The sequence below is a fragment of the Eucalyptus grandis genome, chromosome 10, assembly GCF_016545825.1.
Source record: "Eucalyptus grandis isolate ANBG69807.140 chromosome 10, ASM1654582v1, whole genome shotgun sequence".
Taxonomy (NCBI): Eukaryota; Viridiplantae; Streptophyta; class Magnoliopsida; order Myrtales; family Myrtaceae; genus Eucalyptus; species Eucalyptus grandis.
Genome location: NC_052621.1, coordinates 2814074 through 2886162, shown reverse-complemented (window position 1 = coordinate 2886162; position 72089 = coordinate 2814074). Strand labels below are relative to the sequence as shown.

General features: G+C 40.4%; 3 protein-coding genes, 1 long non-coding RNA gene and 1 pseudogene across 5 annotated transcripts; 2 read left to right on the top strand and 3 right to left on the bottom strand.

Moving 5' to 3' along the window:
* Positions 1–1511: 1511 nt before the first annotated feature.
* Positions 1512–4926, bottom strand: LOC120288882. Its single transcript, XR_005546795.1, has 2 exons — positions 4311–4926; positions 1512–2180 (listed from the first exon to the last, which is right to left on the bottom strand). It is a non-coding gene; the product is annotated as an uncharacterized LOC120288882 (long non-coding RNA).
* A 6862-nt stretch (positions 4927–11788) lies between these two features.
* LOC104421088 lies at positions 11789–35554 on the top strand (annotated as a pseudogene).
* LOC104421087 (calcium-transporting ATPase 5, plasma membrane-type-like) lies at positions 14073–16610 on the top strand. 2 transcript variants are annotated; one of them, XM_039303508.1, is made up of 6 exons: positions 14073–14489; positions 14869–14967; positions 15517–15639; positions 15750–15947; positions 16041–16338; positions 16437–16610. In XM_039303508.1, exons 1-4 carry the CDS (start codon positions 14376–14378, stop codon positions 15819–15821), a joined length of 408 nt encoding a protein of 135 aa, XP_039159442.1. In that variant the 5' UTR covers positions 14073–14375; the 3' UTR covers positions 15822–15947; positions 16041–16338; positions 16437–16610. The 2 variants fall into 2 exon arrangements, 1 of the variants encoding a protein (XP_039159442.1); XR_001981984.2 differs by having other exon boundaries at positions 14075–14489; positions 15470–15639.
* A 23355-nt stretch (positions 35555–58909) lies between the features above and the next one.
* Positions 58910–61849, bottom strand: LOC104423342 (lysosomal Pro-X carboxypeptidase). Its single transcript, XM_018863474.2, is given in 10 exon segments — positions 58910–59013; positions 59016–59048; positions 59176–59225; positions 59318–59397; positions 59510–59662; positions 59773–60019; positions 60450–60562; positions 60658–60791; positions 61145–61334; positions 61448–61849. Coding segments are annotated over 10 exon segments (1506 nt in total).
* Positions 61850–62978: 1129 nt separating this feature from the next.
* LOC108955533 (lysosomal Pro-X carboxypeptidase-like) lies at positions 62979–67571 on the bottom strand. Its single transcript, XM_039303665.1, has 5 exons — positions 67373–67571; positions 64843–65192; positions 63717–63906; positions 63232–63365; positions 62979–63128 (listed from the first exon to the last, which is right to left on the bottom strand). The coding sequence occupies exons 1-5, from the start codon at positions 67569–67571 to the stop codon at positions 62979–62981; spliced, it is 1023 nt and encodes a 340-aa protein (XP_039159599.1).
* Positions 67572–72089: the final 4518 nt, after the last annotated feature.

Genomic DNA, 72089 nt, shown 5'->3' with positions numbered 1-72089 from the left:
ATTTAGGTAGATAAATATTTTGAAAATTATATGTAATTCCCCTCTATATTGATATTACGGAGATGTATGATTTAAATGATTTGTTTACCTAAAGGGGATGGATTCTTGACAATTATATATGATTCTCCTTATTGTTGTTTTATAAACTTCATGCTGCGGAAAATAATAGTGCATTGTACACTCTGTCCAAATGGGAGTTTATAATGTACTAATTATTTTTATTGAATTGCTTATTGCTCATAATTGATCTTATTGTATTATGTTTGACAAATAGTTACTTTTTCTGTAAATAACGATAATGCCACGGTTGAAATGTTAATTGGATAAAATATTATACTGTTAAAGACTTGATAGAAAATGGAGACATTGTGATTGAGAATATCAGAACTAAGTTCGTGTTGGCTGATCTTTCATCAAAAGGCTTACGACCTATTTTATTCAAAGAACATGTAAATAATATGTGTGTCTTAGATTCTTTTGATTTCTTTTGTTAGTGGGAGATATATAATTTGTATTTCTAAATATTATAGTCCTATGCAAATTGATAATGCTTTTATGATGTCTATTAAAGCATTTATTTTCAATTATTTTTATTGTTGATTTTATTGTTATCATTTCTCCTATTGACAGAGAAATTGAAGTACAAATTTTTAGAAATTTTTTTCGATGAAATAAATCAGGCTTTTCATCGACGCGCCAAAAGTGCAATTCTCTAAGTTGATTACTCACGAAATAACTGGACTATCTGGAGAAGCAATTTAAGAATCTAAATGCAATAGACTTGAAAATTTGAATAGAAATCGACTGCTCGACCATATTGATTTGCAAGGGTCATTATGACACTGTTAAAATCGATTAGAGATCAGAAATATGTCGATTCGATTGAGATACGTGATCAAAATATGAGTGATTCCACTTGATTGCAAAATTTTCATCGATTGACACTAAATTGATTTTTTTGTCATTTTGGGTACCCTGTGTCTGTAATTGAAACCTTGAGATTTTCATGACAATCGAGAGTCGCCAATGTGTCGGAAATGTACATTGTGACTCGAGATAAATTGATCACTGGCCAATTGCACCAAAAATTCCTAAAAGTTACCTGGTAGACTAGGTTATGCTAAAAGCACGCCAGCGTGAAATTAATCGTGAATTTGAACCCGATTTCAGAAATTAAAAGTTCTATAGTGTCATAATCTATTTTAGGAACATCGATCCTCCGAAGATTTTTTCAGAGATTGCGGAATTTTTATGGAAAACCATTTCGGACGTTGCGGAAAATTAATGAAAATTCGGATAGGTCAAATTAAAGGAAATTTGGACTTCCAAGTCGAGCCTTTGAGTGTTGGGGACTTATGGGGAATTGTTCGGGATTTTTCTTCACTGAATTTGGACCTCAATTTGGGAAATTAAGTGAAAAAATTGATCCTAAAATTGAGAAATTCGAAATTATGCAAGGGCTTCAATTTAGATTTTCACTTGGATAGAAAGTATTGGGAAAACGTGAAATTAATGGAAGGACTTAAGGTTTATTGACTTTTGTTCCTCTTCTTTCCAATCTCACACGTCTCTCCCTCATCTACTCTCCATTTTCGCACACCACCGTCTTTCTCTCTAACCCTTCTGTCTCCATTTTCTGCTTTGCTTTTTCTTTCTTTCTGTTTTCCCCTGCGAAGCTGCCGTCCAAGCCCCCACGCGTCTGAGTCTCCTCCAAGCTCGGTCAACCCAACGCCGTGAAGCCCCCATAGAAGATCACGCTGTCCCACTCGAATTCTGCAGCTTCACCCTTTCATGTTCTTTTTCTCGCCGCGCCCACATCATCATCATCATCCCTCATCTTCATCATCTATCATCCGCCCCATCTCTCCACTACTTGCTGTCCCCTGCTGGTCAACAAACCAGCACCGAGGATTGACCGAAGACCACCACCTTCGGTTTTGCTCCACCGAAGCAGATTCGTGGCCGCGTCTCCTTCGTGCGCGACTCCATCCACGCAGTAGCCCATGCGGTCTTTTCTTCAGCCCGCTCGTTTCGTTCAGCAGCCCGTCTTCAGCGTCCATAAGCCGAGCGTCTTCAACATCCATGAAGCCAGCCTGTTCTCGGCCCAGTTGAAGTCTTCAAGCCCAGCAATTTGAAGCCCAAGAGATCAGTGAAGCCAAGCCCAATTCAACAGCCCAAGCCTGCGAAGTCAGCCCACTTCAAGTTCAGTCCAATTCAAAAGCAAATCTCAGGTTGGGCTGAGATTTGTTGGGCCCGTTTTAGGCCCGGTCCAAGTTTGTTGACGCCACTGAAAATTCGGATTTCGGCCACCGTCGCGCCGTCGTCACAGTGAACCGGTTTCCACAATAAACCGGTGAGTTTATGCACTAAACTCTTCTTAGTAGGCTAATGACGTCTAAGGGGTGTTTAGTTTAATTTAATTAGAAATTAGGTGGTTAGTTAGATTAAATTAGAGATTTGATTATTCAATTATGCATGTTAGGTGGTTAGACTAGATTAAGTGAGGCCTAGATAAATTGCATTACTTATCTAAAAGGGTTCAGGAATTTTCTGGGTTCATATCGGTACTTAATTTAGTGATTTTGGCCTAGGTTAGTATTTTTAGAATTTCAATTGATTTATTTAATTAATTGCAGTAATTATTTAATTATTAAATATTTTTATGTAAATTAGGCCGATATAACCGGTGATCAGAATTTCGTGCTGATTGTAATGATGTGATTAATTTCTGCAATTAAGCAGTAGATTGTGAAAATTGAGTACTTATTAGAAATTGGGTCAATTATTCCAAAATTTGTTGTCGCGACCAAATTTTCGGGTAAATCACTTAAGGTTTGGCTAATGGATTGTTAAGCCTAGACTTAACTCGGCTCTCTCCCAAGCCTATACCAATTCGCGACTTAGGTTCAAGTTCTTAACATGTAATTGATTTTATTTAGGAGTCACTACTAATCTATTTTTGGTGGGTCAATTAGAAACCCAAGTAAAATAACGAAAGATTTACTTTACTCCTACGAACTGGAGATTTATGAGTTCGGGGACTTGGTTACGCTAGATTTTTCTAACTCCCATTCGGTACCTTTCTCTTTTATTTTCAAAAGTGCTTTTGAAGGCAGCTTAAATTGATTTTAAATCTATTTCCCTAATATGTAAGTCGATCATGCGGGTGTGCAAACCACTAGTTTAACACTCAAGTAAAACAATAAATAAATTGTAGGACTTACCTCATAACAACAAAAGCATCTGCGTTGTTATATCATAATTCACATCAACAGTCTTAGATATGATTTCTAATTAACATGCAATCACTCAATTTTTTATTTTCATTTATTTAATGAGAATCATGCTCTATGCAATGCAACCAATTTAACATGGAATGATATGGTATGGCAATATGATCTAAACTATATGAAATAAATAAAATGCAGTCTATCCTAAAGAATGAAATTGATTAATTCTAAGGCAATTTTTTTTTTGTATTTTCCATGAAATTCGAAATTAGAAAAATGCAAAGATTATCTAACTAAATTAAGATTCTGTTCAATTTGTATTAGGAATTAGGTTAAGCCAAATCCTAATTTAAACTAGAATCTTATCTTAACCAAGTAATCTCTAACCTAAAATGCAATCTATCTAAAAGGATCTATCTAAATAAAATTTAAATATGCAATCGACCTATTATGCAATGGCGTGCCAAGGATGCCCTAATTCTACATGATACATGCATGATGATTTTTTTGTACTTTTCTTTGTAAAATTCGCAATTTAAAATTGACAAATAATTAAACGTGTCATTTAAATTAAAGAAAACTAACATCCTAAATGAACGCATTTTTTGGATTTGTTTATTTAAAAATTCGAAACAAGATTGCAATTCTAAACATGCAAGATAACCCTAAGACTATGAATATTCTAAAACGAACCTAATCCTAATTCAATTTTTTTTTTGGATTTTTTCTTTTGAAAAAATAAAATTGACTCAAACAAGCAAATCAAGCAAGATAAGATTGATATCCAAAAATTGACGAACCATATCTCGCGCATGAGATCGAGTTGATCAATTTTAAAATTAAATCGCGAATTGAATCTCGGGCGTGAGATCGGATTGTCGATTTTTGAAAGGGATTGCGAGTCGGATTTCGGGCGCGAAAATCGGACTGTCAATGTTATGAAATTAGGAAAATTTCCTAATTAATGGGAATGCAAAAGATTTCTTTTGGACATGATAATATCAACTGAACATTCAAACATGGTCGCAATCCATGAATTAGGCATAGGATATATGAAACTGAATTAATCAAGATTCTTACCTAATTTGCGATATCGCTCGGATATTTTTTCTGAATTTGGACGGACAGTAGATCACGAGAATCACAATGAGGAATGACCGACGATGGCTCATGGTGGCTGTTCACGACGTTGCTCCGCAAGCATGATCAACAAGGAAGCTTTGGGTCCGCTTCAGAAATCTGCGAAATAGAAGGGAAGTGCCGCAACACATATTCGACCAGGTTGGAATTCCGCGATTTAAAGCGAGGCAGGTGCGGACGTAAGCAGCAATGGCAGCAACTTCAAGCAGGCGATGTCGGGATCAATAGTCTTATGGTAAGAGATTCTCGATGATGGCTAGCTCGACAGGAGGGCTCCTTTATGGCTATTTGAGGTCTCGGCTAGACGCTGGTCACGGCTTGGTTTCTGGATATGGAATAACTCGGGCTAGCGTCACCTCAGAAGCAAGAGGCGTCGGGACAAGTATCAAGGTGCTTCGTAGCTTCACCAGTGCGCATATTAACTTGATTTGACCCAGAGCTCGCTGGACCGCTGTGATTGGCGAAAGGGAGCGGTGAGAATCGGCTTTCTATGAGTGGCGAGGCTTTTCCTCTTGGTGCTTCTTTGGACTTACGCCCTTGTCTTCACTTGACTTTTTAAAATCACAGCCACCACTTCCACTCTTTTCTTCGTGAATATCTCCTCTCTTTTCACGTGTGTGGTCTATGCATTGTTGGTTTTTTTTTTTTTTTTTTTTTTTCGTGAGGATCTAATTGCCCCACCTTGTGTGGCCGTATGTATCAATATGTGGCCCTCCCTAAAACCCTAGGTGCTTTAAAATCACTTGACCCTCCCTAAAACCCTTGTCTTCACTTGACTTTTTAAAATCACAGCCACCACTTCCACTCTTTTCTTCGTGAATATCTCCTCTCTTTTCACGTGTGTGGTCTATGCATTGTTGGTTTTTTTTTTTTTCGTGAGGATCTAATTGCCCCACCTTGTGTGGCCGTATGTATCAATATGTGGCCCTCCCTAAAACCCTAGGTGCTTTAAAATCACTTGACCCTCCCTAAAACCCTTGTCTTCACTTGACTTTTTAAATCACAGCCACCACTTCCACTCTTTTCTTCGTGAATATCTCCTCTCTTTTCACGTGTGTGGTCTATGCATTGTTGGTTTTTTTTTTTTTTTTTTCGTGATGATCTAATTGCCCCACCTCGTGTGGCCGTATGTATCAATATGTGGCCCTCCCTAAAACCCTAGGTGCTTTAACCTATTTATAGGCCATTGATTAGAGTTTTAATTTTTCCAAATTGATATCCACGATTTTTTTTTTCAAATGCAATATTTGCTTTTCCAAACGCAATATTTTCTTTTCGGAACACAGTATTTATTAGATAAATTTGTAAAATCTCCCCGAAGATACGTACTTGGGCTGATTTACTCTTGTGGGCTTAGCCCAACTTATCAAATTAAAGTTCTGAACCATTAATTGAACCTATTTGTCACCGGTTCACCGTAAATGCAAATTAAAAATAAATGTTCCTAAAACTACATGTTATGCAATTAATTAATTTTTTTTAGGGATAAAATTAAACCCTAATTTTTTAATGCGATAAATGATTAAACGGGTCGCCAAAATTGAGGTGTCAACATTTGTGTATTTTGCAATTTATCCAGAAAATTCTGGGTGTCGAGTTTTAAACACTGAAATGGTTTTATATACCATATGAACTAGTGGGATTTTGGATAGAAATGATATCAATCTTCTGGGGTGAATTGACCGTGTACCCACACATGACGATTTTCATGGGTATTTCTAATATGAAGAAAATAGGCAAGGTTCACCATTTTAATAGAGATATTCGAGTGCAATGCATGGTGCCCTAGGCCATGTTTGAGTGATCGTGTGTTGGTTAGAAGAACTCGTCCCAAGCTATTAAGTTGGACTTTACCTTTATATGAGATGCTCTACCAATGGATACCGGTCGTAGTAGATTCTAGATCGTTGCTCCTTTATGGAATGCCGTCGACGTAGCGACGATACCGTGCTTAATGGAGTAAGACAATGCCTGACAATGTCAAAGGATCGCTGAATAAAAAGTAGGATGTACTATATGCCGAGAGTAAAACTAGGAACACATAGTTGATTGAGTGTGGCATTCCTATTGTTGGAGCTTAAATGTTGCTCATATTTGTATGGCTGTCTGTGATATAAATTGTACTAACCTGCACGGTGGATTTGAGGTGAGGTAAGTCCTCTATGCCAAATGCGTGATTGTGTGGTTAAGGTGCCTTTGGGCGTATTACCCTCCTAATCGGGGTTTAGAGTGTGGACTTACTGAAACATTGTCTCACTGGTTATTGTATAACCATTTTTAGGTCCTTAGAAGGTGGTCGTGGAGGACCAAAGCCCTGGAGTCTGTGAAGGTGGAGTCAGGAGGATCGACGGATGTGCCCTATTAGTATGTCGTAGGACAGCTTGTCATGCCTTGATCCTCGGGCACGCACCCATCCCTCGCCTTGGTCAATTAAATAGCGACGTCCTAGAACGTATTGCTAACCCTTTCTTTTTAATATGCATGCGGAAGCATATAAAATCCCCAGACAATAAAGCAATGTGATAGGAAAGTAAGATTAAATTTCGAACTTTCAAAAACAACCACACTTATATATATTGCAAACCAGTGCACATATATATGAGGCGGACTACTAAGTCAGATTCAACTTAAACAAGTTCAAGAACAAGGTCTGCAAGCAAGGATGGGGGTTCCACAAACTACGGGTCCTCGTCCTCCTCCTCCTCATCCTCCACACTCTAATTGGAGCTTTCAACAGATTGCACCGGACTTCCGAGATTTTCAAAATCCAGGTCTACTGCATCTAGGGGCTTGAAATATTGTCCCACAACTGGGATGAGACTATGTCTTAGCAAGTTCTACCCCCTAAGACCCGATTAGGAAGCTAATACACTTTAGAGGCTGCCGAAGCACAACACGAGTCAGAGGACTTACCTTGGCCTCAGTTTCTTCCTGCAAGTCAGTATATATATCAAATATACATGATCATATCATATCAATCAGATCAAATTATCGATCAATCAACTTAGTCGATTACATGTCATCTCGACCCCTTTCTTGATTGGTTCATCTCATACTATCTATAAGTCCATTAATATCAGGATTGTTCACTGCTAAGCTGATAAATAAATAGTATAGCTCGCTTCCGAGATGATCAGGTATACTGCTTCCTGCTAAGTTGCCATATTGCCCTTAGGCTGATATAATATACTGACAATGCTCAATCTAAGCTGATAAGGTATATTGTTCTCTACTAAGTTGTTGTCGCGACCAATTTTTTTTCGGGATAAATTACCTAGGGTTTGGCTAATGGATTGTTAAGCCTAGACTTAACTCGGGCTCTCCCAAGCCCATACCAATTCACGACTTAGGTTTGAATTGTTAACATACAATTGAATTTTAACTAGGAGTTGCCACTAATCTATTTTTGGTGGGTCGATTAGAAATCCTAGTAAAGTAACGTGAGATTTACTTTACTCCTACGAACCAGAGACTAAGGGTACGGGGACTTGGTTACGTTAGATTTCTCAAACACCCTTTCGGTACATTTCTTTTTATTTTGAAAAATGTTTAGTAAGCAATTTGGATTGATTTTAAATCTATTTCCCTAACATGTAAGGTGTTCATGCAGGTGCGCAAATCACCAATTTAACACCAAAGCAAGCAGTAAATAAATTGCATGACTTACCTCATACAACGAAAGTATATGCAATGTTAAATTAAAATCCACATCAACAACCCTAGATATGGTTTCTAATTAATAAGCAATTACTCAATTTTTGTTTTCTCTTTTTCAACGAAAATATAGTCCATATGCAACGCAATGCTTTTAATCTAATATGAAATGATATGACATGGCAATATGTCCTAAACTATATGGATAAATTTTTTTGTGATTTCTTAATGAGCATGCAATTATTAAATATGCAATCTAAATTAACCAAAATGACTTAATTCTAATGACATGCAATGCAATGCAATGACGTACAAAATTATTTTAACTAAAATGACATGCAACATGCAATTTAATATGAGAGCTATATGTCACGCGACATTTATTAAATGACCTAATCTGATGACGGTCAATTTCTAATTAGAAATGAACCTAACAATAATCACTAAAATGATTCTATATGACATGCAAATGACATTTTTTATTTTAAAAATGCAATCTATCCTAGAAATTGCAACTAATTTATCCTAAGACAAATTTTATGAAATTTGAAATGATCTAGCTAGATTAAGATTCTATCTAATTTAGACTAGGGATTAAGACATTATCTAAATCTAAAATGCAATTTATCTAAAAAAGATGATCTAAATTTAAAATGAAACATGCAATTCTAATAATGATAAAACTAACATCCTAAATGAATGGGCTTTTTCTTTTGGTTTTCTTTTCCATGATTTAAAGTAAAATTCTTATTCTAAATATAAAAGATAATAACCAAACCAAACCTAATCTTAATTCAACATTTTTTTTTGGGATTTTCTTTACAAAAATAAGATTGACTCAACCAACTTAACGCCATGAAATCAAACAAGATAAGATTGATATCTAAAAATCGACAAACCATATCTCGCGCATGAGATCGGGTTGGCCAACTTTAAATTAAATTGCGAATCGAATCTCGGGCTTGAGATTGGATTGTCGATTTTTATAAGGGATTGCGAGTCGGATTTCGGGCGCGAAAATCGGACTGTCAATCTCTAGCTTGAGGGGCACTTCCACGTTGGAACGTCAATCATATATTTATGAATAATCCTACTAAAGAAAAAAAGTAAATAAGTGAGAATAACATTAAAAAAAATAAAATAAAGTAAATAAAAAAAGAAAAGAATTACCTAAATGATTTTTTTCTTTTGTTACACGCGGCTGGTGGTGGGTCACCGAAAGGCGGTGGTCGAGGTCCAGCAGGGGATCGCCGGCGAGGTGGTGCGGGCCGCGGAGACGCCGGGCGGAGGTGCGGCTTGGGTTGAGGCGGATCACCGGTGAAGTGGACACATAGGCAGCGAACGGGGAGTCACTCGGGGAGACTCGGATTGGCACGGCGGCGGCTTCGTCGGGCGGAGAAGAGGCGCTGGGCTAGCTGAAGCGTCGCGGGCGGAGGGCTTAACAACAATGCGGGGCGGAAAGGACTGCGATCCGGCTCGGGTCTAGCTCGGCGGAGGCCAACGGGCCGAGCTGCAGTCCTGGTGAGGCGGAGGCGCGAGCGTCGGGGCCGGTACTCGGGTGGTCGAGGCGCAACGACAACGGAGGTGCGGCGGGCCGGCTCGAATCGGCAGGGTCGCGGGTTGCAGAGGCGCGGTGGTGTCGGGCTCCGGCGGTGTTGCTGGGCATCGGCGCTGGGTCGCGGGCGTCGCTCATGAAGGGGCTCGGCGGCAATGAACGGGCGAGCAACGCCGGGTCGTCGAATGCGATACTGGAGCTGTGTTGGTGGAGACGCGGGCGGAGCGACAGTGGTCAACGGCTCGGCCGCTGGCGTTGGGTGGCGCGGGCACAGTGGAGGCCGGCTTGCGGGCAACAGGGACACTGGCGGAAAGGCCCTGCGAAAAAGGACTGTTTTTTCCTTTTTCCTCTGCTTTTTCTTTTTTTTTTCCCTCTCTCTCCGCCTGCCGCACGTCCACCTCAAGTCTCTTCTGCCTTCTGCACTCCTCTGCAGAAGCTGCTTGACTTTTTTCCCTTTTTTTTTCCAAAAACCGAAGCTCTCTTCTCTCTCTTTTATAGTGTTCGATTTTTTTCTTTCGCAATCGAGAGAAAAACCCTCCAAAAGCCCCCCATCCTCTCATATGCGTATGGCCTTTTATAGGGGAAGGAATCGGATTTTTTAATTCCTCCTCAAATCAACATCCGCAATATTTTTCACAAAATTCATCCATACTGATAAGGATTCGAGATTAAGATGAGATTTTTTCTAAATCCAAATCTTTCAAAGCCAAATCGCAATATTTTTTACCCATCTGCCCTATCTAAAAAGGATTCATATTTCAGAAAAATTTTAAAATATTATATTCCCACGAGATAATTTTTAATTATTGAAAAACACGGGCTTGGGCCAACCTGCTCGCTTCGTGGGCATGATCCATCTAATTCGAACTCATCCGCCACTAGGTTCAAAAAATGCAAATAACAAAATAAATGCAATATAAATCTATATGCTAGGCAATTAATAAAATTAACCCGTAATTTCCTATGCAATAAATAAATAAACTAAATCGTTAAAATTTAGGTGTCAACAGTTGTCATATCGCCTGTAGGCTGATATAGTATACCGACATATTCAACCAAAACTAATAAGGTATACAGCTCTCTACTAAGCTGACATATCAGAGCCCGTAGGTTGATATAGTATACTGACATATTCAACCAAAACTAATAAGGTATACAGCTCTCTACTAAGCTGACATATTGCCCGTATGCTGATATAGTATACCTGTATACTGCTTTTTGCTAAGCTGACATATCGCTCGTAGATTGATATAGTATACCATCCCAATCATACAACCAATGTCATCTTTTTATCATTCTCGATAAAAATAGTCGTGTGTGGGTACATGGTCAGCCTTAACCAAAATATCATAATTTCACATTTTGAACAACCCACTAGTTTCAACAGTCCATTACATATTTTTGGCGTTGTAAACCGACGCCAGGTAATTTTTCCATTAATTACCAAAATTAATTAATTTAGGAATAAAACTCTAAAATCATAATTAATTCAATTAAGCACAAATCAACGCTCAAATAAATAAATGGACAGCACTACAATAATCAGCATAAAATTTCGGTCGTTGGCTATCATAACCTAATTTTCGGAAAATAAATAAATAAATAAATAATTACGAAAATTATTAAATAAATACAATAAATCCAATTTAGGCCTGTAATGCCTAATTGGAAGCCAAGACGAGCCCGGAAAGTTTCTGAGACTCGTTCAATAAATACTAGGACCTATTTCCTTGTTAAGTACACTAACCATTTGCCCAACATGCATCAATAAGTTTCTAATTTATTTACTTTGATATAATCTATCTACCTAATTACACTTAATTAAGTATAATCAACCCCTAATCATCATTAGCATACTAATAAGGGATTAGTGAGTAAAACTCACCCGTTTAACAATCTGTTCGGATCGAAATGTCGGGAACGAAGCGAGGGTCACTTTTCTCCAAAGCGGGCCTAGGATCCGAGGTTCACAAGCACCTCAAAATGGGCCTAGAAGATGCCATGAAACCCACTTTTCTGCTTGCTGAATGGGACTACAAAACAGAAGAAAACAAGCTAGCTTGGTGGAGAATGGCAACGGTGGACCGGTGGAGGACTTTGGTGGCTTGGAGGGCGGTCCACGGCAGTTGAACAAGCTCCGGTAGTGGCTCATGGTGCTGGAAAGAGGCAGACAAGACTGCCGGATGGTGAAAGAGGACGAGAGGGGCAGATGGTGCGGGCGGTGGCACGCATGAACGGTAACGGCGGCGTGCGGTGTGGAGGGCTTGCTGTCCGGCAGTTGCTGCTCTTCCTCTGGCTTGTGCTGGACGCCGAAATGGAGAGGAAATGAGGAAGCAAAATTGGTTAGCAGCCTTGGAGAGGAAGCAGGGGATGGAGAGGGCCACCATGGCCATTTTTTTCCAAAGTTTTGTCCCCTTTGAGCTTGTCCACCAAGCCAAGATCCTATGGCTGCCATTCAACCACCAACCTTTACAACATTGAATCGATCTAATTTAAGTTAGGCCAAGGGGGCATACGAATTTGAAACAAATTCCTCTCAATTGGACATTTACCAGTTCTCAAATCAACTCAATTTGGCCTCGATAAATTCTGTTATCGAGTCAATACTCAAATTAGTATTTTTCTCACCAATTGATTCATCTTGTATCCCCATTACGTGATCAAAAACGATCATTGGTTTTTTCTGAACAAAAACGGTTATATGCCGACTTTCCCTAAAAAAGTCTCGGGTTTCAGAAAAAATCTTTTGAGACTGAGTCGATATTCTTAGAATTTATTGTGACATGACAAGATCTTCAATTTCTAAAATTGGACTTGAATTCACGGTTAATTTCCACTCGGCGTTTTTAGCGTGACCTAGGCTACGGAGTTATTTTCAAAGATTTTTAGTGCAAATGACTCGTGGTCGATTTTTTTCGAGCCATAATGAACCCACTCGACATGTTGGTGACTCTAGTTTGTCATAGAAATCTCAAGGATTCAAATACGGATACAGGGTATCAAAATGACAGAAGAATCAGTCTAGAGTTGGTTGACGAGAATTTTCCAATTTAGTGGTGTCATCCACGATTAGCCACATATCTCAGTCGAAAAAATCTATCTCTGATCTCTAATCGATTTATATCCGTGCCGTAATGATCTCGGTAGATGAGCACAATTGAGTAACCGATCATTGGTCGAATTCTCAAGTCTATTGCATTAAAATTCCTTAATGGCTTCCCTAGATAGTCTAGTTATCTCAAGAGTGATCAGCTTTGAGAACAGTCCTATAGGCGCGTCAATGAAATGCCTGATTTATTCAGTAGAAAATAGGACTGAAAATCTGGGATGTCACATAACCTCTTTTGAAAGTCGACCTTTTTGTAGGCTTTCGACTAAACTCGTTTTGTGCCTGAATCTCGTTGTTTATAAAAGTGTGCTTTTGTGAATTGATATCCTACTTTTCTATCTCGAGATGGTTACTGTTAGGGGATTTATTTTCGCTTCCGTGTGTGCAATAAACCGACAAGGGTTGTCGACTCGTCTTAGGAAGTCGCAAATTTTATTGACCATAGAGGAATGGGCACGCGCTCGAGGATCAGGGCGTGACAAAAATAATATCTTTAAACAAATTTTAGTTTAAAGACGACTGGATGTCACTAATTATGAGATCTCATGTTAAATTATGACATACTCATGCAATTTCATATTGTTTAGAAATTCCAATAGATCAGTCATATATAGATCTGATTTTTGATTGATTTGTTGTTTATGTGAATAATTTTCTACACATGAGACTTAGTTATCTGGTGGAAAGAGGCAAAGAGTAGCCATAGCAAGAGTGATTCTTAAAGATCCTCATATTTTGCTCCTGGATGAAGCCATAAGTGCACTCGACATGGAATCCAAGAGAATAGTCCAAGAGGCCCTGGATAGGATGATGGGCAACCGCACAACTATCATTGTTGCCTAGGGGTGAGCGCGGTTCCCGGTTCCTTTTTCCTGGGAACCGGCGGTTCCGGTTCCCATCGAAGGGAACCGGAACCGGAACCGGCTCCAAAAGAAGCCCTAGATAGAAAATCCCCAAATCAATTACCCTTCGCATTTTCACGCTCACAGTTCCCGAGACTGAGTCTCTCGCGATTTTTGCCTCTGCTCGTCGCCGATGCCGCTTGCCCTCGACGCCGCTGCCGGACACCCTAACCCTCGACGCCTCCGCCGGACGCCACTGGACGCCAGTCACCCCTTGCTTGCCTCGCTGCTCAGCTGCTCGCCGTTGATGCCGACAGTGGATGCTGCTCGTCCCCTCGGTGGAGGCCGCTCACCACTCACGCACCCTCAACGCTGCTCACCCCGACGCCGCTCGGCCAGCCGCCCCCAACACCGCTGGCCTGTCGGCCCTTGGCCCTTGACACTCACCGATCAACGACGCTCGTCGCTCACCCAGCCGGCCCTTGACGCTGCTCGCTAGCCGATCACGCTCGCCGCTCGCCCAGCTAGCCCTTGACGTTGCTCGCTAGCCGACGATGCTCGCGGCTCACCCAACCGCCCTTCACGTTGCTCGCCCAATCTGCTTCTGTACATACACCGTTGTCACATTTCTCCATTGCATACAAGCTACGTAAGGCACCGAACTTAAACAAGTCCGTTCCAAACGGCCTTCTTGAATATATGGATGTGGGGAGTGCTTTTGATATGAATGAGTGTAATGGGGTGAATAGCTTCTCAAACACGGAAGTAGAGCAGGCTTCTTATGGAATATTTGTATGTTTTGGCTGATTAGTTCCATTGTTTTACCCGCCTTGCATGTTTAGGTGATGGGACGATCCTCACCAAATGACAAGCTTCTGCTTGTGCAAGCTCTGAAGAAACAAGGACATGTAGTTGCTGTTACTAGAGATGGCACAAATGATGCTCCTGCTTTAAATGAGGTTCCGATATTTCATTGTTTATCTTTTATCTTCATGGGAAGGTTCGGATCTATTTATGATGTGGTTATGCTGGCAGCACATTTGCATTACAGCCCAGCTCAATGGATTGGCATTATTGGCCACATTCGCATTATGTTGCTCATTTGTCCATAGGCTCCTAAATTCTCTAGTTGACTGGTAGACAGTCAAAGTAACTTGGGTGCAATAAATGTTATCAAATTGGTTTGTACACCTTAATGTGGTCCTGATGTCTTATGGTATATTATAATTGGTACATTACGCATATTTTGCATTTCCTGCTCATGGTATAATATTAACAGATTGGATATATTTACTCTCTGATATTGCTGTTGAGACGAAAACTTTTTATGGTGTTTAGGCACATATTGGCCTTGCAATGGGTATTCAAGGGACAGAAGTTGCTAAGGAGAGCTCTGATATCATTATTTTGGATGATAATTTTGCCTCTGTTGTGAAGGTTAGTACTTGCCACCATGATTAACTTATGATCTTGCATCTCACTGAAACAAAGTGATATTCATGAGGAGCATAATAGTTCCTAGATCTTCTGTCAAATACGGAAATGACGTTATCCTTATTCTACCAACTAACATTCTACCATATACTGATCTTTTGGAGATTCCTTAATCTCTTATAATTGAATAAATATATGACCTATGAGACGTAGATATGTGCTGATCTGCACGAGCTGAGATGTAAGATTGCTCTTTTTTGGTCTTTATATTCTGTGTTTCTTTCTTTTTTGTTTCAGTCCTTTTTATCTTTGGCAGTATGCATTTAAATACGCGGATGCAAAATGCAGCATGGGATTGCATATAGCAATTTATAGGGTGGAAGGAGGGAACAAAATAATATGGTTCTTATTGTGCAATCTATTTTTCTCTTTTTGTGTTTTTGAGTTCTATCTTGTCAACAACCCTGTTGACGCAAAATGAGTTTTAATGGAGCTCCTTTTATAGATGAAGTCCTTGAATTTAACCTATCATGGACACCATGCGGTTGTCAGGTGGGGACGACCTGTGTATGCAAATATCCAGAAATTCATCTAGTTTCAGCTTACAATTACTTTTGCAACCATTGGGATAAATGTGCAGTTTCCTCTGGCCATGTTCCACTCAATGCAGTGCAGGTTTGGTCCTCTTTCTCTCGCTCTCTTTCTCTCTGAGATTCTTTAATTTATTCCTGTACCTATTTGTTTCTGTATGAATCTTATGATTGGCTGGCTTCCTCTTTGGGCAGCTTCTCTGGATCAATCTCATCCAGGAACTTGTTGAGAGGCAGCTGGATCTGATAAAGGAGCTTTGCCTTTAGGCATTGCTAATGCTTCCACCAATGCAAATGTTGTATCCTTGGAGGAATTTAAAGATGTGTTGCTTCATCTTTTTTGATTAAAGATTTGGTTTGACTCGATGAAAGCCTTCACGTAACTAATACACAGTAATTCTCACTTTGGGACTCATTTTTGCTTCTTTCTTTTTTATGTTTGTTTATTGCTTCACTTGACTAAAAACTTGTCTGCCTTTTCTGCAGCTGGGTCATGGTGATTTTTCTGCCACAAGTACAAAAGTATTGCGCATGGTGAATACTCTTGCAGTTGATAATGAGGCAAAGCAAACCATTCAAGGGGCAGGTCTCCTGCTTTCAATGCACTAGCTGCTAATTTTGAGAGCCCAAATGCAAGAAATGTCTCAACTCCACCACCAGTTGTCAGGAAAAACTTTCCAAACAGCGCAACTGGCTTCCAAATCTTCAGCTATAGCAGCTATCAGTTCCACTTTTGAGCAATCACCACCAATACGAGAAGTCATCATACCCAAATCTATCAAAGGTACATCATAACTTATAAATTAATGCTTAGGGAAATACACCAACAGCCGACTATTGTTTCTATGGAGTTTTATTTGATCATTTTGTTTTACCGGGCAGTGAGTCCTGAGACCAAAACAGAATTCAGAGCCTAATAACAAAGAGAACTCATGCTTGGTCGAAGTTTGTTGCTTGCATAAGTGATTTTCTTGTGTTTGTCACAACAAAAGTTGCTAAGTTGCCATCCTTTTTATGATCTTGGCTTGAGCTGATATAGAAGCTTTGGTTTGTCTCTTTCCTTCTTTGTTATTGTTCAAATCTGAAAATGAAAAAAAAAAAAAAAAGAACCTGTTGGAACCTGGAACCGACCCCGGAACCTGTGACAGGGTAGGTTCCAGGTTCTTGGTTCTGACGGGTAGGTTCCAGGTTCCAAAAAATGAGGAACCTGTACCCGAGGGTAGGTTCCAGGTTCCAGACGGAACCGAACCGGAACCGGGAACCGCTCACCCCTATTGTTGCCCACCGTATGGGCACTGTTATTAATGCAGATATGGTCGCCGTTATTCATCGTGGAAAAATGGTGGAGAAAGGTAGGTCACAATCTAACTTGAATTAATCAATGTAACTGCGAATCTAGCGAAGCAACTATTATTCCTAGCATGTACAAATATATCGTGACTATTGATGCCCTCTAAAATGGTCCAGGTTCACACTTTGAACTGCTCAAAGAAGTGGTGCATATTCTTAACTAATAAGCTTGCAGGAGTGAACTGGGAATCTGAACAAGCGCTAGATGCCTCAAACAGTTCAGAGATCACTAAATATAACACAGTCCTACAGAGGACGTCATACAAACAATCCATTAGTCGGGGATCACCTATAGGAAATAGCACATGACCCAAACAAGTCAGAGATCAATGAACATAACCGGCAATCCAGTCAAAGGATGTTGTTGAAACGATTTATTAGTCAGGGAAATAGCAGCCACTTGCTCTCAGTCTCCTTTGGGACCGTGGCTGGAGCAAAATCCCCTGCTTCTCCAAGGAGCTCAGAAAAAGCACCAAAGGTCTCACTGCGCTGTCTTGCTTGTCTCAACAAACCAGATGTTCCGGTCTTGCTATTTGGAACTGTTGCTGCAGTTGCTAATGGCGTGACATTTCCGATTTTAGGCATACTTACATCCAGTGTTTTCAAGACATTCTATGAACCATTGCATGAACTTAGAAAGGATTCTAAGGTTTGCACACTGCTGTTTCTGGTCCTTGGCATCGCATCATTCATGGCATATTCGGCTCTGACATATTGTTGGATGTTTTTGCGGAAGCGTGTGTGTGTGCAAGTGTTAGGTGTGAATAAAAATAGACTACAATGCAAAGGGAGAATGGGTTAAAAAAATGAGCTTTTATTATGAAAGTTTTTATTACAAAGGGAGGAAGGAGTGTGTAGTTTTTTCTTCCACTTAAAACACACACACCCAACCACTATTTATAGGCGTGTCACCGCCATTCCTTCACCGACATTGAGTACAAAAAAATAATGTAATATTACAAGTTTGCTTTTTATCTCCTCCTTGTGCGGCTTCTTCCGCATTTCTAGTGTCTTCTCCATTTTTCTGCATTTTTCTATTCTTCAGCAGCTTTTGTTGACTTTTCTTTGCCTTTTTGCTGTCCACGTGTTCTGCTGCCCACGTACCAGAAAGTTCTTCATTATTGGAGAGTTTTCTTGCCTTTTTCTTGCATGCACATGTACTACAATCTTCAACTTTGTCTTGAACACATTGTTGCCGCCATTTTTCTTTCTTGTGTAGTCTAGTGTAGTCTAGAATTTTCTAAAAATGGATCACTTTTTTAACACAATGGATCACTTTTTTAACACTCCTCATTGATCCATTTTTGTGATACTCCAAGCATGCTTCTCAATGTTTCGAATTTTGCTGTTGGTAGTGCTTTAGTGAATATGTCTGCAATTTGATCTTCAGTCTTACAATACTTTAGCTCGATCTCTCCTTTGCTTTGCACTTCACGAATGAAGTGATATTTTATATCAATATGTTTCATTCTTCCATGAAAGACTGGATTTTTTGATATTGCAATCGCAAACTTGTTGTCGCAAAATATTGGCGTTGATTCCATTTGTGTTTCTCCAATGTCTTCTAAAATTCTTCGAAGCCATATTGCATGACTAGTAGTTGTAGCAGCCGCAACATATTCTGCTTCTGCAGTGGATTGTGCTACTGAGTCTTGTTTTTTAGATATCCATGAAAATATTCCAGAACCTAATGTGAATGCATAACCAGTTGTGCTCCTCCTGTCATCAAATGATCCTGCCCAATTGCTATCAGTATAATCGATCAACTTAGTTGTTGCACTAGGTCGATACCAAATACCATAATCAGTGGTTCCTCGTAAGTACCTTAGAATTCTCTTGGCTGCTCCAAAATGAATTTGGCTTGGACTCTGCATAAACCGTGATAGTAAACTTGTCGCGTACATAATATCTGGCCGTGTAGCAGTAAGATATAGTAAACTCCCAATTAGGCTTCTGTAGAGTGAAGCGTCTGCTTTTTCAGCTCCATCTTTTTTCAATAGTTTTTCATTCATCACAAGTGGTGTTGCCACTATTTTGCAATTACTCATTTTGAATTTTTCAAGGAGCTTTTCTGCATATTTCTTTTGTGAGATGAAAATTCCTTTATCTTGATTAACTTCAATACCGAGGAAATAGTTCATCAAGCCCACATTTCAAATGTCTTCATCATTTCTTCTTTAAATTCTCGGATCATTGTCTCATTGTTTCTTGTATATATGAGATAATCTACATATAGAGAGACAATGAGAGTGTCGGACTTACCTTGGGTCTTGATGTAGAGTGTTGGCTCACTCATACTCCTCCCGAATCCTTGCTTGATGAAGTATTCATCGATTCTACTATACCACGCACGTGGTGCTTGTTTTAACCCATATAGGGCTTTCTTGAGTTTGAGAACTTTTTCTTCTTGGCCTTTGAGGATAAAGCCTTTTGGTTGAGCTACATAAATTTCTTCTTGAAGGTATCCATTTAGAAACGCTGATTTTACATCTAGTTGATAAATCTTCCATTCTTTTTGTGCCGCTAAGGCTATAAGTGCTCGAATAGTATCAAGGCGAGCGACGGGAGCAAAAGTTTCAATATAATCAATACCTGGTTGTTGCAAGTATCCTTTTGCCACAAGCCTTGCTTTATGCTTCTGGATTGATCCATCTGCATTGAGCTTTGTCTTGTAGACCCACTTGATGCCAATGATCTCTTTGTCTTCGGGTCGATCAACAAGCTCCCAAGTTTCATTTTTCTCGATCATCTTGATCTCTTCCTCCATGGCTTTTATCCAAACTTCATCTTTGGATGCTTGTTCGTAGTTTTCTGGTTCCAAAATAGCAAAATTGCATGTGTCGTAAATTCTTCTAAGGGCTTTTACCCTTAATACTGGAGACTCTGGAGTAGATTCTTCTTGTGTTGCTCTTGGAGAGCTTGGTGGAGTTATATCATGAGTGCATGAGTGGTGGAATCCGGTACTACTCCTTCTTCTTGTGACGTTGTCTCCTCTTGAACATGTATGTCTGGCAAGGTTATGTACTTCTCGATCTTCTCGCTTTCCCAATTCCAGGCAGCATTCTCGTCGAACTCGACGTCTCGACTAATCATTAGCTTTTTAGTTCTTAGGTTGTAAATTCGATAGCCTTTTGATTGGTCACTGTATCCAAGGAATATTCCTTTTTCTGTCTTTTCATCTAGCTTACTCCTTTTTTGAGCAGGGATGTGGACGTAGCAAATGCATCCAAACACTTTGAGATGCTTTGCTGAAGGCTTCCGTCCACTCCATGCTTCAATTGGAGTTTTATTTTGAACTGCTTTAGTTGGACACCTGTTTAACATGTATACTGCAGTATAAACTGCTTCTGCCCAAAAAATGTTGGGAAGGCCTTTCTCCTTTAGCATAGACCTTGCCATCTCTATGACAGTTCTATTTTTTCTTTCAGCTACTCCATTTTGTTCTGGGGCGTAGCCAACAGTTAGTTGATGATGGACTCCTTCATCTTCACAAAATTTATTAAACTCCTTTAAATTGTATTCTCAGTGCCTCTGTCACTCCTTAGGACTTTGATTCTTTGGCCACTTTGATTCTCGACGCGGTTCTTGAATTTTCTAAAGATAGAGAAAACCTCAGATCTTTCTCGAAGAAAGTATACCCACGTCATTCTTGTATAATTATCAATGAATAGGATGAAATATTTATTTTGACTAGGTGTAGGTGTCCTCATCGGACCGCACACGTCCGTGTGGACAAGTTCCAATGGCTTCTTAGCTTTCCATGCAACTCCAGATGGGAAGGACTGTCTCTGTTGTTTTCCAAGCAGACAGCCTTCACAAACATCTGAAATTTCTATGATGGCTAGAAAATCTCTCATCATATTTTTATGATGGAGAATTTTTAGCCCAGCAAAATTGAAGTGGCCAAATCTTCGATGCATAGCCATAAATCATCAAGTTGAGCTTTCATAGCTATATCTTTGACATATTTCCATTGAATAGGAAAATTGTTATTTTTCATTTTAACAGAGGCGATGATATTTTTATACGTATCATAGATAATGCAGGCATCTCTATTAAAATATAGAGAATACCCACTTTGTATCATTTGGCCCACACTTAATAGATTTTGTGCAAGACGAGGGACTAGATATACGTTATGTATATATTTTGGGCCTTTATTCGTTTCCACAGTGATGATGCCTTTTCCTTTGACATCTACTAATGCACCATTGCCCAACTTTACTTGGGATTTCACCGACTTATCAATATCAGTGAATATAGATTCGTCCCCGTCATATGATTGCTACACCCACTATCGATGTACCATGTTTCACTTTTATTGTCATTTGCCGCTTGCCCTGCGTAGAATGTATTCTCTTCACTTTCTTTTTTTTCTACATAGTTTGCTCGATTATTTGTTTTTGAGCGACAATCTTTTTCTACGTGGCCATATCTTTTACAAAAGTGGCATTGTTTTTTATTTTTAAACCAACAATCCTTCTCCAAATGATTTGTTTTCTTGCAAATACCACAAGGTGGATAATTTTCCTTTTTTTTTTATAATTTCTCCTTCTCTTTTGTTTTTCCATGAGCTCCTTCCACCATTTTTAGTTTGATGAGACCGTATATTTACTTTAGACTGAAAGGCACTTTCAACTGAATCTTCATCTTGTGCCATTAGTCTTTTCTCATATGCTTCTAGAGAGCCAATTAATTCACTCACTGATAGGGTCGTCAAGTCTTTAGTTCCTTCTATAGTTGTAACTATAGAGTTGTATTTTTTTGTAAGTGACACCAATATTTTCTCAACAACCCTTTGATAAGTTATCCCATCTCCATAGGCTCTCATTTGATTAACGAGTTCCTTTAATTTTCCACAATATTCTTGTACGGTCTCATAATTTTTCATTTTAGAATTCTCAAAATCTCTTCTCGTGTTTGAAGGCGAATAGTGCGTACCTTTTCCGATCCTTGAAATTCTTCTCGTAGTATATCCCAAGCCTCTTTTGCAATCCTTGCTCCAATTATTCTCGAAAATACGGTTTCTGAGAGAGCTTGCTAGATAAAATATAGCGCCCTTGCATCCTTTTGTAGTTGATCCTTCGAAACACTTGCACCTTCTGGCGGAGCCTCGCAACCTTTTTCCACGATGTCCCATAAGTCTTGGGCCATCAAGAATGTAGTCATTTTTATGCTCCAAAAATCATAGTTGTTCCCATAAAAAATGGGAATGGGAAATGAGGATGAGGTTGGGTTGGCCATGGTTTAGTTAGTGGATATTTGGAAAGGGTAGTTTTAGGAATGGGTAGGTAGGACAAACGCCCAATACCAACCAAAGACGTGGCTCTGATACCACTGTTGGATGTTTTTGCGGAAGCGTGTGTGTGTGCAAGTGTTATGTGTGAATAAAAATAGACTACAATGCAAAGGGAGAATGGGTTAAAAAAATGAGCTTTTATTATGAAATTTTTTATTACAAAGGAAGGAAGGAGTGTGTGTTTTTTCTAACCCAACCCCTATTTATAGGTGTGTCACCGCGAGAAAATATTAGGTACCCTAACAGTGCCACGCAATCCGTGCTCTGAACCATTTAGAGCGTGACACCTGGACAAGTGTCAGTCCACGTTGGCTCCCTCGGCTCTCTCACGTCGTTCTAATTTAAACCAGAGAAGGTTTTGCGTCCCCATCTCTCTCTTCATTAAATGCTTTATCGTTCTCTGCACGCTTCTTCTCCCGCTCGCACGAAGAGCGCCCCTTTCCCTCTCTCTTTCAAAAATTTCTCTCTGTTTTGCATATTTTTCTCCATCAAAGCCGCATGACGCCCGTCCTCTCTCTTTTTCAAAATCTCTCCCTCCCAAAAGCCCACCCGTCGCCTCCGAGCTTGGCCGCCTTCGCCGTCACCGCCGAGCCACTCGCTCCCTCTCTCTCTCCTAAGAGCCCCGCCGGTCGTAGCTAGGTCTTGAGTTCATCGCGGTTGCCTTGCGGTCCTAACTCCAGCTGCTTGGTTTCATTTGGAGGAACGGCGGGCACGGACGGCGATGATTTGGTCGTCCTTGGTATGGAAGCGAGCTGCGACGACACCGCGGCCGCTGTTGTGAACGATCTCTTTCGCTCCTGAGAGCCGCACCAGTCGTAGCTGCCGAGTCCCAACCTCGACCTTTGACCGCCTCCGCGTCTTGGTCATGGTCGCCTCGGTCCTAACTCCAGCTCTTCGGTCGAGGTTCGGAGGGTCCGAGGTGGGGAACATCGAGGGTTGGTGAGCTTGGAGAGGGACTTGAGAAGCCGGTTCTCGTCCTCCTCGAAGAAGAGCTTCGAGTCGGGGTTCTCGCCGCTCGTTAGCCGGGGGGGACCAGGTGGTTGCTGGTCTAGGTGGAGGCTGGAGAAGAGGAGGCACGGCTCCTCAGCCGCGGGGACATGCAGCCTACTGGCTTCAAAATCAAAAGATTGGCACACCGCCTTCAAGACAATTGGAAGAGTGTAAGAATCTGGCAGAACGCCCGCCCTCGCCATGAACGCGTACACGAGCAGCGCCTTTCTCGAGGCATCTAGCCTCACGTACGCTCTTATGATGTTCCAGTGGAACGCGATGGGATTCGCCTCTGCGTCTTGGTCGTGGTCGCCTCCGGTCCTAACTCCAGCTCCTCGGTTCCCATTGACAGAACGCTCTTCGACAAGAACAACAATGGGTGTCCTGACATCATGAAGACGTTAGCCATCCAGGCAAGATGCAGCTAGCCTTCAGAAGCACTTTAGAAGCACGAGAGAAGATCAGCGAGGAAAATGGGTCAAGATCAGCTTCACATCCGGTTCAAAGCCTCGGTTCTAGTGGCTATCTGAATTGGGCAATGTGTTCTTCAAATTGGATGCTGCGCCATTTGCCTTTTCTTGTTCTGCTTCCACTCAACTTTAGATGTCCAGGCCAGAAGTTTGAGAACTTCTCACATAGCTGCATAGACCGCATTTGTGTCGCCTTAATTTTGCTTCTCATCAATTTTAATTTTCCATTTCTTCTTCTCCTACCTTTCTCTCTTGTTTTTCTTTCATTCTTAAGAATTCAGTTTCTCCGTTGCGCTTACACATTGATTATTCGAGTGCTCATGGATCCATTGAAAACCAATACGCTTCATGGAGTTTTTATCCAGCATTTGTGCTTATGCGTCCATCTTGATCTCGGCAAACATTTCTCTTTCTTAATTTTATGATCCCTTAAAACGTAATGCTTCACATGGAATCGACAACTTAGGCTGATGAAAACAAAAGTACAAGGACATAAAATACATTGCATATTCCGACTCAAGAGTGCTGCGCGCTGAAATCGTGTAGCGCATGATCTCGTTTCGCCACCTTCAACGTGGGCTCTCCAAGTTCAGCTCAAGAAGACGGCTCGGGACCTCTTGCGCTCTTGATCACGGCGGCACCCACGAAGCCAATGCGTCTTCCGTCACTTCCCTCCTCGCGCAATCTCGACAAAGCCCGATTCGCCGAGCTCGACCCAAGCCCATGCCAAGATGGTGGTGACCCTCTTGTCCGAATGCGGTGACAAGCGAGGGTTGAGCCTGATACACGCCCACGTGATCCGCTCCCGCTTGTTGGACTCGAATCCCTGTCGCGTTCCACTGGAACATCATAAGAGCGTACGCGAGGCTAGACGCCCCGAGAAAGGCGTTGCTCGTGTACGTGTTCATGGCAAGGGCAGGCGTTCCGCCGGATTCTTACACTCTTCCGATTGTCTTGAAGGCGGTGTGCCGATTTTTTGATTTTGAAGCCGGCAGGCTGCATGTCCCCCGGCCGAGGAGCCGTGCCTCCTCTTCTCCGGCCTCCACCCGGACCGAACCCCCCGGGCCGACGAGCAGCGGAACCCCGACTCGAAGCTCTTCTTCGAGGAGGACGAGAACTGGCTTCTCAAGTCCCTCTCCAAGCTCACCAACCCCTCGCTGTTCCCCACCTCGGACCCTCCGAACCTCGACCGAAGAGCCGGAGTTAGGACCCAGGCGACCACGACCCGGACGCGGAGGCGGTCGAGGTCGAGGTCGGGACTCGGCAGCTACGACGGCGCGGCTTTTAGGAGCGAAAGAGATCGTTCACAACAACGGCCGCGGTGTCGTCGCAGCTCGCTTCCATACCAAGGACGACCAAATCATCGCCGTTCGTGCCCGCTGTTCCTCCAAATGAAACCGAGCAGCTGGAGTTAGGACCGCAAGGCAACCGCGACGAACTCAAGACCTAGCTACGACTGGCGAGGCTCTTAGGAGAGAGAGAGGGAGCGAGTGGCTCCTGGCGGCGACGGCGAAGGTGGCCAAGCTCGGAGGCGACGGGCAGGTGATGGTTTTTAATGTTGGGCTTAAGGCCCGTTCGCCCATGTTGGGCTTAAGGCTCGTCCGCCCATGTTGGGCCTAAAAGCCCGGCCCACAAGAGTAGGGTCCATGGACGAAGGGGCATGATTAATTGTTTTTGGAGGGACATATATAAGGGAGGAGAGAGAGGGAGAACACACCTCTTGGCATTGACGTACGTATGTCTCCCTCTCTTTTCAACACTCTCTCTCTCTCTCTCTCTCAAATAAGAAGAAACAGTAAGCACAAGGCAACTTTCTTCTCCCATTCCAAGCGAATTATCGTCATCGGATCGAACAGGGCCAATTTCTCTTCCTCACTTCAGCATTGGTGTTTAATCTGTGGCTAACAAGGTACGCTCGAATCCGTGGTGTGTTTTAGGATCGGTGATACGTGATTTTCCCGGGCTTCGTCTTCCGCATTACTTTTAGGGGTTCGATTTAGTGTCGAATCCGCTTTTCGGGGATTCGTTAATCCCAACATTGGTATCAGAGCCCGAGTTCATGTTTTCCCGACCATTTCATGTTTTTTTGATTGAATTTTAGCGAAAATTTTCGGCTGTACGGATCGGGGCGAGAAATCCCGACACCCGAGCGCTGTTCGTCCATTTTTTCGAGTTTCTGTCACTTGAAATCGATTTCTGAAAGCATAGGGTGAAAGGGCTCGTTGAGGCGAGTCCGTCGATAGGTCGTGCGCCGCCGGGCGACGCCGCACGCGCCCACACGCGCGGCCGGCGGCGCGCGTGGGCGCGGCGCGCCCGGCGGCATCGCCAGCGCCGAACGCCATCGGGCATGTGCGCACGCCACGCGTCGGTCGGTGAACCGGCACGCGCCGGTCGGCGGACGATGCGTGTTGACGTCGCATGACATCACCCAACGGTCGGTAACCGTTGGGATGATGTCATCGATGACGCCAGCGCCGACGATGGTTGGCCGGGCGATCACCGGCCGATGACCCGACGGCGACCCGACCCGACTCCGGCCGCAGAGACGGGACGCTGGGCACGCACGTAGCCCGTGCCGGGCCGACGTCATCCCGCGCACGTACGCGGCACGTGCGGTGGTTCGTCCGACCCGGCCCGACCGGTCCGATGACCGACGACCTGACCGTTGACCGTTGACCGGCGACCGTTGACCGTTGACCGAAAAAAAAAAAAAAAAAAAAAAAGAATTTGTTTCTTTTTCAATTATGTCTCGTGTGGGTTAGAGGTAATCCATTTTTTTATTCTGCATTTGGTGCCCGAATCATGGAAAATTATGTACTTTCCATTTTGTTTATTGTGGATTATAAGTGATCCATTTATTGGTTCTCGCATTTGTTGCGGAACTATGATGCATTATGCACGGATACCTGCAATCCCGAGAACGGACGAAGGAAGATCTAAACTGAAAAGGCTGATGAAAGAGTTAGCTGATGACGGTGATTTAGTATCACACGTGGTCGGGTCAATCGATGATACAGAAATCATCTGGAATGGTTATCTTATGCCGGATTTTGAGAAGGTGCCGACTTTGATGAACACTCTTCCACCCGAATGGCAAGCAAGTGTTAGATCGGCTATGGGAGGTCAACGTGGTCTCGGATTATAGGAGGCTAGTGGAAACTTTTGTAAGAGAGTACTATAGGATTGAGTTGGCCAAAACTTCAACCCTTCGATTGAGCGTCACATGGCGTAGAGTAAATGCGCCTTGGTGGCGACATGAAAGCTCTCCAATAGTTTTTTCATGGTTGGCAAATGTGCCTTCAGTTTTCTCAGATACTTTGACTGATAGATTATAAGGGACTTTCCCTATTATTTCTTAGATTAGTTTGAGATGTTTTTGAGTGTTGAATATATCTTTCTATGTTGATATTTCTTTTTGGAAATATTACTTAGTGTAATGGATTGTTGTATTAGTTGAAAGCATTATTATTTTATTGGGTGTCCATTATCTGTTGCTTTCTGTTATTGCTGATTGCTGTGGGTAGTTAGCTGTGGGTAGTTCATAGAAGTTTTTGTAACTTCATAGAATTTATTTTGCATAAGACAATTATATTAATAATAGTTTTAAGTTAGGATTTTTGGAGAATGATTGGAAACGTAGTGACCTTTTGATTCTGAAACCTTACTTGAAATTATTCATTGATATGATTGGTCTGTGCAAAGTGGATGCATAAATGATGGGCATTAATTATTCGTGCATATATGTTTGATGTGTTCAGATTGATGGTTTCAGCAACTAAGAACGTAATTGCTGATATGAACGGCAACAATTGTGAAATATTGAATATGAAGATTCAATATGTGCTAGAAAAGCAAGAAGCACTAGAAGCTCTTGACCATGTTATGGAAGATCTTGAGGATGCTGTGCGCCACTTTGAGCTGGTAGAGGACCGCTTGACAACATGTGAGCCGAAAATAGATATTTGTAATGCTGATTCTAGCTCAGAAAGGGCTTTGAACTCTAAGCGCAAGCGTATTGATTCGTTCAATATGTGGGAATGCAAAGGATCAAGTCCTTATTATAAAAGATCAAGAGTTAACCAACACAAGAGAGGAAAACGTCCTCAAGTGAAGAAAATGTCAAGGGTGAGGTGTTACAATTGTGACAAGAAAGGTCACTATGCTCGCAACGTCGTGAGCAAAAGAAGGTGAGCACCTCTTGAACATTTGAGAACTTTGCTTTTGTGTCAAGTTCTGCATTATTAGCTGAATCCAATCCTTTGTGGACTGTAGATTCGGGAACAACAGACGATGTAAACGAAGGATAGAGGATCCTTCGTGGAATTCCGACGAATAACAACTGGAACTAAATGGATCTATGTGGGAAACAACTCCAGAGTTGAAGTTAAAGGGATTGACACCTGCCAATTGAACATGCGTGGTGGACGCAACTTATTCATACATGATGTTCTATATGCTCCGGAGATTCGTCGAAATTTAAGTGTTTGTTTTGATGTTGGTTAAGGTTGGTTTTAGTGTGAACTTCCGTAATAACGGTGTAGATTTGTATTTGGATACAAACTACTATGATTGTGGTCACTTTCTGGATGGTTTTATTGTACTAAATGTTGACTGTGGTGATGTTAATATTTGTTATTCCCTTGTTTCACGTCTTCTACTTTATATGATAATAATGTGATTATGTGGCATGCTAGACTTGACCATATTGGCCAACATCGTATGAATAGACTAGCCAAAGAAGGCTTGTTGGGCAACATTGAAAATGTCGATTTGCCCATATGTGAGCATTGCTTAGTAGGGAAAACGACAAGGAAACCATTTGGAAAAGGTAAAAGAGCTGAATTTCCTCTGCATTTAATCCATTCTGACGTCTGTGGTTCAATGACTGTGAGAAGAATGCATGGGGCTGTTTATTTCATCACTTTTATAGATGATAATACTCGATTCGGATATGTCTATTTGATTTATCATAAATCTGAAGCAATATGTTGTTTCAAAAGATTTGTGAACTTGGTAGAAAATCAATTAGACAAGAAAATAAAAGCATTGAGATTCGATCGAGGTCGAGAATATTTATTTGATGAGTTCAAAAAATTATGTGATGAAAAAGGAATAGAAAGACAGTTGTCTATTCCATATACTCATCAACAAAATGGTGTTGTAGAGAGAAGAAACAGAACTCTACTGGAAATGGTTAGGTCCATGATGGCGCATGCTAACTTACCTATTACTTTTTTGGAGTGATGCGTTGTTAACTGCTACCCATATACTAAAATGGTTGCCTTCCAAATCAGTTACTTCCATTCCATATGAGTTATGGACAGGTAGAAAACCTGACTTAAGTTTTCTTAAGCCATGGGGTTGTGTTGCCTATATTCATGAGTCCTCTAACAATTTTGGGAAATTGGGTTCCAAAGGAAATAAGAGTATTTTAATGAGATACTCCGAACACTCGAAATGGTATGTATTCATAGGTGAGCAGGAAAGTGGGAGTATAACTGAATTTGAATCACGAGATGTCACATTCTTAGAGGATGAATTTCCTAAGAAGGGCGAAATATGGGAAGATTAGTCCCTATTGGTAATCTTGGATCAATATAATAATATTAGTGGAGTTCGTCCAAGTGGGAGTAATATGAGAAGTGATGAATTGAATTCAACTCATTCCCAATTGCAACCACATGATGAGACGACGTCATCATTATCTAATCCTAGTGGGAGCATAATTAGGAATGATGTGCTAAGTGTACAATCTCTCATACGGCGAACAAGTCGCCAAAGTATTTTCCGTTGACGTTTTGACATTGAAGGGGAAACTTTTATGATTGCTCCGCAAGATGAGGATGAGCCAAGAAATATTAATGAGGCTCTAAATTGCACTAGTAAGGAAAAATGGATTTATGCAATGAAAGAGGAGATTGAGTCAATGAAGTCAAACCAAGTCTGGGAACTGGTTGATCTTCCAATAGGACGCAAAGCTATTGGGAACAAGTGGGTTTTCAAAATAAAGCAAAAGGCTGATGGCTCGATAGAAAGGCATAAGGCTCGCCTTGTGGCAAAGGGGTATAATCAATAGGAATGAATTGATTATGAAGAAACATTTTCTCCTGTAGTGAGATTTACCTCGATTCGCATAATTCTGGCAATAGTGTTTAGTATGGATCTTGAGTTACATCAAATGGATGTAAGACTGCTCTCCTCAATAGAGAATTAGAGGAAGGAACATATATGGAACAACCTGCTGGTTTCATAGTGAAAGGCCAAGAAGAAAAGGTATGTCGACTTTTGAGGTCGATATATGGCCTTAAGCAGTCATCAAGACAATGGTATATACGTTTTCATAATGCCATAATGGCATATGATTTTACAATGATTGATGAGGATCATTGTGTATATATATCAAAAGATCCAAAGATCAATTTGTGATCATATCATTATATGTTGATGATATACTAATTGCCGGAAGCAATATGAAACTTGTCAATGCTGTCAAGAGTTGGTTGTCTTCCAACTTTGAATTGAAGGATATGGGATTGTAAACTCATAGACACTCCTATTGCAAAAGGTGAAGGATTGAGCCATAGACTGTGTCCAATGACTCCACAAGAGAAGGAACAAACGAAATATGTTCCTTATGCTAATGCTGTTGGGAGCTTGATGTATGCTATGATGTGTACAAGACCTGACATATGTTATGTAGTTGGAATGGTGAGCAGATACCAATGCAATCCAGGTCAAGCACGTTAGAAAGCCGTTAAATGAATACTAGGGTATCTAAAGGGGACTGCTGATTATACGTTGAGTTATTATGGAAAGGATATGCAACTCAAAGGCTATTTTGATGCTGATTGGAGATGAGATTTAGATGAAATAAAATCTACCTCTGGTTTTGTTTTCTTACCGAATAATGGCACCATATGTTGGAGCAGTAAGAAACAAAAGTGTATAGCATTGTCTGCGATGGAAACTGAGTTTGTGGCATTATCAGCATCAATAAAAGAAGATGTTTGGCTTAAAAGATTATTGGATCATTTAGGTGTTATTTGAAGTGCTGCAGATTCATTGTTGGTTAACTGTGATAGCCAAGTAGCAAAAGCGTACACCAAAGATCCCAAATATCATGGCAAGACCAAACATATAGATACAAAGTATAATTTTGTCAAAAATATGGTTGCACGAAATGATGCGAACTTCCAGTACATATCTACGCATAGAATGGTAGTAGATCCTATGACAAAGCCAATACCTAGAGATTTGTTTTGTGGCCATGTAAAATCTCTAGGATTGTGTAGAGTCGATGTGTACTTGGATTGTAATTTCCCTAAGCGTTCACATTTGATGAATTTGTGTTTTTCATCATTAATGCCTATGTATCTTTGTTTGATCTTTATGTGTCTTAATGCTTAGTGCATTATTTTAAGTTGAGAAAGTATGTCGGACAGATATAAGATTAGCCCACTCACACGGGTAATCGCCTCTATTTATTGTGTGATAAATAGAGATGAGACTGTTTTTAAGCTTATTATCTAGGTGATAATTGAGAGCTCAAGCTTAAAATACACATGTCGCCTTAACTAGGTGTTAAGATGAGGACATAATACTTACTATGTCCGAAAGTAAAATACCCACATATTTTACTTTATCTGTCTATAATGCCAGATGTGAGTTCTAATGAATTTTGTGAATGAGTAGATAAGTGAACTCAAGTTAGACATTGGGTCTGTTTGAACTATCATCTGTACAGTATTGAAAGGTATAGACATACGCTCCATGGGAAATGAGTTAATACTGTAATACGTATTTCATACTACGTATGCATGAAACGACTAATAAGAGTGGCAAAAGTTTGATCTCAACTTTTATGTCGTGTGAGACTCTTGAGGAAAAGAGTTCCTCAATTTTTAGTCCCCTCATGACTCTTACTTATTATCAAGATTTCTATTTAGTGTTTGCTATCTTAGGATGTTACCAATAGTCATGTGTTGATTCGATCTAATGGGGCATTTCTAGAAAAGCAAGCTGAACTGAAATTGAGAGTTTGAAGGGAAGAGGAATATTGAATTTGGAGAATCACATTGTAGTTTTTGTATTCACCGGTTAACTAATTATGACTGTCTTTGTGATAATCATAATTGTGAATACAATATATATATATATATATATATATATATATATCATTGTTTAAAAGAGATTAAGAGAGATATAAATGTGATCAATCGATCTAGGGTACTGCATACTAAATCTACTCGGAGTGTGATGCCCATTATGAGCTGCTATATATTCCTAACAGATGTATGGTAACGAGCTCTCAAAGTATGCTGGTCGCACGGATTATTCACCAGTATGAATGTTGAAGAGAGGTAAAGAGAATTCTGTTCAGCCCACCATGTGCGAGTGGGAGATGATGGTTTTTAATGTTGGGCTTAAGGCCCGTCCGCCCATGTTGGGCCTAAAAGCCCGGCCCACAAGAGTAGGGCCCATGGATGAAGGGGCACGATTAATTGTTTTTGGAGGGACATATATAAGGGAGGAGAGAGAGGGAGAACGCACCTCTTGGCATTGACGTACGTACGTCTCCCTCTCTTTTCAACGCTCTCTCTCTCTCTCTCTCTCTCTCTCTCTCTCAAATAAGAAGAAACAGTAAGCACAAGGCAATTTTCTTCTCCCCTTCCAAGCGAATTGTCGTCATCGGATCGAACATGGCCTATTTCTCTTCCTCACTTCAGCATTGGTGTTTAATCTGTGGCTAACAAGGTACGCTCGAATCCGTGGTGTGCTTTAGGATCGGTGATACGTGATTTTCCCGGGCTTCGTCTTCCGCATTCGTTTTAGGGGTTCGATTTAGTGTCGAATCCGCTTTTTGGGGATCCGTTAATCCCAACAGCGGGCTTTTGGGAGGGAGAGATTTTGAAAAGAGAGAGGATGGGCGTCATGCGGCTTTGATGGAGAAAAATATGCAAAACAGAGAGAAATTTTTGAAAGAGAGAGGGAAAGGGGCGCTCTTCGTGCGAGCGGGAGAAGAAGCGTGCAGAGAACGATAAAGCATTTAATGAAGAGAGAGATGGGGGACGCAAAACCTTCTCTGGTTTAAATTAGAACGACGTGAGAGAGCCGAGGGAGCCGACGTGGACTGACACTTGTCCAAGTGTCACGCTCTGAATGGTTCAGAGCACGGATTGCGTGGCACTGTTAGAGTACCTAATATTTTCTCGTGTCAACGCCATTCCTTCACCGACATTGAGTACAAAAAAATAATATAATATTACAAGTTTGCTTTTTATCTCCTCCTTGTGCGGCTTCTTCCGCATCTTCTAGTGTCTTCTCCATTTTTCTGCATTTTTCTATTCTTCAGCAGCTTTTGTTGACTTTTCTTTGGCCTTTTTGCTGTCCATGTGTTCTGCTGCCCATGTACCAGAAAGTTCTTCATTATTGGAGAGTTTTCTTGCCTTTTCTTGCATGCACATGTACTAGAATCTTCAACTTTGTCTTGAACACATTGTTGCCGCCATTTTTCTTTCTTGTGTAGTCTAGTGTAGTCTAGAATTTTCTAAAAATGGATCACTTTTTTAACACATACTTATTCTCCATGGCTGGTTGAAAGTTATTTGAGAGAATCAGACTAATGTTTCGAAAAGTTGGTCCACATGGAGGTTGGCTAGTTTGATGAACCTGATCATTCAAGCAGTGTGCCACTGGGGCAAGGCTCTCAGCAGGTGCCGCATTAGTGCGAGCCCCAGTCGGAGATGCATTAGTTCAGATTGTTCAGAACATTGCATCAGCAGTTGCTGGTTTGATCATTGCTTTTGCTGCAAGCTGGCAACTAGCACTGATCATCCTTGTCTTAATCCCTCTAGTTGGTGTCAATGGATATGCTCAAGCGAAGTCCATGACAGATTCGGTGCAGATGCAAAGGTAAGCATTTTTACAGTTTTCTTTTCTTTTACTGCTCACTAAATAAAATAGCTTGAGAGGTCCTTATATATTACCAATTAATAATTTTGAGTCCTAGGTTCAAAGAATTGAAAACAGAGAGGCCATCTTCGAAATTTCTGATTCACATTCCATGTAATCTTCAATGGCATAAAAAGGCTCCGCCATGGTTTCTGTTATCTTGCAAATAATCTCAATTATCTTGACGTATTAATCTATGTGTTTGCAGATGATACGAGGAAGCAACCCAAGTAGCTATTGATGCGGTTGGAAGTATAAGGACCGTTGCTTCTTTCTGTGGTGAAGAGAAGATGATGCAGCTTTACAAGAAGAAATGTGAAGGCCCCATGAGGACAGATTTTGACAAGGACTGATCAGCGGAATTGGGTTTGGCATGTCCATCTTCCTGCTGTTGTGTGTATGCAACAAGTTTCTATGCCGGAGCTCTACTCATTAAGGACAGCACAACAATATTTTCAGATGTCTTCACCGTACGACGGATTTTCTTTAAATGCCACATAGTGTTTTCTTGGGAATTTCTCGGAATTATGATTGCCTTTTCCTTATTTGGCTGGAGGATTGCTGTTGAAACTGGTTTCTGTTAACGGCTCTGAGATTTTTCTTGGCAGGTTTTTTTTCTTTTTTTGCTCTGACCGTGGCAGCCAGTGCAATTTCACAATCAAGTTCCTTCACTGCCGATTCCACCAAAGCCAAAGGGGTTACTGCTTCCATTTTAGCAATAATAGACCGCAAATCCAAGATAGACACAAGTGATGAGTCGGGGACAAAATTAGACAATGTGAAGGGAGTGATTGAACTTCGCCATGTCAGCTTCAAATATCCCTCTAGGCCAGAAGTTCAAATCTCAGCTTGGCCATTCGCTCTGGAAAGGTAAAACTTCGGACCTTATCTGATGCCTAACTTTAAATATGACTTCCTCAACTGAGCATTGAATGACGAGAACAACACTAGTGTTTGGATCACTTGAACATGAGGAACAGAAGTTTGACAATTACGCGATTGTTCTGCTCAGACTGTTACTTTGGTCAGAGAAAGTGGGAGTGGAAAATCGACAGTGATAGTGCCGCTGCAATGCTTTTGTGATCCTGATTCCGATCACATTACACTCGACGGAGAGGATATTCAGTAGCTGCAACTCAAGTGCTTGAGGCAGTAAATGGGTCTGGTCAGCCAAGAACCGGTCTTATTCAACCAGACAATTTGTGCCAACACAGCTTATGGAAAGGATGGAGATGCAACCGAGCAAGAAATACTCGCCGCATCAGAATTAGCAAACGCCCACAAGTTCATTAGTGGACTGCAACAGGTAAGACAGCCGTTACTTATTCCGTGTACTTGACTTATATTTGCTTTCAAATGGGCTTATCTTATTTTTTCTGTACGAAATTAATGTCCGGGGATATGCTGATATGGTAGGGGTCTGTTGTTGAGTGGTCAAAAGCAACGAGTGGCTATTGCTCGCCCTTTAGTTTAAAGTACTAAAATGTTTCCGCTTGACGAGGCTATGAGTGTGCTGAATATGGAATCTGAGAAGGTGGTTCAAGTGTTGGACTGTGTCAGGTGAACCGAACTACACTTGTGGTGGCTCATAGGTTGTCCACAATCAAGAATGTGGATGTGGTCGTGGCAATTGAAAATGGAGTCATCGTCGATAAGGGAAAGCATGAGATTTTGATCAACATCAAGGATAGTCTCTATGCATCCTTAGTTGCCCTACACACCAGTAGCAGTCCCGCGTAGCTCATTAGGCTTAAAGTTTGTTGAGACTCTTATACAACTAGATGTCGTATGTAATTGTACTGCTACGACAAGCCGATGCTAAAAGACATGGAAATGCCTTACGCTCAATGCTGCTTTCACTGGTTAGCTCCTTCTATGTTTTCTCGTGTAAGCGGAAATTAGTTTTGGAACCTCTGGTTTGTCAGCTTTACACACGACAAGAACCACCATTTGACACCAAAATTTTTCCAACTGCGGGTGGATGCAAAGTTGTCACGCATAACGGTTTCTAATCCATGGTTTTCGACTCCTAAAAATAAATATATGTTGCCAAATCCTAGTGTAGTTACGTGGTTAGGCAAAACCATGCTCCGCCATCGGAAGCGAGACGAACTTTATTTAATATGAAGTCTTGAAAAGTGCGAAGGATACAAACGCCAGAACCCTACCTATCTAGGTTATGGAAAATAACTCCACGCATGGCCGCTTTGAACAGTACACAATCTAGAAGCCTATAATTTGCAGGAGACAGTTAATTCCATTGCTCATCTTGCTCGTTAAGGTTGAGATGGTTCCTCGGTCAATGGACGAACCAGCGCAACCACCAAGAAGAAACTTGCAGGGCACTTCCGAAGCAGACGGGGAGAGATGGGAAGACAGATACACGAGCACAATTTTAAAACTTTGCTCGTTGAGTACACGGAACAAGCAACGACTCTCCAACCCATTCCATTCCACTAATTCCAAAACATTGGTCATTGCGCAATTTTAAAACTTCACACAATTTTATAACCATGATCATTTGCGCTCCATTGGTAGTATAGTCAAGATTAGTACTGCCAGAAAAAAAATCAAATTACTCAAAAGATAAGTGGGTCACTCACTAAGATATGAATTTCACGTCTTGTGAAAGATTTAATCAACAGTTAACTACGCTTGTACAGTTCTTTTGAGTCTAGCTCGCTTTGATACATCGCTTGTATTCTATAGAATAATTATATGCAACACAAAAGAAGCCTGTAAGATCATTCCACGAAATGTAGACCCAAATCGAAAGCCAGCAGAGACAGGTATAGATCATGAAGACACCTCCAGAGCAAAATGACAACGCATCTCTCCCTTTGAGATTTTGAATTGTCACGTTCGTTGCCAAGACGCTTCCCGAGTGATTCTAGCAGAGAAATCGCACTACTGCTTCTCCTTGCTGCTTATAGCTTTTTCGACGGGATTGACCTCTTTCAAGTTGTCGCTGTTGAGGAGGGAAAGTTTCTCGAGGGAGGATTTTAGTTGAGAGATCTGGTTGTCTTGAACAAGGGACTTCTTCTTTGATGTCTCCTCTTTCTTTGTTGATTGAGTTTACCTTTGTAGCCGCGCAGATATAGAATCTATAGATGAATGCAAAGTGTCCAACTCCACTCCTGCAAAATGGTCTGCATTACCGCAAAAAAGGTGATTCATAAAAACAAGGGGTTCGAATCAACTCAACAGGTATAATTGCCGACAACCAACTAGTAACCATGACATACTGGTATCAAATGAAACTGAGAAGTGAGCAATTTATCTCTTTGATCTCAGCAAATATAATAGTTGATGACTTGGGATTAACTATTTAAGCAGCTGTAAAGATATTGATTACCAGGCTCGGACTTGAAGTCTCGCTCAGCTCTAGAGAGTGGTTTCTTGTGAGCTACATGTAGCTTCCTTAAACATTTTAAATGTTCATTCAGAATCTCGTGCTGCTGGACTGCATGATCTATCCTTTCATCCAACATTGCCTGCTTTCTCTCAACTTTCAAAAGCCTCTTTTGTGCCTCGACTAAACGAGCATGCTGGTCATCAATTATTTGCTTTAGCTGCGGGGCATGATGCTTAAGCTCAAAGCAAACCTGGAAGATAAGATTACATAATCATCAGTGACTTGATCTTCCTGCCAATGAGCTAGCGACTAAAAGCCTCTCCTGTGCCTCAACTTTATGAGGGATCCAAAAATAAACATATGACATTTGGCTGGTAAACCAAATGAAACCAACCAGGGGAGAAATCCTGAAAAATTAAGGTTGGAGCGGAGCTTCAAAAAGTTCTTTTGAGAAACATTAGGCAGTCACGCATCAATATGCATAGGAACACAAAGGAATAGGGTTTCGGGAGGCTATCAAATAGGGTTTATGGCAGACAAGCTAGATCACTTTTATGGTACGACATTTGGTGGAAAAACTGACTTCAAATGCGAATGTCTATAACTTTGCACAAAGTTAAAAGAGTTCAATAAGTCATCAAGTCTAGATTGACTTTCACATTTTGACTTTTGCTTAATCTAGACCTTTGACTTTTTTCAACTTGCATAAGACCATTGACATGTCAATCCGTGCATAACTTTTTCATAACATTTCGACATTTTTGGACAATATTTGAAATTTGGCAGGAAATTTTTAGCTTTTGTTTAGTGCTAACAAGCTCGTTATATATAAAATCAGATCCTTAATTACAGTATAGATGAAGTCAAAAAATAGAACTACAGTAAAAAGTCACAACAACCAAAAACGGGCCCCTAGGAAAGAGAAGAAGAGGAGCATGCCAGCCAACTTAATGAATCGCCAAAGGTATTAACCCACAATTCTCTCTCCTAGAATTAAAGAACATGTCCTTACCTTGGGTGCATGTTCCACAAAATTGTCATGGGAAATCTTAAAGTACTGATGAAGGATCGACTGGCCTTCAATAGAATCAGCAGCAACAGATTGCAGATTCGATGGAGTCTGTGGAACAATAATCACTTTAGGACCATTAATAAGTTATTTGCCGACCATAGCAGGAGTTTCAATCTCCTTCGACTTTTCTAGTCTGATATCTTTCTTCTCTGTATTGACACTAACAGGAAGCAAGACATCCCAAGTGACTGGAAGTAACTCCAACAATCCGTGAATAAGTTATAGAATGGACAACGTTTTGCTTAGAAGTTCAGAGGAACATGGACATTGGCTCGGATGCATGTGAAGGAGCGAATCGATGTCTCGCTGCTGAGCTGGCGATGACCACGTCGGAGAGCATCTGTAATTGGACACGTTCAGCATGGCGGGGGGGGTGTGGGAATGAGATTGTGGGAGTACGGCTGGTCATGTTTAAGAGGTTTGGTCGAGTGGAGGAAATGAATACTGCATGGTACAATGTCTTAGGCAGGGGGAGGCTACCCATCCTTATTTAACAGCGGATCTCTGTCTCCTTCGCTCTCTCTCTCTCTCTCTCTGCGCGACTACGACGAACCTTGAGAACTATATTTGGTGGTTTCTGTTGAATAAGGGAATTTCCTTTTTAATTTGTTTTTCACGTGTTAGTAGTCTATTGAGCAGTACTCCTATTCTATGGGGCTATTGCTGCACATGTTAAGTTAGTGGGTTGTTGGTAGTTACTTGTTGGTATAAAGCCTATATAAAGGCTATGGTGTTTTAGTTTTATAAATATTTAAGCAGACAGCTCTTCTTCCTTTCTGTGTGTCTCTTATTTTTATATTTCAACGATGGTTTTAGAGCCAGGTTAGGAGGAAAAGTGTGTGTTTGAGTGTTGTAAAAGGTGAGAACCCAAAAGAGCTTTTTGCAACAACCACTTTTGTTTGCAGCAGTAAAAAGAGTCTTGCAGCAGGCTGTTTTTCATTTGTAGTAGCAGTAGCTTGCTTCAATAGCGATTCTATTTTTGCAGCAGTAGTAACGGCCTCACAAATATTCGTACAACCGGCTATTCCACACTTTGATGGTCACTATGATCATTGGAGCATGCTAATGGAGAATTTTCTCACGTGAAAGGAGTATTGGGATGTTGTTACCTCATGAGTTGTTGAACCTGAAGAAGGAGTTGTGTCAACAACATCACAAAGAACAACTTTGGATGTATCAAAATTGAAGGATCTCAAGGACAAAAACTACATTGTCCAAGCAATTGATAGATCCATTTTGGAGACAATTCTTTGCAAAGATACCTCCAAGCAAATATGGGATTCCATGAAGAGGAGGGGAGAGTATACTAAAAGTGCCAAAAGTAGTGTACGACGCTCATTTTGGTGTCAAAAGTTTCCGTCAGATCACTTAAATGCCAAATCGGAGAAAAAAACGATCATTTTGGTGCCATTAGCGAGAGATTTCGGCCAAATTAATTATGTAGCTTTTATATTTAAAAAGAAGAAGTTGTAGTGGCTTTTAAACGACGTCGTTTTCCATCATTCTTAAGAAACAACGTCATTTTGCCGTCATATGTGGATAACCTAAAAAAAAAAACGATGCTGTATAGCTTATATAGGAACTGAAATTAGGGTTCTTTGTCCGATCCTCGCCCAACGCCGGCTGTCATCGCTCGGCCATCGTCGTTTGCCCACCATTGCTTGGCCACCGTTGCTTGGCCACCGTCGTAGTTGCTCGACCAAGTGAGTGAGGAGAGGCTAAGGTTGTTGCTTAGGCAAGAAGTGGCGGGAAGAATAGTAGGCGAGGGTGGACAAGGAGAAGGAAGAAGGGGGGGTCGAAGGTGCCATTGCTGGTGTTGCTGCTGATGCCACTGTTGATGCTGTTGTTGGTGCTACTGCTAGTATTGTTCTTTAGGGAAGAAGACGAGGAGGAAGCCTATGTCTTCTCTCTCTGTCTCTCTGTCTCTCTGTCTGTCTCTCTTTCAATTTGGGGATTTAGGGTTTTTACTTGGGGGAAAGACGTCAAACGGCATCGTTTTGTTGTTTGGATGCTGAATGTACTCTTCAACAAGCACGTCAGCTTCAAAATTAATAAAAAAAATGTTACGTCGGATTTCCGGCCAACGAGATCAACGTTGGCACTGAAACGATCTTTTTTCAAATTTCTTGGCATTCAAGTGATTCAAAATAAACTTTTGGCATCAAAGTGAACTTCGTACACAACTTTTAGCACTTCTAGTGTACTTACCGCTAAAGATGAAGTAACAAGGCTCAACAAGAGCAAAGAGGCAACAGCTTCAAACGCTTCGTTAAGAGTTTGAAATGCTACGAATGAAGTCGGAGAGACAATCACAAATTTCTTCTCCCGGTAATGGCAATTGTCAATAAGATGTGGATTCATGGTGACAAGATGGAGGATGTCACCGTCATTGAAAAGATTCTTCAATCTTTAACACCAAAGTTCAACTCTGTTGTTTGTTCCATGGAAGATGCCAAGGATATTGAAGAACTCTCCATTGATGAGTTACAAGGATCCTTGTTAGTTTATGAACAAACACTCCTACAGTGGGAGACAGGAGAGAAAGCTTTGAAGGCCTCAATTGGAAATAATTCTTTATCAGCAACAAGAGCGAATAGAGGAAGAGACAAAGGAAGAGAGAATAATGATTGCAACAGTTTCGACTTCAATCAAAAGCCTGAAAGCCATTCTTATCATGATCCTCAAGGGAGAGGAAGGGGTTGTGGAGGAGGACATTCAATTGGTTTTAGGCCATGGTTAGTAGATAAATTCAAAGTGGAGTGTTTTAGATGCCATAGGTATGAGCATTACAAATCTAAATGTCGAACTAATTTGAATAGACAAAGTGTGGAAAGAATTAACTTTGCAGAAGAAAGAAGTGTCTCACTTGATGGTGTGCCATGAGAAAGAAGAAACTCAATTAAACATGTGGTATCTCGACACTGGTTGTAGCAACCACACATACCACGTGTGTGCAGACAAAAAGATGTTTTTCAATCTAGATGAATTGTACCACAACACCGTGAAGTTTGAAGATAATTTTATTGTGTCTGTGATGGGGAAAGGAATAGTGACAATTCATCCAAAAGAGACATCAGTATAGACCATCTCAAATGTACTACATGTCTTTGAATTGAAGACTAATATGCTAAGCGTTGGTCAATTGCAAGAGAAGAGATATAAAATCTCTACCAAAGGTGGGATTTCTAGAATCCAAGATGAAAAATTGGGTTTAATTGCCCAAGTCAAAATGACGGGCAATCGGATGTTTCCACTATATCTCCACAATACTACAAATTCATGTTTCTTTGCAAGATTGAAGGAGGAAGCTTGGCACACTAGGCAGTCGAGTTCTCCTTTGAGTACACCAAGGATCCCGGATCCGAGACTCGAGTCCATCACCGAACCACCAGGAGGATCTGTAATGCCTTTTCCAAAAGCAACCTCTAGCACAAACCGAGGTACCTCGATTCCAGTATGGGGCCTATCTCTGTCCATTTCGCTCTCGATAGTACCATGATCGATAATGAAGGGGCACCTTGTGGGGTAGACCCACATCAACCTAGACCACAGACTGCATGAGTGTGTATTCCCATCCCCAAGGGTCCCCATGCATTGGAATATAAGTTACCTATTCCCTGATTTGCTTCAGTTGTCCAAAATGCTCGGGAGGAGCTACCATCTAAGGACCTAAAAATTGTTATCCCACAACGGGGTGAGACGATGTCTTAGTAAGTTCACCTCCTAAAGACCCAACTAGGAAGAAAATACGCCCCAAGGGCTGCCTAAGCACAAACACGAGTTAGATGACTTACTTTGGCCTCAATTCCTTCCTGCAAGTCAACACAATTCATAAATTCATTGAATCACATAATCACAACAGATTGAATTATCGATCAATTGACTCGATCAATTCCATGTCAGCAAGACCATCACACGGTCAATTCGATCAATACTATCTATAAGTCCAATCTTATCCAAGACTACTCACCCAAAGCTGAAAATAAATATAGCTCACCCAAAGCTGATAATATAATATACTGCTCACCGAAAGTTGACATATCAGAGCCCTTAGGCCAATATAATATACTAATAATGCTCATCGAAGCGACAAGGTATACCGCTTACCCAAAGTTGATAAAATATATTGCTCACCCAAAACTGATATATCACAGCCCATAGACTGATATAATATACTTGTTCTCACCAATTGAGAATGTTACCATTTTTATCATTTCTGATAAAAATACTTGTGTGTGGGTACACGGTTGGCCTTAACCAAACTACAATATATATATATATATATATGTATATATTTATAAATCCCACTATTTAATATGGTCCACCAAAATATTTTTGGCATTGTAAACCTACGCCTAATTATTTTCCAATCAATTACTGAAAATAATAAATTTTGGGATAAATACCCCAAAATCACAAATCACACTCAATTTGCATAAAATAGTATTCAAATAAATAAATAAATAAATCAATTACACCATTGCAATCAGCACAAAATTTCAATCACCGGCTATTCCAGTCTAATTTCCGAAAAATAATAATAAATTAAATAATTATGGAAATAATTAATCAATGCAATTAAATAGAACTTAGGCCCATAAAGCCTAATTAAAAGCCGAGATGGGTTTGGAAAAATCCTAAACCTCACTAAATAAATACTACGATATAATTACTTGCTAATTGCACTAATTTAACCACCTAACATGCACTAAGGATTAACTAATTAACTAATCCATTCTAACTAACTACCTAATCCCTAGCTTAGCCTAAACTAAACAATCCTTAAGCATCGTTAACTCACTAAGCAGGGATTAGTGAGTTAAATTCACTTGATTGACGATCCGCTCAGATCAAAATGACGAGGATGCAACGAGGATCGACAAACTCCAAAGCCGGTGCGCCTTTCGAGGTTCGGAAGGCCACAAGAATGGGCCAAACAGTGGCTGGAAAACCTAGGCTGTTTGGTTCTGATTAGGGCCGAGAGAGGCTGGACTAGTCAGCTTGAAGCAGTGAGGATGGACAGCGGGGGTTGCAGCAGCATGGATGGGCGTGCAAGTGGGTAGATGGGCGCTTCAGCAGCCACGACGGTGACGTGCGGCTACTTGGTGACTCCGGGTAGTTGCGAGCAAGGGCGGAATGAGCAGCTAAAGGCGCGGGACCGGCATGATGGTTGCGGTAGTGTGTAGGCGAACAAGTGGTTGTGATGGGCGGACGGTGGCTCCAGGTGATCAGGCGGGCAGAGAGGGGCCGAGCTGCTCGGTTTTTGGGTTTGCTAGAGTTCGAATAGCAAGGAGAAAGAGAGGGGGAGTCGACGTGAGGAGGAAGGAGAAGGAGAGGGACTGGCTAGATTGGGGGGACCACCTTGGTCTCTCTCTCATCTCTTTGTCCCCTAGGCTGGTCCCACTTTGCTTGCTTTGTACTCACGCTTGATTTCCACCACCAACTCCCTTTCTAGAAGCCTTGAAGAGGTCCAAAATTATCGATCGGTCCCCGGTTAACCACAACCGGACCGAACCCATTGGGTCGGTCCGGTCCTTGGTCCCAGCTCGAGGGGTCGGTCCTTAGTCCTAAAATTGAGGACCAACACCGTACGGGTTGGTCCTAGGGTTAGGGGTGGCCCGAACCAACCCTGACCATGCTCACCCCTAATTTGGCCCATATTGGACTTCAATTCTCCCTTGAATCAATTCAATTCGGCTTCTATAAATTCTCATATAGAATTCTCAATCAAATTGATATTTTTCCTCACTAATTGAACCTACTTGCACGATCAAAAACGATCCTCTTAATTTTCCAGTCGAAAATGGCCATATCTCGACTTTTCGCTAAAAATCTCGGTTTATAGAAAAATCTTTGGAGACGAGTTGACATTCCTAAAATGACTTGTGACATGACAAAACTTTCAATTTACTGAAATCGATTCAAATTCGAGATTAATTTCAATCTGGTGCGATTTTAGTGTGAGTTAGACTACCGAGTAGCTTTCGAAATTTTTAGTGCAAATAACCCGTGGTCGATTTTCTTCGAGCCACAATGAATCTTTTCGACACATTGGCAACTCTCAGTGGTTGTGAAAATCTTGAGATTTTAAATATGGACACAAGGTACTAAAACAACTAAAAAAATCACTGTCGATCGACGAGAATTTTGCAATTTAGTGGAATCACCCACATCTAACCACACATCTTAGTCAAACTGACTTATCTCTAATTCCTAGTCGATCTTTCATTTCTCTGCAAATGAGCATGGTCGAGTAGCCGATTCTGGTCGAGTTCCCAAGTTTATTGCCTTAAAATCTCTTAATGACTTCCCTAGTTAGTCTAATTATCTTATAAGTGATTAGCTCTAAGAATAGTACTATCGACGTGTCGATGAAAGGCCCAATTTATTCAATTGAAAACATGACTGAAAATCCGGGATGTCATAGTAGTCAAATGTGTTTTTCTTGACAATAGTGATCGGTCAAAAGCCTATAAGTTTTATGATCCTATAACCAAGAAAATCATCATCAACCATGATGTGATTTTTGAAGAAGAACAAACCTGGCCGTGGGTTGAGCAAGGTTTTTGTAAGCGAATTCCAATGAATTTTGAAGATGAAGATGAAGATGAGTTGGTGTAGCAACCCGTGACATCCTAGAATTTTAGTTATGCTTTCAATTAGATAAATCATGCATTTTATCAACGCGTCTATAGTGCTATTCCGCGTCTATAATGCTATTCTCAGAGCTGATCACTTGTGAGATAACTAAACTATTTGGGGAAGTCATTAAGAGATTTTAAGACAAATAAACTTGAGGATTCGACCAAAAATCGGCTACTCAACCGTGCTCATTTGTCAAAATCATTATGGCATAGTTAAAAATCGATTAGAGATCAGAGATATGTTGGTTCGATTAAGATATGTGGTTAAACATGGGTAATCCCATTAAATTGCAAAATTCTCATCGATCGGCATTAGATTGATTTTTCTATCGTTTTGGTCCCCCGCTCGTATTTGAAACCTCGAGATTTTCACGATCACCAAAATTTGCCAATGTGTCGAAGGGGTTCATTGTGAATCGAAGAAAATCGGCCACGGGTCATTTGCACTAAAAAGTTTTGAAAGCTACCCGGTAGCCAAGGTCTTGTTAAAATTGCACCAAATTAAAATTAACCGTGAATTGGAATCCGATTTCAGAAATTAAAAGTTCTGTCATGTCACAGGTCATTTTAGGAACGTCGACTCAACTTTCGAAAATTTTCTGCAAACCAAGATTTTTGGGAAAAAGTCGTCATAGGACCGTTTTTGTCTAGAAAATGTCAATGACCTTTTGGTCGCGCAATTGGGATGCAAGTAGGATCAATTGTGAGGAAAAATGTCAATTTGATCGAAGGTTCGACAATTGAGTTTATAGAGGCTGATTGGCTTCTAAAAGGGGCATATTGGGCTAAAAACTTGTTGTGGACACCAACAGGGTTTGGTGGAACCCTCAAAGGGGACAAAAGAGATAGAGATGAGCCAAGTGGTCCCCTTGCCACTTCCTCCCTCTCTCCTCTAGCCTACCATCAGCCAGCCCCTTTCTTCTTCTCCTCCATTTTGCTGTTTGAAGTCTAGAAAACACAAAGAAGACTGAGCAGCAAGCCAGCAACCCACCAAGACCCACTGACACTGTTTACTACCTGTCGAAGCCACTCGCGACACCACCGCTCGCCCACGTATGCCCCTTCGCCTTTGCACCGTCCAGCCACATCGTCTCCGCTCATCCTCGCCTCCGTGTAGCCGCCGAGGATGCTTGGGCTGCCATAGACCACTCAGCTGGAGCTTCCACCACCATCGCCCGGACTGGTTCAGCCCATCTCACCCACCTCAATCCGTCTCGCCTTCAACCGGGACACCAACCATCCATTTCGGCCTTCAACCAAGATCGAACAAAAACAAAAATTGAATGGGTCTCGTGGCTACTGTCTTAGCCCGTTTTGGTGCTTTCTGAACCTCGGTTGGCAAGCCCACTTTGGAGATAGTTGATGCTCGCCTTGTTCCCGTCGATTTGATCCGAGCGGATCAAAGGATAAGTGAGTTTAACTCACTAATCCTTGCTTAGTAGGTTAATGATGTTTAAGGATTGATTAGTTTAAGTTAAGTATGAATTATGTGGATAGTTAGATTAGATTAGCAATTTAATTAATTGTGATTGCATATTAGGTGGTTAAAGTAGTATAGTTAGAGCCTAGACAAGCTCTAGTATTTATCTAGAGTAGTTCGGAAATTTTCTAGACTCGTCTCGGCTTCCAATTAGGTTTTATGGGCCTAAGTTGCTATTTATTGCATTTAATAATTATTTTCCATAATTATTTAATTAATTATTTATTTTACAGAAATCAGATTGGGATAGTTAGTAACTAGAATTTCATGCTAATTATAGTGGTGCTTCATGTTTATTTAATTGAGTACCCGTTATTGTGCAATTTGAGTGTGAGTGGTGATTGTGGGTCATTATTTCAAAAATGGACAACTTTGGTAATTGATTGGAAAATGGCTGTGTGAGATTGTGAGTTAGATTAAGAAAACTGTTGAAGTATGGTTGTGCCCATTGGACCATGATTTACCATCGAACTTGGAATCGATTTTGCCTGTGGGGCCGTAATTACCACTAAATCTAGATTATGCTTGTGGGGCTGTGATTACCATTAAATCTAGATTATGCCTATGGGGCCGTGATTACCACTAAATCTAGATTATGCCTGTGGAGCCATGATTATCACAAAATCTAGATTATGCATGTGGGGCCCTAATTATCGCTAAATCTAGATTATGCCTGTGGGGCCATGATTAACACTTAACCTAAATTATGCCTGTGGGGTCGTGATTACCACTTAATCTGGGTTGTGTCCATTGGGCCGTGATTCATCGCTGAAGATTTAGTAGGTCGTGCTCGTTGGACCATGATTAAGAGTCGAGAATGACTAATCGAAATGACCATGTGATGGTCTCGATGACATGTAATCGACTCCGTCAATTGATCGATGATTTGATTTAACTTGGTTGGATGATATGGGTAGTTAGTATTTATTAATTAAACTAACTTGCAGGAAGGAATTGATCAAGGCAAGTCCTTTGACTCGTGGTTGTGCTTAGGCAACCCTTAGGGCGTATTTTCTTCCTAATCGTCTCACCCTGTTGTGGGAAAACATTTTTAGGTCCCTAGGTAATGGTCGTGGAAGACCGAAAGTCCCGGAGTTTGGGAAGGTGGAGAAAGCAGAATCGATGAATGTATCCAACTAATTAGTCCTAGGACAGTTCCCTTTTGTCAAGTCGATATTTTTGTAAATTGTCCGGCCTTGTATATAAACTCGCTTGTTTATAAAATGTTTGTTTTGGGTTTGAAAATTTGTGACCCTACTTTTCTATCCCATTTGATTGCTGTCTGGGGATTATTATTCGTTTCTGCATGCATATTAAAATAAATGGGTTGGCAATGCATCCTGAGATGTCACTATATAATCGACCAAGTAGGGATGGGCATGCAGCTCGGAGGATCGGGGCATGACAAACCCACAAGAACCCAAATCACCACAAGGAATGCCCAAAGTATAGTCGTAGTTGCAAAGCTTGAACATCGGCCTCATCGTGTTCGACGGAGGCCTACATTGATGAGTGACCGTGAAGTAATAGGAGTTGATTAATATGAAGATCCACTTACCCATTTCGCTTTGTTTTTAGATTGTGATCTAACAAACTTTGATAAAGTAGTACAAAAAGAAAATTGGAGGATAGAAATGGATGAAGAAATTGTAGCTACTGAGAGGAATAACACTTGGGAGTTGACAAATTATCAATAGGACACAAGTCAAGTGGGTGTATAAGACAAAATTGAACAAGCATAGTGAAATTGACAGTTTGCTTGGTGGCAAAAGGCTACAAGCAAGAATCTGGAGTGCACTACAAAGAAGTATTTGCACCTATAGCAAAATTTTGACACAATCAGATTGGCGATTGCATTAGTAGTACGTAATTCATGGCCTATCTTCCATTTGGAAGTGAAGTCAGCATTCTTGCATGGTGACCTCCAAGAAAAGGTATTTGTTGATCAACTTTCTGGTTCTATGAAGCTTGGTAGTGAACATAAAGTTTATAGATTAAAAAAGGCACTATATGAGTTAAAACAAGCTCCCGAGCTTGGTATAGTCGCATTGATGTCTATTTTTTAAAGGAAGGATTTAGAAAATGTCTATATGAGCATATACTCTTTTTTAAAATTGGTGATGATGGAAAGTTGTTTCTTGTATGCTTATATGTGGATGATCTTATTTTTATTAGGAATGATGGTGCCATGTTTGACAAATTTAAGAAGTCTATGATGGATGAATTTGAAATGACTAATCTTGAATTGATGCATTATTTTCTGGGTATATAAGTGATTCAATCTGTAACTGGAATCTTTATGTCTCGGAAGAAGTATGTTCAAGAGACGTTGGGCAGGTTTCAAATGAATAATTGCAACCTTGTGACTACTCCAACTGAATTTGGATTGAAGCTCTTGAAGGATCCTGATGAAAGCAAGGTGGAAGGCACTCTCTACAAGCAAATTGTTGGAAGCCTAATGTATTTAACGGGGACAAGACCAAATACCATGCATGCCATGAGCCTTATAAGTAGGTAAATGGAGCATTAGATAGAGTTACATTGGCAAGCTACAAAAAGGATTTTTTGCTATTTGCAAGGAAGTAAAAATTGTTGGTAGTTTTATAAAAAGGGGAAAAAAGTTAGATTTGTTTGGATTTACAGATAGCAATTATGCTGGAGGTGTTGATGATAGAAGAAGTACTTCAAGGTATGTCTACTTGGTTTGGGGGTAGTTTCATGGTCTTTAGAGAAGCAATCAATTGTCACTTTATCAACAACTGAAGTAGAATTTGTAGCTACAACTTCATGTGTTTGTCAAGTCATATGGTTACATGGAATATTCTTGGAAAGCTTTAGTTCAAACAGCAAGAAGCAGTTGCAATCTATTGTGACAACGGCTCAGCCATCAAACTCTCCAAAACTCCGGTTCTACATGGGAGGAGCAAGCATAGAGATGTGAAGTATCACTTCTTGAGGGATCTTACAAATGATGAAGTAATTGAGCTAGTTTTCTGCAAAAGTGAAGATCAAGTGACCGATATATTCACCAAGCCTCTAAAGTTGCCCACGTTTCAAAAGCTGAGAAAGTTCATTGGTGTCTGCTTGTTGGATATTCCAAAAGGTCCCTTAAGCTGAATGTTTGCAACATCAGTTTAAGGGAGGGAATGTTTAATAAGTCAATTTTCTCTTTAATTTGTTTTTCACGTGTTAGTAGTCTGTTGAGCAGTACTCCTAATCTATGGGGTCATTGCTGCACATGTGAAGTTAGTGGGCTGTGGATAGTTACTTGTTGGTGCAAAGTCTATATAAAGGCCATGGTGTCAGTCTTTATAAACATTTATGCAGACAGCTCTTCTTTCTTTGTGTGTTTCTCCTTCTTATGTTTCTACAACTTCAGTTGTGCTCGCACGAATGGTCTGAATCTCACAATCACAAGTGATGGCTCCTCTGAACCATCGACATTGACGTTGATCTTTTAGCGAGCCCCCGTCGGGCGGTTTCCAGATCTGAGGTAAGTTCCGGCCTTGAGTCCTTTTGTTTCCCCCAATTTGTTCGCTCCATCTTACCATGTTCTCTTGCAGAGCCGTGGCGTTTGTGAAGAGGAGCTTCGGATCTGGTTTTTTCTCTTATGAAAGATGATGCGGTTCCTCGATTTCCAGATATACCACAAAAATTCCTGGCCACAGTTCAAAAGAGGGATGAATGCAGGATTTTCCTTTAATTTGCTCGGCCATTTTCAATTCTGGATAACCCAATTCCCAGATAGACCGTCTGGTGTCGTGGTGCTTGCTTTCCAGCATCGATTGAAGTGGGTTTTCGCTTGCAATTTTGTTTCGAAGCGTTTTTTGCTTGCTTTCTGGGTCATTGGCAAATAGTGACCTGTTTCTGTGCCTTGGCTTCTTTTTGTTCCTGAATTAGAATGAATCTGCTGTTGATTCCTAAGCTCAATAATGATAATCCTGCGTTTGTTGTACTCTTTCTAAGCTTGTTTGAGTCATTTCTAAGATGTTAATGAGTTGCGTGGTTTGGGTTTTTGCATGACAAGATTGGGTACATATATAGTGTCAAATTATGTCTCGAGTTTAAATTGGATGGGGAAATTCGCTCAACTCGTGAATGAATTAGAGTTTAAATTGGATGGGGAAATTCGCTCGACTCGTGAAGGAATTAAATTTAAAGAAAAAAACGGCTACGAAGGAAGAAGCGTGGGATGCTGCTTCGTAGAACCAAAGAGGAAAGGTGGGGCCCATGGTCAAACTTTTGACCTTGGGCACACCCACGTATAAAACAGTTTTTTTCTTTTGCAGGTCTTCTTTAGTCCAGTCAGAAGCCGCTGAGTTCCATGCACGTGAAGTGGGCCGAATTTCTTTTATTCACGGTGGGGCCCAAAGTTTGACACACACGTATAAAAGGAAAACAAAACCCTACGTGTGGAGTAGCTGCTCAACGTCCGCGGAAGTCCTACGTACGTGAAGACGTCCACGCCGCAAGATCTTGAAGCCTTGCGTCAGTCGTACGTAGAGCGTTTCATCACATGGTAATTTTGTGCCGTGAGTTTATACCCTTGGAGTTGTTATTTATAAACACTTAGGGTTTGGGGTTAAATCTAGGTGTGGAAAAAACACTTGATCGATTGAGCGATCAGAAACTCGATTATCCGATTTTAGTGGATTATTTGCTACCGACTCTTCCCGTGGACGTAGGTTCCAATACTCGGACCGAACAACGTAGATTTTTGGTGTTCTGATTTTCTCGTTTATTTCTCCGGTGATTTCACGTTGACGTAAATTGCAAGATTATGTCGTTTTCGCGTATTATATCCCAACAATAGGTATCAGAGCTTGGGGTTGGATTTCTTGATTATGATTTGGGGCTTTTGCTTGTCTCATTATTATTTGGAAATTCTGTTATTACAATTATGTCTGAAAGGAAATCTGAAATTGAGAAGTTTGATGGGAGAAATAACTTTGTGTTATGGAGCATCAAGATGCGGGCTTTATTGACAACACGGGGTTTGGCCAAGGCACTAGATGGTGAAGATGAGTTGCCGATTATAATGAAAGCTTTAGAGAGGGTAGAGCTTATGGAAAAAGCAAAGAGCATAATCCTGTTAAATTTGTCGGATGATGTCTTATTAGAGGTTATTAAGGAGAAGGATGCTGCAAAAGATTATGGGCAAAACTTCAAACACTCTATGTAAAGAAAGGTTTGAACAATCACTTGTATATGCTGAAATAGATGTTTTAATTTAGATATACTTAAGGTACGTCTATCGTAACCCACCTAGATGAATTTAATAAACTCATGTTGGATCGAAGAATGTCGGTAAGATACTTGATGATGAAGAGCAGGGGCATGATGTTGTTAGCCTCTTTACCAGAGTCATAGGAGCACTTTACTGATTCGCTATTGCAGGAGCGTACTACTGTTACCTCATAAGAGGTAAAGTCCGCCTTATTCTCTAAGGAGTGGCAGAGAAAGTTGCGAGATGACGATCTGGCAAAAAGAGTAGCGCAAGCACTGACGATTCGGGGTAGAGAACAACATTGAGAGCCTAGTAGTAGCAGAGGTAAAAGTAGATTAAAATTACGCAATAAAAAGTCCAAGGGACATGTGAAGTGCTTTGAGTGTCACGAGGAAGGGCACTTTAGGAGAGATTGTCCAAAGCGTCCAAAGCGGAGAAATAAAGTTGATAAATGATCGCCACAAGCAGTGTGACAAACGTTGCTGAGGGGAGCAATAGGGATGCAGAAGCTATTTTGTGTGTGACTGCTACTTTGTCAGGAAACGAATGGGTGCTAGATTCGAGGTGTTTTTATCATATGACGCCTCATAAGAACTGGTTTACTACTTACCAAGCTGCAGATAGTGGTAGGGTTCTTTTGGGGAATAATGCAGTCTGTAAAGCTATGGGGATAGGGATAATTCGGATCCGGATGCACGATGGGGTGGTTTGCACATTGACAGATATGAGGCATGTACCGAAACTCAAGAAGAACCTTTTTCTCTGGGGACACTCGATGACATCGAGTGCAGGTACATCGCTGAAGGTGGAGTAATGAAGATCTCCCGAGGTGTGTCGCGACCTAAATTTTCGGGTGCACCACCTAAAACTAGGTTAATGGACTATTAAGTTTTTAAATTTAGCTCGAGCTCTCCCAAGCCCATACCAAATCGTGACTTAAGTCTAAATTTTTAAATATGCAAGAGGTTATTAACTAGGAGTCGCCACTAATCGGTTTATGGTAGGTTGATTAGACACCTAAGTAAAATAACGGGAAAGTTATTTTACTCTTACGAACCGTAGACTAAGGGTACGGGACTTGGTTACACTAGAATTTTCTAATGCCCTTTCGGTACCATTTCTTTTAATTTTTAAAATATTTTTGCAAGTAGCTTGGATTTATTTTAAGCTAAATCACTATCATGCAAATGTGGTGATCACACGGGTGCTCATCCATTATTAAAACATTCAAATAAATAAATTGCATCACACAAAACAAGCAATCATTTTTTGGGTTTTCTTAATTTTATAAAAATGCATTTTAAAACTAAATGACTTAATCTTATTAATGTGCAAATTCTAATTAAATGGGCCTATTATGCAAACTAGTTATTATGCACCTTATGACCTAACTTTACTAACAAGTTCTAATTAAATTATCATATTATGCGAACTAATTAACATGCACCTAGATTTTTGTATTTTTGTATTTTTTTTATTGAAGTTTAGAATTTATGAAAACCCTACTTAATCTATTTAAACTCTATCTTATCTTAGAAATATTTTTGAAAAATGATATAATTAAAATGTGCGAGCATTATCTAAAAATTAACTTAGGTCCAATCCTAACTTATTCTAAAAATGCAACCCTAAAAATGTAATCCTAGGAAATTCTAATTTACTAAACCTACATGTCTGATTTACTAAACCTATATGCTCATGCAGAATTTTGATTTTTTGATTTTTTTGATTTTTTAGTTTTTTTAAAAAGATAAGTAATTATTAAATAAATATTAAATCTAAGCTATCAACAAAATAAATGATTAAAATAATCGAAAAAATAACCTGTTGTCTTACGAGTCAAATTAACGATTATCTTAACCCTAATTATCACGACAAAAGAGATCAAAATAATTAAAAATCTGATCCGAAGTCTTACGAATCAAATTAATAATTATGATGATTTAACAATTAAAATTCTACCAAAAAACCCAAAAATTAATATAATTAAAAAATAATCCGATGTCTCTCGGATTAAATTAATAATTACAATAATTCCGGACGAAATCCCTATGGATGATGTCTAAACAATACAAATAATTAACATTAATATAGCATGTTCTAACTTAAATAATAATAACAAAACTTAAAATATAAACAAATAAATGAATAAAAATAAATAAACCATCTAAGGCTCAAGAGAGGACAAGTGGCGTCGACGGGGAAGCGGATCGCAAGTGGAGGCGGTGCGGTGGCGCGGCAAGGTCGGGAGCGGCAAGCTTTGGAGCTCGCGAGGGCCGGGTAGCAACAGGTCGCGGCGGCAAAGCTTCGAGCGGCGGTGCTACAAAAACAACAGAGGCGGCGTCGGATTTGGGTGCTCGCGGCGTCGGTGTTGCTTTGGGCGAGGTTCGCGCGACCGACAATGGGCTCAAAGCGGAGGGAGACGAGTGGCGATGGGCGGTGCAAAGATGGTGGCGCGGCGAGGTCAGGAGTGGCGGGCTTTGGAGCTTCGGCGTCGCGCTAGGCAGCAACAAGTCGCGATGGCTGGCGGGGGTTCTCGGGCTGCTACAACGTCGCAGGGGGTCGTTGGGTGGTGTGCGCTAGTTGCTGCGCGGCGAGGCTTACGGGTGCTAGTGCGCAGAGGTTGCTGGGTCGTCGCAGGTCACCGATGAGGGACGTCCAAGCGAACTCGCGGGTGCAGATGCGCGGCGGCGTCGATTGCCGCAGGGCGGCGCGATTGTTGCGAGGGCGAGAGGACGGGCAAAATGTAAAGTAGGTGCAGAGGCGAGGGGAGTGCGTTGCTGGAGTAGTGAACGGAGACCGGCAAGCGCTAGGCTAAGGCGAGCGTCGGAGGTGGTCTGGGCGGTGGCGAGCGGTGACGGCAAGAGGACGCGGAGGTGATGCTGCTGCGGGTTGCGTCGGACGGAAGCGCGGCGGCACAGGGACCAGCAAAGGTGATCGCAGTAATGCCGATAGCCCTTCGAGGAAGATGAACAAAGAACCTTTCTTCTTTTTTTTTTTCTTTTCTTCTTTTTTTACCCTTCTCTCGCGTCACTACCTCTCTCTGTCTCATGTACTTTCTGCCCCTTTCAGCCAAAAGTAATTTTTTTTTTTTTGACTTTGAAAAGACCAAAGGAAGTAATAAAAATAAAGGAAACTCTCTCCACAGCTTTCCTTTGCACGAACTTTCTCTCGCACTTCTTTTTTGTTATGAATTTTTGAATTCGCTCCCTTGAACCTAGTGTAGGTCAACTCCTTTTTATAGTGGTTCCAATCGGCCGCTTTCTTTGGCAAATTTAAACTTTCATCTTCTATTGCATTAAATCATGGATGCAAATCGGAGCATGATTTCGCAATCAGCTCGATTTTGCATTGATTCCTTCCATTTTATCAAAATCCCTTCCCTTTGTTCACCTGATTTTTCAATTCTTTCTACATTTATCAAAATCTGAATACTCATCAGAATTTCAAACTTCCATGCATAATCAATCAAATCAATTTTCCCCTTTTTTTACTTTTTTCTTTTCAAAATGTCATTTTATTTTTCCAAAATTAGGTGTCAACAAGGTGCCATGACAGTGATGAATTAGAAGAAAGTGAATACTCTCTATCATCTACTCGGAGAGACCGTGACCGAACCGCTAAGTTTCATCAGGTGAGTCAGATTCTAACTTGACTCAATTATGGCATATGCGTTTAGGGCACATGAGTGAGGCAGGTATGACGATGCTGAGTGAAAGGGGGTTGTTGAGTGGTTAGAAAATAGGAAAGCTGGACTTATGTGAGCACCACATCTATGGGAAGTAGCATCGAGTTAAGTTTACTACAGCTATTCATTCGACCAAACGACCAGTTGAATATATTCATTCAGACGTTTGGGGCATGTCTTCGGTTCCTTCGAGAGGAGGTGCTTGATATATACTTACATTTATCGACGATTATTCGAGAAAGGTATGGGTATACTTTTTGAAGCACAAATATGATGTGTTTAATCGGTTCAAGAAATTTAAGGCATTGATTGAGAAGCAATCAGATAAGCAAATCAAGTGCTTGAGAACCGATAATGGCATGGAGTTCTGTGGTAAAGATTTTACCGAGTTCGGCGAGAAAGAAGGTATTGTGAGACACCGCATAGTACCTAGGATACCACAGCAGAATGGCGTGGCAAAACGGAAGAACAGAATTTTGCTTGAGTGAGCTAGATGCATGCTTTCGCATGCAGGACTTAGCAAGGAATTTTGGGCCGAAGCAGTGAACATGGCATGTTACCTGGTAAATCGATCTCCATCGTCTACTATCGAGTAGAAGACTCTTGAGGAAGTATGGTCAGGAAAACTTATTGATTATTCCGGATTACGTATATTCGGATGTCCTGCGTATGCTCATGTGAGTGATGGTAAGCTTGAGCCGAGGGCAAAGAAGTGCATATTTCTAGGTTATGCACATGGGGTGAAAGGCTACCGGTTGTGGTGCACCGATCCCAGATCACTCGGTTTTCTAATCAGCAGAGATGTAATCTTTGACGAAACTGCAATGCTTCAACAGAGGAGTTCTGAGACACAACCAGTAGAGAAGACAGATCATGGTGTCATAAGTGAGGTGGAGCTTCAGGTGGAGACTCTGGAGACCTCAAAGGTAACAGAGGTTGAGACTGCAAATGAAGCCGTAGTTCCTAAAGTCGGTGATAGTGAACAATCAGCAAAGCCGCGGCAGACTGTAGGTGATGAGGTGGAGATAGATGAGCCTTCGTTTTACTCGAGGCGATGGCTAATTCGGAGTCGTCGCAGGTGGTTAGGGGTTATGAGTGAAGAGATGGAATCACTCTATCGAAATCAGACATGGAGCTGGTCAAAGTACCGTAGAGCCAAAAGATTGTCGAAAGTAAATAGGTCTTCAAACAGAAAGAGGGCATTCCCGGTGTTGAAGCGGCGAGGTATAAGGCAAGACTTATGGTGAAGGGATATACACAGTGTGAGGGCATTGACTACAATGAGGTGTTCTCTCCTGTGGTAAGACATACTTCTATTCATATTTTATTTGCCTTAGTTGCTTCGCAGGATCTTGAGTTAGAGCAACTAGATATAAAAACTGTGTTTCTTCACGGTGAGTTGGAGGAGCAGATTTACATGAGGCAACCAGAGGGATTTGCTATTCTGGGTAAGGAAGGTCATGTTTGCTTGTTAAAGAAATCTTTGTATGGGCTGAAACAGTCTCCTAGGCAGTGGTATAAACGTTTTAATGCTTTCATGACTAGTCAAGACTATTCAAAAAGTCAGGTGGATAGTTGTGTCTACTATATGAGATTGGATAATGGTTCTTTGATTTATCTACTCTTATATGTTGATGATATGCTGATAGCAGTTAAGAATATGTCTGATGTTGATGTGCTGAAGAGGCAGTTAAATACTGAATTTGAGATGAAAGATTTAGGTGTAGCAAAGAAAATTTTGGGTATGGAGATTTTGAGTGACAGGGCTACAGGAGTTTTACGTCTATCTTAGAAGAAATATATTAAGAAGATCGTAGCACGTTTTAATATGCAGTCGGCAAAATCTGTAAATACACTTTTATCGAAACACTTTAAACTTTCAGATAAATTATCACCGCAGACTGAGGAGGAGGAGGAGCATATGTCCCGTGTTCCTTATTCTAGTGCCGTGGGTAGTATTACGTATGTTATGGTGTGCACTAGACCTAATATTTCACAAGCTGTGAGCGTGGTTAGTCTCTATATGAAGCATCCTAGTAAAGCTCATGATGATCCTGTGAAGTGGATCCTCAGATATTTGAAGGGGACAATAGACGTGGGTATAGTATATCGAAGGGACAGCAATGACAGTAAGACCACTGGCTTTGTGGATTCAGATCACACCGATGACTTGGATGATTGCAGATCTTTAGTAGGGTACGTGTTTACGCTAGCGGGTGGTGCAATTAATTGGAAAGCGTCCTTACAGGATCACATTGCCTTGTCTTCGACTGAGGCAGAGTACATGGCACTAACCTTTGTAGCGAAAGAGGCGATATGGCTACAAAGTTTGCTCTCGGACTTTGGGTTAGAACAGAAAAGTGTGGATATACACTATGATAACCAATGTGCGATATATTTGGCGTATAATCCAGTTTATCACGAGCGAACGAAGCATATCAACATCAAGTACCACTTCATCCGAGATGTCTTAGCTAAGGGTATTGTTATTGTTAAAAAGATTGCTACAGCAGATAACCCAGCAGACATGATGACTAAATCTGTTCTTTTGACGAAGCTCAAGCTCTGCTTGAGCTCTATTGGCGTCTATGGAGAGTGAGCGCCCGTCGGGGCATTGAGAGAGCAGCATGGATGATGAGCACTATAACTTGGCTTCAAACATCGAGCCAAGGTTGAGCACTATAACTTGGCTTCAAACATCGAGCCAAGGTGGAGAATTGTTAAATTATGTCTCGAGTTTAAATTGGATGGGGAAATTCGTTGGACTCGTGAAGGAATTAAAGTAAAAGAAAAAGAAAAGGCTACAAAGGAAGAAGCGTGGGACGCTGCTTCGTAGAACCAAAGAGGAAAGGTGGGGCCTAAGGTCAAACTTTTGACCTTGGTGTTTTGACCTTGGGCACACCCACGTATAAAACAATTTTTTCTTTTGCAGGTCTTCTTTAGTCGTGAGAAGCCGCCGAGTTCCATGCACGTGAAGTGGGCCGAATTTCTTTTATTCACGGTGGGGCCCAAAGTTTGACACACACGTATAAAAGGAAAACAAAACCCTACGTGTGGAGTAGCTGCTCAACGTCCGCGGAAGTCCTACGTACGTGAAGACGTCCACGCCGCAAGATCTTGAAGCCTTGCGAAGTCGTACGTAGAGCGTTTCATCGCATGGTAATTTTGTGCCGTGAGTTTATACCTTGGAGTTGTTATTTATAAACATTTAGGGTTTGGGGTTAAATCTAGGTGTGGGAAACACTTGATCGATTGAATTCAAACTCTAATTATCTTATTTTAGTATGGCTCTTCCCATGGACATAGGTACCGATACTCGGACCGAACCACGTAAATTTCTGGTGTCCTAATTTTCTCGTTTATTTCTCGATGATTTCGCATTGACATAAATTGCAATATCCTGTCGTTTCCACGTATAATATCCCAACACATAGGGTGGAATCGCCTGGCGTAGATGCTTGAATGAGTTGATGTGTTTATTTGGGGGTTGGATTCTTCATGCGCGGTTTTGCCAAAAACTTGCATCTACATTGAACTTGTAAAGGTGCGCGTTTATGTGTTTGTGTGCTTGTGCATGTAGAGCGGTTTGGAGCCTCTGTACCCTCTAAATAGCTGAATGCTACTATATCACATAGGGCAGCAAAATGGAGAACGATCCGTTTGTTTAGAGTGTACTATTCCTTTTAGTTAATTTTTTTTATAATGTTTAATGATTTTGATATCTCAATTCACACTTCTCCCAAGAAAATAGACGAAGCACACAACTCTGGTCTTTATTCTCAATGCTATTAGCATTATTGAAGGCAACAACATTCCCTTGTGACATATGCTAGTAATTTCCAAAAGCACGAAGATCCGCATGATATGTGGCTATCCATTTTCTTATAATCTCAACCTCGGTTTTCCGCTGATTGACCAACCATTTAGGATCTTTTTTGTAGCTGGCATTATGTCCAAACAATGAGAACCTGCAAGCAAGAAATTATTTTCACGGCATTAATTTCAGTATCAGAATCCGCTTCCATAAATCTAAAGATGGAAAGATAATCCATTCCATTTGACTTTGGTTCGACACAAAGTGGAGTCAACACATACCTTTAGCTGTGTAGACCGCAACGACAGAATTTGAAATACTCTTCAAAATCCTACAATTGATAATATGGAAGAACTATTTTGAAATCTTATCCAAATCAGTAATGTTTTCATGAAAATCTATAGGTTTTGATGCTATACGTACCCTCCATAGCTAAAAGGATCTTGAAGCCCATTGGAGAAAATAATATTACTAGCGAACCTGTGCAAAACAAGTTCTATGTCCTGCAATTTTCCAAAGTCAGTGAAGAAATGAAAGGGTGACATATGTTGTTTGGTGTGTGTAAGAAAATTAAAAGAGTATCATATATATGTGATTTTATTTTTGTGACCGTACTTGACCACCGTAATAAGTAGAGACCCAGTGTTGCCGAGGTGCGATGATGAAGTCTCTCTTGCAGCGAGTCACAAATTTATCTAGGCCAGAGGGAGCTGGTTGAAACATAGTATTGTTGGTGATGCTCCAAAGGGCTGCAATCTCGGTACATGTCTGCAAACTCAAACAACCTCCATTTGCTTAGTTAAATACATAATTCGAGTCAATTTCAACTGGTAGTAGTAAGCTACCAGTTCAAATTGATATCCGATTATAGTGTGTACCTGCCAATGCCAACCCAAGTCAATTTGATATGGAGGTGTAGGAGGTGGGTTGATGTAACAGGTCGAATTTCGGTCGGAAGCCGCTAGGCCTGCGAAAATCTTCCTGAGAGTGTCATTTCTGGGAGAAGCTCCATTAATGGCATTGCATATCACTTCCACTGGACGTCTGAATGGATCATTGTACTGGGCAGACACTGCATAGACTGATTTTAAGTACTCCTTGAGCTGTGAAGAACTTTCCAGTGGTCTAACAAAAGATAAAATATAGGCAAAATTAGATGTATATTCGCGTCTAAAGCATATCCATCAATATTTAAAAAAAAAAATTAATAACAGAACTTAAAACCATTGTATCATGTTAGAATTATTCCCTTTGTCTAGAGAAAGTTCGTGCTATTATGGAATAAATTGTTAATGTGAAAAAGGCTTTCCACACGCGGACTTATCCGCCCTAAATTTGATGGTAAGGGAGGGAGTTGCTACCTGAAATTTCCCAAGTCAAGAATGGGTAGACCGATTGTGCAAAGGTTCACTTCACTGTCAATGTATGCTATAACTTTCCAATTAGATATGTCTAACAACTTCTCATCTTCTAAAAATTACTTATCCTACGGAACATTCTGAGAAATCTCTAAAATACAATATGATGTATGATCGCAATTCCATCATCCATGCACCTGCAAGTTTTGAAAGTTTTGCTCAATTTTGCGAGACCATGAGGCTCAGAAGCGACTCTATCAATTTCCTCCCAGGATCTTCTAATGGTTTGGTGGCAAGAAAAACTAGCTTCCTGAAAAATTAACCAAACAATTATTCAAGTTATCGATTTGATTAACGAAAATGCATGCTAAAGGAAAAAGGTATAATTCCAGCAATTAAGATTACCAAAAAATCTTTTGCAACTCCTGAATAGAATGTATCCTGAGGCATGATGTCGGGAAAGGCGAGAATTGGAGCAGATGATGCCAATGCTCCGAGCGCCACATGAGGGTACTTCAATCGAAGCCATGCAGCTAGCACTGAAAATCAAACGTATGAAGATTGAAATACCTACTTATAAGCAATATGTAGAATATATGGTGTTGGTCTCTTCCTTGTAAACCTGACGGTAGGCGCACTTTCTTCAATGCCGTTCAGGGCAAGCTATATCAAACTTCATATGGATTGTCGTTGTCAATATGACTAGCGCTCCTTAGGAAAAGTTCTATCCATGATATGTTCAAGAACAAGGACTTTTGGCAGATTATGTGTGTTTATTACATCTTACTATAATCAATGGGAATCGTACATTAGAATACGCAGTGGGCTATTTTCTTCAATTCAATTTAAAGCAGTAGTCATACTGCTGACAAGTGAAAATAGATTCACTTACTTCCCCCGTATGATCCTCCACTGACAATTATCGGAGAATGTTTGGCATTCAATTTCTGTTTCAAATATAAAAGGATTTCCGCGTAATCGGCAAGTGCTTGCGCCGAGCTGAAATATCCGCGAGTATTAGCGTCTTTTAGTGCTTTATCGAGTGTCCAACCATATGGAATTGATTCACCATAAAAACGATGCTGCAAGATTTTAAATTTATGTTTGTAAGTTGCGTGAATGTGTACATATGCACGGCAAACATAAGGGAAAAAAGAAGGTACTATTAGGCAAATTTAATAGGGCATTTAATTACCTCTATATATACCAAAAGCGCTTTAAACTCAGCCGCGTTATCCGTCATGAACCCAACATTGGTCGTGGCGCTGTCAATGGGTAGTTCATCACCGAGAAAAGCGAAGATCGGGGCACTTGCATTTGCGCCACCCCAGTATTTGGAATTGATAATATATCTTTGTTTGAAAGTAGTGTAACTTTCCGGCCTGTAATTAAAATGATCGAGGGTTTGGTTGTAAAAGAAAGTCTGGAAGTCTTTTGACGAGATGGAAGTTTGAACCGCCCATGTAGGATCTTGAATAAACGTTGGGTGGAATACGCTCAGCTTCGGAATATAGTAACCATCTAAGTTCTTCTTGGTAGCAGCACAAACTGAGAAAAGCATTAGAATGATCAAAATGCTATAAAGTGACGAAGACATGTTAGGGTGTGTGGTTATTGCTTAGGCTAAAGCAGGCACGCAGAGAGGAGGATCCTCGAGATGTTTTTTGGCTTCAACCAGTTCACATTTATACAGAGAAGCCCACGATCCCATTTTGTACTTACTATTTTCTATGCCAAATCACATTAAAACTATCAAATCATATCTTGGATTTGAGCATGTGTACAAGACCTGATTCGATTGGAGGATGTGAATAGGTTTGTTAAACCAAGTATATTGGGGAAAAAATGAATCTGAATAGTTCACTACCTTATTTGGATTAAATTTTCTTTTCTTGAAGGCCACACTAATTCACGTCACGATTTCTTTCCCGTCAGGGGAAAGTGTCCTAGTTTGCCGAACATTTACTACCTTATTTGTATTATATTTTCTTTTCTTGCAGGCCATAGTAATTCGCGTGACGATTTCTTTCCTGTTGGAGAAAACTATCCTAGGTTGCCGCACCAAAGAATTAACTTCTCGGCTGGACGGTGCATATCTTTCTTTATCTGTGAGTCCAGTCAACAAGAGTTAAATTTGAAACGAAGAAAAATAAAGATACTTTTTTGTAAGATATAGAGAATTTAGCCTTTTGTTCTTATCTACTATTGAAATGGCCTTCTTGAATCAATTCATCATCGATATTTTTTGTAATAGCAATTCAACATATTATTGTTTCAAAGCAAGAAGATTGGCATATATTCAATTATAAGTACTCCTTGAGCTGTGAAGAACTTTCCAGTGGTCTAACAAAAGATAAAATATAGGCAAAATTAGATGTATATTCGCGTCTAAAGCATATCCATCAATATTTTAAAAAAAAAATTAATAACAGAGCTTAAAACCATTGTATCATGTTAGAATCATTCCCTTTGTCTAGTGAAAGTTCGTGCTATTAAGGAATAAATTGTTAATGTGAAAAGGCTTTTCACACGCGGACTTATCCGCCCTAAATTTGATGGTAAGCGAGGGAGTTGATACCTGAAATTTCTCAAATCAAGAATGGGTAGACCGATTGTGCAAAGGTTCACTTCACTGTCAATGTATGCTATAACTTTCCAATTAGACATGTCTAACAACTTCTCATCTTCTAAAAATTACTTATCCTACCGAACATTCTGAGAAGTCTCTAAAATACAATTTGATGTATGATCCCAATTCCATCATCCATGCACCCGCAAGTTTTGAAAGTTTTGCTCAATTTTGCGAGACCATGAGGCTCAGAAGCGACTCTATCAATTTCCTCCCAGGATCTTCTAATGGTTTGGTGGCAAGAAAACTAGCTTCCTGAAAATTAACCAAACAATTATTCAAGTTATCGATTTGATTAACGAAAATGCATGCTAAAGGAAAAAAGGTATAATTCCAGCAATTAAGATTACCAAAAAATCTTTTGCAACTCCTGAATAGAATGTATCCCGAGGCATGATGTCCGGAAAGGCGAGAATTGGAGCAGATGATGCCAATGCTCCGAGCGCCACATGAGGGTACTTCAATCGAAGCCATGCAGCTAGCACTGAAATTCAAACGTATGAAGATTGAAATACCTACTTATAAGCGATATGTAGAATATATGGTGTTGGTCTATTCCTTGTAAACCTGACGGTAGGCACTTTCTTCAATGCCGTTCAGGGCAAGCTATATCAAACTTCATATGGATTGTCGTTGTCAATATGACTAGCGCTCTTTAGGAAAAGTTCTATCCATGATATGTTCAAGAACAAGGACTTTTGGCAGATTACTTGTGTTTATTACATCTTACTATAATCAATGGGAATCGTACATTAGAATACGCAGTGGGCTATTTTCTTCAATTCAATTTAAAGCATTAATCATATTGCTGACAAGTGAAAATATATTCACTTACTTCCCCCGTATGATCCTCCACTGACAATTATCGGAGAATGTTTGGCATTCAATTTCTGTTTCAAATATAAAAGGATTTCCGCGTAATCGGCAAGTGCTTGCGCCGAGCTGAAATATCCGCGAGTATTAGCGTCTTTTAGTGCTTTATCGAGTGTCCACCCATATGGAATTGATTCACCATAAAAACGATGCTGCAAGATTTCAAATTTATGTTTGTAAGTTGCGTGAATGTGTACATATGCACGGCAAACATAAGGGAAAAAGAAGGTACTATTAGGCAAATTTTATAGGGCATTTAATAACCTCTATATGTTGGAATTTTGTTTGTCAAAACAAAATTAGTGCTTTTTACTTTGTCCCACATAGAAAAGGTAGGAGCAGGAGGGTCAGTTTAAAAATGTGGGATTTCCCTTTTGTAGCTAAAGGAGTGATTAGGTGGGGCTCGACCCCACCATACCTGCGCGTGCGGGTGCGCGGATAATTGCGCGATTTTGGCGCGGTTTAATTAGCATTAATCCCTTGTTTTTTATTTTTTATTTTTTATTTTATTTTTTATTTTAGTTCAAAGGTTGACTTTTAATCTGAGAATTTCGGAAATGAAATATAAATGAAAATTCGAAATTCTATTTAAAAAAAAAAATTATTCCGAATTTTATTTGTGTCTTTTCAAGACAACCTTTGAAAAATTACTTATTCGGTTTTAATTTTTCCGAAGGATTGCAATTGTTCGTTTTTCGGCTTCTTCCGAAGAGTCGCATTTGTTTATCCGAACAATTTTCTAAAGACGTGTTTGTTCGCAATTTTCACGAAGAGTTGCAAGACTGTTTCATATATATACTTGTCATTTTTCGGAAAGAAATGTGTGGTCATTTTCGAGTCTTCTTTCTGAAAAACAGCAGCCAATTTTTCGATTGTTTTCCTAGAGAGACGAGAAATACTAGAATTGCTATTTAGTATTCTCATCCGAGACTTTGTTGTATTCTGGAGGATTTTTGCCGGTGACCATTAGCAACGTTGTGAGGCAAATAAATCCTTAAAGAAAGTGATATCACGCCTCAAAGTCCGAGTTGTTTTACTCGATCCGATTTCATTGTACTACCCAATTTTGAAGCATATTTTACCAACACTATATAGACCAAAAGCGCTTTAAACTCAGCCGCGTTATCCGTCATGAACCCAGCACCGGTCGTGCCGCTGTCAATGGGTTCTTCATCACCGAGAAAAGCGAAGATCGGGGCACTTGCATTTGCGCCACCCCAGTATTTGGAATTGATAATATATCTTTGTTTGAAAGTGGTGTAACTTTCCGGCCTGTAATTAAAATGATCGAGGGTTTGATTGTAAAAGAAAGTTCGGAAGTCTTTTGACGAGATGGAAGTTTGAACCGCCCATGTAGGATCTTGAATAAACGTTGGGTGGAATACGCTCAGCTTCGGAATATAGTAACCATCTAAGTTCTTCTTGGTAGCAGCACAAGCTGAGAAAAGCATTAGAATGATCAAAATGCTATAAAGTGACGAAGACATGTTAGGGTGTGTGGTTATTGCTTAGGCTAAAGCAGGCACGCAGAGAGGAGGATCCTCGAGATGTTTTTTGGCTTCAACCAGTTCACATTTATACAGAGAAGCCCACGATCCCATTTTGTACTACTATTTTCTATGCCAAATCACATTAAAACTATTAAATCATATCTTGGATTTGAGCATGTGTACAAGACCTGATTCGATTGGAGGATGTGAATAGGTTTGTTAAACCAAGTATATTGGGGGAAAAAAGGAATCTGAATAGATCACTACCTTATTTGGATTGAATTTTCTTTTCTTGAAGGCCACACTAATTCACGTCACGATTTCTTTCCCGTCAGGGGAAAGTGTCCTAGTTTGCCGAAGAATTACTACCTTATTTGTATTACATTTTCTTTCCTTGCAGGCCATAGTAATTCGCGTGACGGTTTCTTTCCTGTTGGAGAAAACTATCCTAGGTTGCCGCACCAAAGAATTAACTTCTCGGCTGGACGGTGCATATCTTTCTTTATCTGTGAGTCCAGTCAACAAGAGTTAAATTTGAAACGAAGAAAAATAAAGATAACTTTTTTTGTAAGATACAGAGAATTTAGCCTTTTGTTCTTATCTATTATTGAAATGGCCTTCTTGAATCAATTCATCATCGATATTTTTTGTAATAGCAATTCAACATATTATTGTTTCAAAGCAAGAAGATTGGCATATATTCAATTATCCGTACTTCAATATTTCGCTACAAGACCGACCGATCTGAATCTGTCGGTGGCTTTGGTTATAAATCCAAGCAAGAAGAAAGTGCAAAACACATAATTAGTGACGAGAGTATATTTTGAGTTTGAAGCCGTGAACAAACCTAATCAAAGTAGAAAATTCAATTTGATACCCAAACAATCAAGAAATTACAAAATTACTTTCTACTTTGGAGTTAGATTCCTAATTTGAGTAGATTCCCTTCCATTGATTTCATTTGAGTGATTTGCGAGTATGTGAGATGAGCCACAAAGTAACAAATAAAGTGGCCTAGTTATGTATCTTCCTTTGTATAGATAGTGGCAATACTATCTAAATTATTCTTCAGGGCCCTAAGATTGAAAAAGAGATCAAATTGTTAAGCATGATTAAGTAATGTGGAATTTTGCTCTTTGGATGGATTGTACGGTGAGAAGCATTTGAGGTTTTATACCCTCCATTACTATAAGGATCTCGATGTCCATTTGAGAAAATAATGCTTGCCAAACCTACAATGAATTAGCTCTATACCTACGACCAAAAAAATAAAGTTAAGGGAATGACGATGGTATGGTTTACTTCGAACTCTATGCAAAAAAAACTAATTTAATCTACTCATAACAATAAGAGCCAAATATATATTTTTCAAGTCACTGAAAATCATACATGCCATCGAAGTAGGTTGTGACCTAATGTAGGCGAGACGTCACCGCCATATTGGTAGTCGCGTTCATTAGTGAATTTGCTAGAGATGAAAGGCATCGGTTAGAACATAGGATTGTTTGTGTTGCCCATAGGGAATACTTTTTTATTGCAGCTCTACAAGCAAATCCCCCTTCTAGATCAATGGAAGTGTAAGTTTTCTTAGACGCTACCAAATTTTTCAAGAAAGTTTTCAAGAAGGGGATAGTGCAATTTTGTTGACACCTAAATTTTAACTTCACATTTAGTCATTTATTGCATAAGAAAATTAGGGATCCAAACTGATCTCTAAGCACTACTCTTGGTAATCCATTAGTTTCCTCCAGAAGGTCGCGACAAAATTTACAACAAAGTTTTCCAACATAAGTACAACACAAACGGCAAAACTTTGATATGAGTGAATAGTGCTAAAAGTTATGAAAAGTACACATGATTGTCACTTTTTTTAAAATTGAGACATCTAAGTGTCAAGTCTAGCGACCCTAACCAAAAATCCTATGTGGCAATTTTTTATTAACATAACTCACTTATGCGGCTCGTGCTGAGTGCTAAGTCATCAAAGAAGAGCCCAAACAACATTGTTTTGTCTCCTTTTTGAATTCTAGTATTAATATTAATAAAATTAAATCTTTTTGTTAAAAAAAAAGGATGAAGATTGTAGAAGGGGAGGATTTAGCCCTCGCTATCATCTCCTCATTATCACTAGGCCCTAGCCAAAAGTTGGCGACCCCGGTCGACCGGTGGCAATGGCCTAGCCTAGCCAACGACGGCCCTTGGCCCGGCTGCCCATGCTGGTGACCCTCGCCCCAAATCTGAGCAATGACTTGCAAGCCCTTGTTGACGATTGGCCAAGATTGTGGACCTTCATCAGGGTTCGGCGACATCGGCCAACTCTTCCCCATCGTTGTTGGCCAGTCTCGGCGAAGGTGGGGATCAACGGTGAGGGCGAAGCCTTCAACTTCTACAATCTTCATCTTCTTCCTTTTTAAAAAAAAAAAATTGTGTCACGCCCCGATCCTCGGGTGCGCGACCATCCCGGCTTGGTCAATTAAATAACGACGTCCCATGGCATCACCGACTCTTTTATTTTAATATGCATGCAGAAGCATATAAATAATCCGCAAACAATAAAACAATAGGATAGGAAAGTATGACAAAATTTCGAACCTTTAAAAACAACCACATTTATATACAAACAACCAAAGTTGTATATATATCACAATACAAACATAAACTTCAAGTCCTACAAAAACCAGTTTAGGAAACATAGTTTGCATACAGGAGTGAGGTTTCAATCCTCCTTCGGGTCTTCCTCCTCCTCAACGATCTCTCCTTCTTCCATGCTCTAGCCGAGCCCACCGCTAAGCACTCCGAAGAGTCAGGATCATCACCAAGCTTGGGATCATTTGCATTCACCATCGATCCACCCTTAAGATCCGTTGTCCCTTTTCCCGAACGCAACCTCCAAAATGTACAAATGTACATCAGATTTCAACACAGAGCCACCCTTCGTCCATCATTGTAATGGCAATACCACGACCGGTATTTATGAGGTACCTTATAGGGTTCACCCACATCAACCCAAAAAGTGGATTTCACTTGGTACATATTCCAATCCTTTGGGGTAGTGGTATATCGGAATGTGATAACCTATTTCGTGATTTCCTCCGGTATACCAAAATGCTCGGGAGAGGAGCTGGAGGTGCTGCCATCTATGGACCTAAAATGTTGTCCCACAAAGGGGTGAGACTATATCTCAGCGAGTTCTACCCCCTAAGACTCGATTATGAAGAAAATACGCTCGAATGGCTGCCTAAGTACACCATGGGTCAGAGGACTTACCTTGACTTCAACTCCATCCTGCAAATTAATATCATTTACAGATGCCTCAAATCATATCAACCAATCAATTCATAACATCATATCAAATCATTGATCAATCGACCTAGTCAATTACATGTTATTATGATCTCCCTTCGGTCATCCAAATCAATACTATCTAATTGATTGAAATGACTGGAGAGTGGTCCTATTAACATGTAATCGACTGAGTCAGTTAATCATTAAATCAATCTGATTGATTGGATGATATGATTGTCAATACATGTTATTTGAACTGACTTGCAGGAAGGAACTGAGGCCAAGGTAAGTCTTCTAACTCGTGGTTGTGCTTAGGCAGCCCCTAGGGCATATTTTCTTCCTAATCAGGCCTTAAGGGGTAGAACTCACTAAGACGTCATCTTAGCCCGTTGTGGGATAACATTTCAAGCCCGTAGATGGCAGCCCCACCAGACCATTTTGGACAACCTAAGAAATTCACATAGATAGGCTACCACATTCTGATACATGGACACCTTGAGGGCCTTGAGTATGTGCTAGTGAAATCCATAGTTTGGGTTGATGCGGGGCCATTGATACCAATCATGGTATCACCATTATCATATGGCCAAAGGGTGGGCCCTGTATCGAAAAGTGAGGTACCTCTGCGAATTTTGGAGGTTGCTTTTGGAAAAGGTACAGCAGACCTTGGGGGTGGATCGATGGAGGATGCGAAGGATCCCAATCTCGACGACCCAATTCTTCAATGTACTCAACAAAAGACTCCAATGAGGACGAAGATGTGGAGCAAGATGAGTTTGAGGATGATAGGTAGTCGGAGTGATTTGAAAAACCCCACCCCTATTTTTTAAACCTTATGTGTTTGAATACACAAAATTTGGTTTGACTTGTATTATATATGACTGATTGTGTTATGTATATATAAGTGTGGTTGGTGTGGTTTGAAATTTTATAACCCTACTTTCCTATCCCATTGTTTTATTGTATAGGGATTTATATCCGCTTCCGCACGCATATTTAAAATCAAATGGGTCGGCGATGAGTCATGAGACGTCGCTATTTAATCGACCAATAGGGATGGGCGTGCATCCGAGGATCGGGGCGTGACAAGGATGCTAATCTAATCCTAATCTAAGAAGTATAGTTACGTACATACAATGGAAATAAACAATCATGCATGTCAAAACAATCAAAAGCACGACATATGGTCAAGATCAATCAATCAAGTGAAATAGGGTTTAAAATTAACCAAATTTGGGCTTTGGGGTCGGTCTTTGCAGTTCATGCGTAGATTCCTCTAAGCACCTTCATTTTATAACTTATAGCAATTATCGATCACTTGTGCTCTCGCATGACCAATAACACTTGTAAGTCTCTAAAAGGGCGTTCTAAGTGATTTCTTATGATATTTCCTCGATGTCATGCATCACACCTAACATACATCTAGAATCCACATGCACAAGCATGAATTAAATTCACAAACAAACCTTTCAGACCTTTTTTCTCAATCAATCGATCAAGTGAGTGAATTTTCGGCGGGTCACTTATTACTAAGACATGAACCAATCACAAACACAAGCACTTCTAATAAATGACGTGATTACATGCACGAGGTATATGTGATGTTTCGAAAATGGGTTTGAAATCATCAGTAAAGTTTTTAAGACAAAGTGATGACTCAACTACGGGACACATTTAATAGCAAATGCTAGCTTGGGGCTTATATAAATACACTCACAAACATCACAAACATTTTAAATATTGTCCAAACCATAACCATTGCAACATCAAATAAAAGTTTAAAAATATTTGAAAATATTTTGGACTAAGGAATATTTAGGCTATGGAACGCAATTAATTGTCAAAGCTAGCCCGAAACTTACATAAATGCACTCACATGCATTGTAGACATTTTAAATACGGTCCAAACCATGATTTTTCCTAAATCAAATCAAGTATTAAAAAGAATTTTTAAATGTTTGGTTTTTGGAAACACCACATGTATCAAAGCGGTTTCAAGATGCGATTCAAAGATTCAATTCATTGAAAACCATTTGGCAACAAAGTTTAAAGGATTTGAAATCAATTTCATGAAGATGTCATGTACTAATACCAAACACATACTAGCCTAAAAGGTCCAGCTAAACGATCACAACCAAAGGCTTATAAAAGGAATTTTCAGACCAAACATAGCAAATCAACAAAATTGGATGGTACCCATTGATAATCTAGCTATGAAAAAAATTACCTAACATGCATAATATGATATAAAACAACTTTTGCAAAGAAAGTTTCTCTAAAAGAACTAAGCATGATTTTATTAAAATCAAATAATGAGCAACAATGCATCAGGAAATTGCCAAATCAGCACGACACCAAGTCATTGCGACCAAGATTTACCCTACCAAGTGAAGTCTAAAAATCATGAAACTTTACCACAACACAGATGAAAGGTCATAAACAAACTTTATTGAGGGACCAACTCAAGAATTCATATTGAAAAATTGGTGCAAAATTGGCAAAAGTCTGTCTAAACAGGGATAAAAATGGGGTTCCGAATTAAATCCTAGGTCAGAACTCTAATCTAACTTAGGAAAAATGGAAAATGTACCTAATGACGAGCAATTTGCATGAAATTAACGGCATTAGAAAGGTCTAGTGTGCTTTACAACTTTCTAGAAAGGCTTGAGTCCAATCAAGGTCAACTCAGTGCTCTAAAGTTGAGGTTCGTGAAAGTGTGCAAGATAGCCATTAAAAAAAAACTAGAATACGAATATGCATTATTAAGTCATAAAATCATTCATGCAATGCACAAATGGCATGGAAGTCACACACGACCTAGAATTAGATGCAACAAGTGATTAGGGTAAATATCTAATACTAAGTCGTCATGCGAAAATGTCATACATATCAATGTTAATGCAATAGTAATTAAGACTTATAGTGTCATATTTTAAAATTTATAAGTGCAACTAGCATAATTGCGGCATGATTTTCATATATGAAATGGCTTTCAATTGTGATAAACCGCATATGCACATGAAGCCTGTAATGCATAGTTCAATAGTCAAGATGGTACTAATATAAAATTTGCTCTCTGAGTGATCCAAACGAGCATGAGAGAACATGCACACGATAAGATGTTAAGCTAAATGCAACATGATAAAAGATGTTCGATTTTAGGTCACTTGGGAATATGCAAAAATCTAACAAAAATTTGACACATAGAATGCATAATGGTAAGCGTTTTCTGTTAAGACATCAAAGCCTAATTACAAACACACAAATCATGATGAAAATGGCAAAATAGGTATGCATTATTAAACAACCTAGTTGCAGCAACACCTATATATGTTTACACATATGATTGACATACCGAATGGCGACAAAATCATGCATCGACATAAAGCACACAACATGTATTTCAATCTACATGAAGATCCTAAGGTTAAACAAGCTTATCTATATGCCCAATTTTGCCTAAATGTGCCTCGGATTAGTGCAGGGCAGACTGATATACACTCAGATTAAAGTGGTTTTGACCTAACAAAAGTTGTCAAAAAATCCAATATATATATAAG

Coding starts and splice junctions, on each gene's coding strand:
- LOC104421087 (XM_039303508.1), top strand. CDS start 14,376: ATGGGACGATCCTCACCAAATGACAAGCTTCTGCTTGTGCAAGCTCTG. Junction 14,490..14,868: donor ATGCTCCTGCTTTAAATGAG/GTTCCGATATTT, acceptor TATGGTGTTTAG/GCACATATTGGCCTTGCAAT. Junction 14,968..15,516: donor ATTTTGCCTCTGTTGTGAAG/GTTAGTACTTGC, acceptor TGCGGTTGTCAG/GTGGGGACGACCTGTGTATG.
- LOC108955533 (XM_039303665.1), bottom strand. CDS start 67,571: ATGGGGAAGAGTTGGCCGATGTCGCCGAACCCTGATGAAGGTCCACAA. Junction 65,193..67,372: donor CAACTTTTGGCTAGGGCCTA/GTGATAATGAGG, acceptor TGCTTTTCTCAG/CTTGTGCTGCTACCAAGAAG. Junction 63,366..63,716: donor TGGAGGATCATACGGGGGAA/GTAAGTGAATAT, acceptor TTTGAATTTCAG/TGCTAGCTGCATGGCTTCGA.